The sequence below is a fragment of the Anser brachyrhynchus genome, assembly GCF_964034855.1.
Source record: "Anser brachyrhynchus genome assembly, chromosome: 2".
Taxonomy (NCBI): Eukaryota; Metazoa; Chordata; class Aves; order Anseriformes; family Anatidae; genus Anser; species Anser brachyrhynchus.
Window position 1 is genome coordinate 148,905,481 of NC_137695.1, and position 69,536 is coordinate 148,975,016.

General features: G+C 40.2%; 1 protein-coding gene and 1 long non-coding RNA gene across 3 annotated transcripts in view; one reads left to right on the forward strand and one right to left on the reverse strand.

Annotated features, from left to right (window-relative positions):
- The window catches only part of LOC308189087 (uncharacterized protein), a 36,976-nt gene extending 30,796 nt beyond the window's left edge, over positions 1-6,180 (forward strand). For both annotated transcript variants that reach the window (XR_013946003.1, XM_080578772.1), the window contains exons 4-5: positions 3,541-3,598; positions 5,783-6,180. Coding sequence is in view for 1 of the 2 variants with exons in the window: in XM_080578772.1 (XP_080434898.1) it covers positions 3,541-3,598; positions 5,783-5,822 (98 nt within the window). In the remaining variant the exon portion in view is untranslated. The remainder of the gene's footprint in view (positions 1-3,540; positions 3,599-5,782) is intronic.
- Positions 6,181-23,090: 16,910 nt separating this feature from the next.
- On the reverse strand, positions 23,091-53,808 carry LOC308188934. Its single transcript, XR_013945881.1, has 4 exons — positions 53,541-53,808; positions 53,100-53,135; positions 50,980-51,118; positions 23,091-23,865 (listed from the first exon to the last, which is right to left on the reverse strand). It is a non-coding gene; the product is annotated as an uncharacterized lncRNA (long non-coding RNA).
- Positions 53,809-69,536: the final 15,728 nt, after the last annotated feature.

Here is a 69,536-nt window from a genome sequence, read left to right on the forward strand (position 1 = left end):
TTCCAAATGTGGTTTTTTGTTTTTTTTTTTTCAAAATGAGGAATTCCTTTGGCTCCAGCCTTAAGGGTCTCTCTTTCTGAAGGTTATTTATTGCATAGCGTGTGGAAGCTTCCAAATACTAACCGCTCAAACTTGGCAGAGGAAGATTTTCCTTCTCTCTGTGGAAATATCTATTGTATGAGTCTGCATTGTTGCAGAAGTCCCTCTCCTGGGAATTTTTATCTCAGAGGAAATATGGGACAGCTGTGATTTTGTATGTGATTTCCTTCTTTTCCTAGATTTTATGCCATGAATTCATGGTTTATAAAACTTCCAACAGTGCAGTTGTTTCCAAGGAGAACTGGAGAAGATTGAAGCCTTACTCTTGGTTATGTATCTTGCAGGATTTCATAAGGAGTGCAGACGGTTGTTGTTTCTTTTGTGCTGCTCAAATCCAGCCATTTCCCATACCTCCTAGGATGCTGTTGATATTTTTTGTCAGATTTCAAGTATCAGTGATTTCCACACAAGTTCAGTGGCCCCGAAAAAATTCTTCTTTGACCATGCTGCAGATGAAACTTAGTCTGAGATCAGATGATTTGAGGAGCTGTATTCTATTTTCTTTTAATTAAATTATGCTCACTAGATTCTTTCAGAGGTTTTAAAGTGTCCCCTAAAAAAATAGCAGGCTACATAGGAATAACCCTCTGCTCTATTTTTCATTACTTCCAAATGTAACATTGGGATGTTTCTAGTGTGTCAGGAAGAGTCATCATTTCTAACTTCAACTAATTCCTCCACCAGTTAAAGGTTGTAGTATCCAATACTGTTCTTGACAGTTCTGGTTTTGTCTAATCTACCTCTGTAGATTAGACACCATAAGCCCATGTAGCAATCAGTTGCAGTCATGTATCTTAAAAAGCCAACACCATGGTCTATATTTCAGTGTGTCATAAAGCTGTCCTACAGTTAATAGCAACTAATGATACTGATTAATACCACTTATATGGGAATGGCACATGTACATGGGCATTATTGGGAATAACTTTTAAGTGTAATGGCCATTGACATGAATCGTAGAATCTTAGAATCATAAAATCATAGAGTCACAGAATGGTTTGTGTTGAAAGGAATTTTAAAGGCTATCTAATCCATCCCCCCTGCCATGGGCAGGGACACCTCCCACCAGACCAGGCTGCCCAAAACCCCATCCAGCCTGGCCTTGAAAACCTCCCGGGATGGGGCATCCACAGCTTCTCTGGGCAACCTGTTCCAGTGCCTCACCACCCTCTACATGAAAAACATTTCTTCCTTATATTCAGTCTAAACCTACACTCTCAGTTTAATAGCATTGCCCCTTGTCCTGTCAATACAGGCCCTGGTAAGAAGTCTTTCTCCATCATTCTTATAAGTCCCCTTTTTGTATTGAAAGGCCAAAATAAGTTCTCCCCACAGCCTTCTCTCCTTCAGACGGAAATAAATAAACAAACAAACAAACAAAACAATAAAAATAAATTCTCAGCCTTTCTTCAAAGAGAGGTGTTCCAGTACCCCAGTGTCTTTGGCCTAACAGGTCTTGTTCTTGCTCTAGCAGGTCCATGCTTTTCTTGTACTGGGGACACCAGAGCTGGATGCAATACTCCAGGTGGTGTCTCATGAGAAAAGAGTAGAGGGGGAGAATCACCTCCCTCAACCTCCCTGCCACGCTTCTTTTTATGCAACCCAGGTTATGCTTGGCTTTCTGGGCTGCCAGCACACACTGATGGTTTATACCCAATTTTTCAACCAGCAGTATTGTTGTGGTCTAACTGAATAGGAAGCTAAAGTAGGATTTCTATTTGTACTTCTCAGCTTAACTACTGTTGTATATTAGATAAAAGATTGCTACAGATAACGAGAGATGCTTTCTATTAATATGGAGCACTTATTTATGCATTCAGTCAACAGATTTTAAAGGGCATCTCCTGAACAGCAGCATAATGTGGTATTTGAAAGCATGACTTTGATGAGTAAAAGTTCTTCAAAACTCATATCTCCTCAGCAATCTACATAAAAAATCATTGTCACAAAAAATACTTAAAAAAAAAAAGTGTTTAACAGAAAACATTTAAAGGAACTCCAGAGTTCTTAGCTGCTAAAAGGTAGATCAGATTAGTTGCTCTATTAAAGTCAGTTACTGAAAAGCAAAACTGGCAGGGTGTATTTCTGCAATTATAGATGAATAATAGCTGTGCAGCCAGAAAAAAATGTGCTCTTATACATCTTGATCATAAATATGGATGTACTTATAATGACCTATTCTCAAATGAACACTTAAATCTCTTCCATCATAGTTTGTTTAGCTGCACATAAAAGACTTGTACACAGCACAGAGACATCATAGCATTGTAAAGTACGTAACACAGCAACCTCTAGGAAGCTGTCATCACGTTAATTACATATTTAGGAGAACATTTTTCAAAGTGCCACGTTTTGCAAAGTTTTAGTACAGCTCTGGCAAATTCTGGAGATGTGCAGTTCATCCTGCAAGGTTAGCTGAGCATTTTATGCTTCCTGGGCAAGATGATACACACAAAGATCTTGAAGGAGGGAGGTCCTATTGAAAAGTGCTGAGTGCCCTTCACTCCCAGTAAATTGCAATCCCATTGGAGGTAAAAGGGCCAGAATTGCTCTCCCTGATGGGAATGGATGGGGAGGGTAAGGAAAACCACCTGCGGCCAGCAATTGAGAACACAAACTGATATTTATCAACTGCAGTTTATGTGCTGTGAATTTCTGGCTGCCTGTTCAGCCCTGTAAGTGCAAGTTGAAGAAGGTGGCTATATTATTAGGTTTGAGATGGTGTTAACTGGTTTATCTCCCTCAAATGGAGCCATGCTGGAGATGCACCAGAAGGAATTTTTTCTGGGCATGAAGAAAAATTTCTCCAGTTACACTATGTAGAACACTCTAACTGGAACTATTACTCCTTTCTTATATTAATTCTATTTAAATATATTAACTTTCTCAGACTTTCTAAAAATATATCTGCCTTAACCCATTGTTAATTCTTCAGAGGGCACATGCTTTTCATTTGTTTTATTACTATCATTAATCCATCATTATCCTTTGCTAAATAGGTTCCACACAATCATTGAACACAATTCACGGCTCCAGACATCTGGAATTTGACAAATTGTTCATGGAATAATTCAGTTGTTTTTATTCTAAGGCCAGTTTCCACTTTGTTTTCACCCTTTGGAGAAGTCTGATGTGCAAGCCCAGATCTGTTACTACACAGCATCTCTAGGAGAGCTTTACAAGCCATGAAAAGGTACACCTTGTTTCCTGGGAAAGCGATGGATGGGTAGGAGCCCAGCTTCTATGCGGAGGTGACATTTGGCCAACTGCATGTCCTGGCATGTATAGGGCTACCTGGGTTTCCAGACCATGGGGGTCTGACATGGTACCTAACATTCAATGCCTAATTTATGTTGTCAGATATTCAAGGTTCACCACACCAAAGCTCAATTTTGTTGTTGCTGTTTATTTTTTCTTTCTTTTTTTTTTTTCTTTCCAAAGGCAGCAGCGAAAGTGGAGTTCCTAGAGATAAGAGCTTTAGAAAGTCCCAGTTTTCAAGGTAAGTTTTGCTTAGCATTTCTCGAAAATTGCTCCCCTGGCAAAAACAGGAAGCCTCAGACAACAAGGTGCATTCCTTTCTCAGCCAGCATTTTTAGTTCAGTAACTGTGCTTTCACATTTGTAACATGGAATAAACTCTGGCCTTACCTCTCTGAGAAAATAGCATTCGGCCAACACAAACAGGAAAACAAAGCACAGCCGTGCCCAGCTATTAATGACCAGGACTCAGAGTACCCAGAAAGATGTTATGGAACAGCAGGTCCTGGTGTGGGATGATTTAGGACAAGAGGAAATGGTTTAAAACTAAAAAAGAAGAGAGAGATTTAGATTAGATTTAAGAGAAAATTCTTCACTCAGAAGATGGTGGAGCACTGGAACAGGTTGCCCAGAGAAGCTGCACATGTCCCATCTCTGGAAATGTTCAAAGCCTGGTTGGACTGGGCCACTGACAACCTGATCTACTGGAAGGTGTCCCTGTGCCAGGCAGGGGGGCTGGAACTTGATGGTCTTTAAGGTCCCTTCCAACCCAAACCATTCTGTGATTCTGTGATTCTAAGGCTTTGTGGCTCCAAGAGCTATTTAAGACATCATTGTTATTACAAGGCAGAGAAGCTGCTGAAGTTACCAACATAAATATACCATTGCCCACAAAATTCATTCCACACCACTTTAATGAACAGCAGGTTTTTCGTCTCCATTAGTACATGACAATAATGACTCCCTGTGGTCCTGTCCACCAAATGACATGGAGATAATACTAGGAATGGAAAAAAGCAGCAGGTTTCCATAAAGCTTAGCAGCCTGATCTGCCTTATTGTTATCAACCCCGTGGTCTGGAAACACCAGGAGGATCAGATGGTATTTATGCATACTTAAACATCACTTTAAACATCCCCAGTCTTTAGGATTAGATTGTATCAGTCAGGCATGATCTTGGCCAACCAGCAGGGCACAAATACATCCCTAACTGTGGGATTGACTTTCCAATTAGAGTCATATATCAAGAAATATTTGCTCCCTGACTCATTACTGCCTTTTTGGTCCAGCAGGGGCAACATGCATGTGCACAGAGCAGCTTCTCTGCTACTTCGTGTTTGACAGTTGAGCAGGATTTACAGAAGGAAGATTTGACACCACTGAGTTGGATGTTAACATTTAAAAAGTTGCAACTACCACCTTGTATTTACTTTTTTCCTTTTCTTCTCTGCTGTCTCTTCACAGTTGAGAACTAGGGGTCATTGTCCCCACAACATTTTTATTTCTCTAAGTAGAGTCTTCAAAATATAAAATTAAGTTCTGCAGAAGATGAGAAATACCTGCAGACCTGTTAGTTCTGAGCTTCTTGAGGGTGACAAAGGTTTTCTTAGATTCAGAAGTTCAGGTATTTATTGCCAATTTCAAAGTCAAAAATGTGCCTTTTCCCCTTTAACATTTTCTTATATATGTTTTTAAATCAATGGCTCTGACAACTGTTCCTTTTCCTCTTGGCCGTATTAAATGATCAATTTATACTCTTTAATTCCACGTAACTGAAAGAAAGTAAAAAGTTTTGGACACGAGTTAAAACACTGGCAAGCCTGAACATCTGCTGGTTTTAGAGACCTTAACTAGATGGGTATCTTTCTTGAACTTCTACAGCCAGGAGAGGACAGTTACCTTCTAAGAATGTGTAAGTTGCTAGCTCATGGCTTAACTGCATATATATATATAAAGTAAAATAAAAAAATGCAAGAAATATGGGTAAAGAGGACTAGAAATCATAAATGTCTATTTTACAGGTTGTCATCAGGAGATAATCTGTGCTCTCCAAACTAAGATACACACATGGCAGTTAAATCGTGTTTTTTCAGATGCAAATCATAGCATTATGGGAAATATTCATGGCCAGATTTACGAAGTAAAAATACCAGCTAATACTGGAACTGATGACTTCTAAGGGGAAATATTGTTCTACATGCTGAAAGGAATCTCCACACAAATAATGTAATTATACCCCAGAGGGCAAAGAAATTGATTTTACCCCCTCCAGATACCAAAGAAGGAACCAGCATGATCCTCGTTGCACCAATAAACTGAATGTGAAGTTCTGAAGATCAATTGCTGTAGTGAGACACTGAATAGGCAGATGTTTGCAGTCAGACAAACTTTTTTTTTCCTTTTTTTTTTTTTTTGTTTTCTGGCAGTGAACGTGAAGCAGCAGAAGCACTACAAAATCATTCCTGAATGTGCAGATTCCAGTAACAGATGCACACACAAGGAGTCCCAGGACAAGCCGAGTAAATTTTAAACTAAATCAGTAGATTTTAAATTACAGAAATAAAATTCCTTTAGAAATTTTGCAAATATTATTTGGGGATGGAAGGAGGATAGCCAGAGGTGGATTACAAGCAGAGATAAAAGCAGTTGCCTTTCACCTCACTCCCACCTAGCAACATCTTATTGTCATTGTCACCATCAGATAAGATTATTTTTTTCTGATAAATGATTTAAACATGGTGAAAGCAGAAAGCACAGAATAATAGAATGGCTGGGGTTGGAAGGGACCTTAAAGATCATCTAGTTCCAAGCCCCCTGCCATAGGCAGAGAAATCTGTAGTTGGTATATGACTGCTGTAGCTGAGCAACAGGCACCCACTTGAAACACATGATGTGTGGGTGATATGGGTTCTCAGGCATTGGAAAGTAGTCTTGCGAATATTGGGGGAATGACCTCAGCTGTATGTTTGATTTCTCTAGAAAAAAAAAAAAAAAAAAAACAAACAAAAAAACAAACAAACAAAAAAAAACCTTTTTCTTGGCCTATATTCAACCACACATCTTCATTAATGTTATGGAGCCAGTCTGCACCAGGAGACAAGCTTTGTTGTTGATTTTCCTTGCCTTCTTTTGGGAAGCTCAATCTCTAGTGCTTGCAATAATTTGAACTTTTGAGTAGGTTTCAAACCATTTTGATTCCATGAATTCAGCAATCTTGTAAGATCAAGGCATCATACAGACATTTTTGTCATGTGTAACAGGAAATAGAAATTATAGAAGAGGTTTCAAATGAAAAGGATAAGGTATCTAGAATGGAACCAAAAGGGTTATGAAACATTTAAAAAGAAAACACTATTCACCAAAATGTAGAACAGATCCAAAGATATTCTCAAAACATCTGACTTCAAATACGGTTTAATTGTATTAACACCTAAACCACTTTTGGAAATTGGACTCCTAAATCACTCTGATATTTGCAAATCATTCTAAGAATATTAGTAGAGATGTTGTGAAGCTTCTTCTATGCAGCTAGAAGCTAAAACCAACAGCTCAAGTGTACCATAGAAAGAAAGAATATAAAAATACCAAATATAAGATGAAAAAATAAAGTATGTTGTACCTAATTGCAAAATGACTACTTCATAATTAAATTACTTAGTGTTTTGTTTAAAGATCTGACACCCCGAGAAGGCATGTTAGGAAAAATTCCAATGAGAATAGGCTCCAGAAAAAATCAGTAGTCTTGAAGCTCCAACTCAGAACGATCTGGGGAGTTCCATGGGTTGCAGTGAGTCTGTGGATTGCCTTGTCTTGTTTTGAGCAAGACAGCAATCCCAATAACTGGGAAACTGAGAAGTACCAAGTGTTTGACATCATAACATCAGAGCACCCTATAACACTAATAATCGGAACCTCATCACACCCCTCTAAGCTGTACAGTAGAGATACTTGCATGCGTAAAATTAAGTATGTGTATAAGTGTTAGTAGGATTGAGGCCAAAGGTTGCAACAGCAGTCAAGGGAATACCTGCCCAACCTCTTCAAGGAAAGGATATTTTGTTTGTAAAAGGATATGTTAACCTTCAGAGGCCATGGACTACACAGTGGTAACGTGACCTTTAACTTCTCCAGATCTGTTGTTTACACAGGTGTTCTCATTTCCTGAAAGAGGAGCAGAGGTTTGAATATTGTACAAACACTATTAATTTAAATATTTTTCACAGTTCCTTTTTCATCTGATTGAAAATAAATATATTTACCATTTTCACTGAAATCTACACATCTAGCATAAGATTTTGAAAATTACTATGGTCATCTGGTGGAAATTATCAGAATACACATATAGGAAGGCACCTGAGTTGCTATCTAGCTTGAACACTGGAGATTGTGTCAATGAGAAATTTTAAGGAAAAATCTCTGAAAAATCCTCTGTGTGTTATGAGGTAATTCTAGTGTTGTAACAGCTGCAGATCAAGTGAAAGAAGACCAGAGGAACCATGAATGGGATTTCTGTGGTTCCTAAGTTTGTTCTGAGATGGAAGCCAAAGGGGTTTCCTTCTCCCAGTTTTCCTTCTCAATGAAGTTAATCTGAAGCACGAACAATGACTTCCCATGGGAAATGTCTCAGCACAAGTCTGGAAAGCAGACAGAAATAAAAACTTTGAAAAATGCTCAAATGCTCCACGTGCATGTCTTCACTTCCGACCATGCACTCTTAGGCAGTTAATTAGTCAGCTGCAATTCTAGCTTCCACTTTGCCAATTTGGACCATGTCTCAGACCTTCAGATAGGTGATTTGAAATAGATGCTTTGAAAAGGACCACGTGGATCATGTGTGCTGTACTTTTTTAGCCAGGTCGAAAGTTAAAGCAGGAAAGACTGTTATGCTGAAAAAATAGAAAAAATCAGCTCTGTTTTGTTTGTTTGTTTGTTTGTTTGTTTATTCACGTGACAAGTGAGAAATGAGTCTCACAGAAATTGCATTGTGGAAATTTTTTTCTATTTAATTTACAGTTTGGATTAATTTCTGAAGTGTATTCCCATACCAGCCTCCAAATATGAAACCTTTGAGTTAACACTTGTAACCACATTTGGCAATGAAATTTTTTTGCCACCCTTCCAAAAGGCATGCCAACAAGAGTATAGGGCAGAGGTTGTTAAAATATGTAGAGGTTAAAAATACCATACACAAGACCAAGACACTTGCCTGATGAGAGGGACAGGCCACTCTCCATATGGGATGGAGTTTTCTGGTTCAACAACTGCTGATAACCAGGTGAGGGCTAGACACAGAGCCCTCCTCATTGTTTGATCTCTAATTGGACCCCGAACATGTTGGAGAGGTGCCATTTTCCTTAGGCCCAGGTGACACAGAAAATTTTATGGAAGAACTGCTCACTCCAAAACAATTGTATCTGAGGAAGAAACATGGAGGACTGTTTGTTAAAGACATTTAGGTACTATAGGTACTATATATGTCTATATATGTCTATATAGAGAGACATTTAGGTACATTTAGGTACTATATCAAACCTCATGAAACATCCATCTTAGAAACACTAGCCAGGTTTATAATTAGCAGCTTTTGTCTGAAAGTTACTCAGAGTATTCCAAATGCCATATATATCAACGGTGTTTGCAGTTGGTTTTGTATGCAGTAAATATCTGTTTAGTAAGAAATTAAATGGTATTTTCAGAGGATGTCTGAAAAAATTGTAGCAGACACTGATCAGGATTTTAGGGTTTAAATTTTAGACACCTGAATGAGAGATACTTTTATTTGATGTTAATCCCAGATGAGAGGAATATGAAATATTCTAATATACAGATACATGTATGCATTTATATATGTATATATCAACAGAATTTTTAGGGATACATTTTTCTCATACTTTTATAAAATAGCAAGCCCTGGATGGATTGTGCAAGTGTGTTAAAGACAACTGTGAAACAAATAATCACAGAATCATTAAGATTAGAAAATACCTCCAAAATGATCTGGTCCAACCATCCCCCTGCTACCAATATCACCCACTAAACCTTGTTCCTAAGCACCCCATCCAAGCTTTCTGTAAACAACACCAGGGACAGTGACTCCATCACCTCCCTGGGCAAAGGAAAAGTAAAGTTCCTTCTAGTTTCATGACATTGGAGCATACTGAACTTAATGGAGGTACAGAAGGTACATGGTACTCCAGTTCCTTATTTCCAGCTCCTTATAAGATGACGCATCTGCTGAGACCTTCTCTCTGATGGCAACTAGGACAATTGCAGAATGCTTTTTTGGTAGTTAATTTCTGTTAGCATTATCCATTTGATTAATAGGAAGCCATTGCTGAAATTTTCTCTAGGAGACAGAAAAGACTGCAGCTGATTTCATGATCATTTTACAAACAGTGCATCCTTTCTCTCAACTCACACAGTGAAGGAAGGCACTTGAGAAACTGTTCAGACAGCTCTCCCTGCACATCGTATTCAGGCAGAGCTGGATCTTGTCATCAGGCTCTATGTTCTGTAAGTCTCATGCTGCTCATCTTGTCAATGGACTCATTATTTTCATGGCTTTCCAAAATTCTCAGTGTCCTAACATTAAAACGCAGCTTTCTGGACATGGTTTATTCACTAACAGTATAAGCCAAGCCCTATGAAAATCAATGATTTTCACAGGATAGGGGGTCAGTCTGTAAGCATGTTATGTTATGGAGAAGAGTGTTAGAAACAACTTGAGACAGGACACTTTGAATGCAAAAAAAAATCTTTAACTCAAGACCACCTAGGTGGAGAAAAATTGACACGCAAAATTGTTCTCCCCATTAGAAAAGAAGGCAGAAAAAGGAAAAGAGGATTTTGATTAAGACATCTGAAGTTTACCTAAATTTTTCCCAGGGAACAAAAATGGTTATGGATGTTTGTGGTGATGTAAAATCAGCCTTGACTGATCAAATGGGGAAACCCTCTATTCAGAGATACTGCTACTGAGATGCTAATTCAAAACGTGGTGGTTTGTGGTGGACTTCCTCTCTTTCCTCTGCAGAGTCTTTTAGGTTCCTTTTTGAACTTAGTAAATTCCAGCTGTACTGCATTATACCCAGGATCCTGGGAATCTATTTAATGTCTTAGTAGATGTGTGATTTTCATGTGATGATGATAAATTCTGTTTTGGGGAAAGTTTTGATTTTCTAGCTTGTTTCTAATATCCTTAAAGCTGGATCTTCTTGTGTCTTTGGTTTTTAGAACTTGTGTTTTATGATTTCTAATATCTTCTTAACTGATTGATGTCACTTTTTTGTGCAAAACAACTGAAATCACATGCATACAATGGGAAAGGCATTAGGAAAAGCTTCCTAGAGGAGACACAAGGGTCTGAAATGTCACAAAAAAAAAAAGAAAAAGAAAAAGAAAAAGAAAAAGAATGATATCCTTCTCTGATGATCCAAGAGGTTCTTCCCAGCCAGAAAGCACACAGAAGAAGCAAAAGCTACCTAATCTATTTTTAAAGTAGTTTGGCTTGATCAGTCTAACACCAGCATGAACTATTCCTGAGAATATTTCAGCATATAAAACATCCAACATAGAGTGGTGAAAAGTGTCACTTATGATAGGTAAGGTACAGTGTTAAGCCTTTTTGCCCCTTTTGTAACTTGAAATGAGAATAAATCACCTTCCAGGAGGATATAGTTTTGGACAATGACCCCATTCCTTTCAATCTACTTATGCATATTTCACAATTCACTGACGTTATGTTGACTCTTTGTTCCCTCTGCCCTCCTCCATCAAATTCCTTAATACCATTGTTTCCCTATCCTCTAATCACAGTAGTGAATAGAAAGATCACAATTCAAACAGTCTTTAACCATAGAACACGTAGATCTGAAGTTTGTGGAGCCCTTCACAGATGTAGATCAATCTGACTAGTTGTTCTGGGAAGCAGATATCCGAAGTTCTTATCCTGCTGCTGTAGAGTGGTACCATTCCATCTGAGCAAGAGATTGTGGCAAGGAAAATAACATGCCTGAACTAGCAAAGTAAATCTGTGCTGACCCCCAAATGTGAACTGAGGATAGACTGATTTTGCCTGTATTACTCCAGGCCATAGGCCATAGGTCTAAGCACAGTAATGCAAGTCTAAGAAGGGTAAAGAGCAGCTGCTAGCTGTCTCTCAAGCAAAATAGGTGCTTATTCTTATAGTTTTCTTCCTACTGTTGGAAAAGTTTCACTGTCTGCACTGCAAAAGGGATCAACAGTGGGAGCTGAGAAGGTTATGGGTCAGCCCTACTTATCACACCCTAAGGCTGGTAGGGCTTTGACATACCATCTCCATGGCAGTGGAGACACATTGATCCTGGGCTTCAGAAGGAACCAAGGAAAATAAAGATTGCTGGGAGCTACTCAGACAAAGAGACTGTTAAGAGAAAAAGAGCCTGCTCCAGAGACAGCCAAGCAAAGCAGCCTCGGGAATATCCAGCAGGGATTGCATCACTTTACCGAGACTGACTGTGTCACTCAAAAACTGGGAACAGGAAACAATCCAACTGTAGCTCTTACACTACTGCTGCTGTGCTTTTGGAAACTTTACAAAAATGTTTCAAAGCTCTGTCCTTCTTGGATATCCAAAACATGACGCTCAGATTTCCTACTCACGCCCCTGCATGTAGAGAGGACAATTTCATCTGCTTATACGCTCCCAAAACAGGGCCCATCACTGATGTTCACCAGCTTCCTCAATGTTTTCTGCCCACTCTTGGACAGGGTCCACTAGACTCATAACAGAGCTCCTCATCTGTGGGGTGAGCCCAGCCTGACACCCTCAGCCCTTTGGCACCTCCAACATTTTCTGACAGAGCTACCACAGGAGATGTTTCTTGCGAGAAGATTATGCTTTGACTTCCCTTTCATGACCTGGGACCATCCTGGCAGTCTGCCCTCTGCACATTCCTGCTGTAGCTCTGGATACAGCCATCACCAGCTCCCCAGTCCCCTTTTGCAAACTTTGGGTGAGAGGAACAGTTCCCAAAGGGCTCTGCTCGCCTCCTTCCTTGCCTCTCTCACCCCCTCCCAACCCTTTCTGAGTCACTGCCATTTGCCCTAACACATGTGATGCGTTGCTCTCAACTATCAGCAGCTCATTGTTAACACTGCCAAAAAATCATGCAATTGCTTTTTATTTTTCCCCTTTTTCCCTTCTTTTTAAACTAGGAGCATTTCTGCCTGCTGTTTGCACGGACAAAGGGGGAGGCGACAGGGTGGGAATGGGAGAGGGTCAGGGAACATCTGTTTCGTATTTAACCTGGAACCAAACTTTTTTCATAGTGCTTCTCCAGCCTTGCTTGTATATTGATTTAATTACTGGGCTCTGCTAGTGCAAGAGATTTATATTAAAGCCTCATATAAAGCTATTGTGTTTTGTCACACAACAGTCCTAAATCAATTACAAACATGCTCAACATGATCCCTTTCAGTCATAAACGTTAGCACGGGGAGAAGCTGCCTGACCAGTATGCATGGGGTGATCTCCAGGAAGGTGAGACATGCCAGCCAAGTTTGCTGACACTTGCTAGCAGGATGAACTGCACTTGGCACATCTCCATCACTGTCCCCTGGTTGCCACCTTTCTCACCTTCTCCTTGTTAAAAGTTTGCATGGGATGGAGAAGCAAGGCTGGACACACACACACAAAAAAAGCCCAGACTCTGGTCTCAGCAGCTGCCTGGGAGTAAAGGTCCCTTGAACGTGCAAAGCAGCAGCAGTGCCAGCCCTGGGCTGGTGTGACATGACCCTGCCTCAGAGCAGGCAGAAGCCAGCCAGTGAAATCACATCACAAAAAAAAAAGGGGAAGGCACTCAGGGCTGGGCAGTACTAGTGGAGGAGAGGGGCAGAAGAACCAGGGGATACAGCCCTCCAAGTCCCTTTTCCCCAGTAAACCAGCTTCCAGGAGTGGAAGTAAAATGGTTATCAGTCTTTACAGGACATATCCCATATAGAAAGGCAACCCGCTGTTCACACGAAGGGACTCTTCTGGGTTTGGCCACTGCCTTGCCATATAACCACGGCCGAAACTTTATAAAGATGATATTTCAAATATTGTCAATGATTTTGAATGCTGCCAGAACTTCCAGGCCCTCAACACAAGTTCTCTGTAGAAAACCAACAGAACTGGACACTTCATGAATTAAAGATCTTTTTCAAGAGTGTAAGCCTACTAATTCCTTTGCAAAACACCCAGAAAAACATAAAACACCTTTTATAATATAAATGCAGTTACTGGTATAAAAATAGCAATTGATAAATTTAGCACATAGAAAGCTTCCAAACTGCTTAGAAAACCCTGCACATAAAAACACAGTGCAGGTTGGAGTAGCTCTGTCAGGAATGCAAGTGCTCCCCATTTGCCTGCATGGTTCCTACCAATTTCTTTGTCAAAACAGTGTCTGCTGCTTCTCAACATCTTGCTCTCCATCTTTTTTAGAAGCCCCTTAAAGTATTGAAAACTGCAGTGAGGTCACCCTGGAGCCTTCTCTTCTGCAGGCTGAACATCCCCAGCTCTCTCAGCCTTTTTTCATAGGAGAGGTGCTCCAGCACTCTAACTTCACAGCCATCCTCTTGACCTGCCCTAGGAGGTCTGCCTCCTTCTTGTGCTGGGAGCCCCAGACCTGGATGCAGCACTCCAGGTGGACCCTCACAAGGGCAGAGTAGAGGGGAAACATACAAAGGAACATCCTGAGAAGATCTTTGAAAGACTAATATCTGTTAATAGTAATAATAACTAAACTGCAGTTAATCAATGTAGATTTTTTACGAGTTCAAGTGGTCCCTTTAACAGCCTTATTTTTTTTATGTTCAATAGACAGCCTGTAAGGCAAGAGTAAACTCAGGGTTTTTCAATAAAAATTCACCATTCATCAGGGTGATTCACCATGCTATTTACTCCCTCCTGCCTCAGTTCACCTCTTCCTGCAGCTGAGATGGTGTCCATCATTTGCTCTGTCCGACAGAGCAAAACTCCTATCACACCAGCTGATGGTGTGAAGCACAGGTCCATGGGCTTAACCCTCATGGAGACCTGACTCATAGGGGAAGAAAAACTCCTCAGCAGAGCTTTGTCCTGTGGGTTGAAACTAAAGGACCCTGTACCCTCCTGAAAGGTTGAAAAGCTCGGAACAGATGGAGTATTTAGTGCTCAGAGATTATGAGCTAAAACTAGCAGGGTTCATTCAAAGCCAGACTGTAACTAGCTCTGATTAGAGTGCTTGCAATGAGCTTTAGCTAATTTTGAGCTTTTGGGAGATCCTTTTATACAAGTGACGTGCAAAGAATGGCAGCAGCTGTGTGCAGCTCTGTGCACGCTGTGAGCCAGCCGGATGCAAGCCAGCTGTGGTCCAGAAACCATATAGCTGTGTTATCCTAATGCTGGCCCGGAGTTATTATACCTTATTGCTCAGCATGGCTTTATTGCTTCAGGTTGAGCACCCTGTTAATGTGGCTGCCCAGCTTCCTGCTCTGTGACCAGCTGGCAGAGAGCACAGGCAACACAAGCACTCTGCTGAGTGCTTTAAAGCAGATGTGTGCACCCCAGAGGTCCAACGGTAGTCCCCAGAGCATCGCTGCCTAGCAGTCCCTGCCTACAAGGGTGTCCCTGAAGCAGTTCCGAGTTCCAAGCGCAGCTTGTAATCCTACTTGTGAGCTTTAAGCAAGCAATGCTGGAAAACTTCCTGCTGGCAAACACACTGCAGAACCTTGTGCAACTACTATAGAAGCTTGCATGACCACAGGCTTCTACGTGGACTTCAGCTGGCTGAGCTAAACGTAGCTCTGCTACATCTGCCCTGCTGAGCACAAAGAAATGCCACTGCATCGTGGTTACACTCCTAAATAATTTCTGGTTTCATCCTTGACACAAATCGACCAGCACAGCTGTACTTGACGGTCAGTTTGTTGTCGTCAAAAGTGCAGGGTGTTCCCATCACCTAGAAATGAAAGTTTCTTCAAAATTTAGGGAAACAGGGATGAGGATCAGGTATCCTCATCTGGCCTGCTGTGGTAGGGGTGTGGCAGGTGGGAAGAGCTAAAATGGGAATTCCAAGCTCAGGATTTCTGAAAAGCAGTTGTGAAGTTGTTCAAAGAAGCCATGCCAGTATTTTACCCACTTCCATAACCAGTGTCTGTGAGTTTATTTTTTGTTACTTTCTGTACATCTGTTTAAAATAAAGAACCTTTGTTGGAAAATCACGTGTCATAAGTTGACATCTCAACACCCCAGTGACCGCTCCTTCTCAAGTCAAATAATTTCAAAAGTTTATATTTCAAGAAGAAGATGAAAGATATATGATCAAGGAAATCCATTTTGATTAATTGCTGCTTGTTTAATCTCAGTTGCAAGGTATCTACACTCCAGCAATTTGTAGTTTTGCACTGATGGCTGATTGGTCATTCTCTTCTCTACCTGAGTCATCTGGTTCTCCTATTAAAAAAAAAAAAAAAAAAAAGTGAACTTACTAGTTAGTTATTTTGTTATCTTGCATTTTCTTTGTAAAAATATTTTTGCAATGGATGTTTTATATTAATTAGAGCTAGTGGCCGAAATCTCCCGATTCTTGAGAGCAGACAGCAGCTGTCTTATAACTGGGTAGTCCCATGAAAAAAAAAAATATCTTAGTGCAACAGTCTGTTAAAAAGAAAGTTTTAGGAATTGTTAGGAATAGCAGGTAAGAACCCATTATTCTGCCACCGTGTGTGTCTATGCATCTGCGGCCTGAATGTTGAATAGCGTGGTCTCCTGACATCACAGGCACAGAAGGATATATTAAACTGGAAAAGGTTCAGAAAAGGATAACAGACAATAATAAAAGGCATCCAGGCTGCACAGGACACTTTCTGTACAAACACCACCAAAGTGAGGTGGGAGTCGTCTTCCTGGACAAATACAACCAGAGGGAGATTTCACGGAGCTCTATAAAATCAGGGAGAGGATGAATGAGGACTGAATATCTGCTGCCTGTTGCAATACAAGACATAGAAGACATGAAATGAAATTATTGGGAAGCAGTTTCAGACCAAATGAAGAACATTTTTCCTCACACCAGAAGCTGTTCAATCTGCAGAGCAACTTCCCATGGGTATCACAGGTGATCACATGTCTTTACAAGGAGGCTGGAGAGATTCATAGGAAAGAAAGCCATCAAAGGCAATTAAATATACAGACGGCACCTCTGGCTTGGCAGGCCCAAGCTTATAAATTGCTGAAGACTGGAAAAATATTTGAAAAAATATCTCTATTTTTGCCCTATTTTGTATAATTCCCTAGCTGTGTCCATTTGGCACCATGTGAGACAAAACACAGCTAGACTGCTGTTTTCTCTGGCTGTTTTTCTCATATCTGGTTTTATGTCCTTACATTGAGTCTGAACCGCTAGTTCAGCTGGGTCCTGTCCATCTCAGGGAATGCCTGTGAAATGCTCTATCCAGACCTATTGCTGAGCACAGAAACCAGGCATCCACAGCAGCAAGGCTGAGCTACAGGACCCTGCTGCTGACAAACCACTTTCACAGGGATGTCCAGGTGCTGCTGTATGGTGACTGTGACAACTCAGCCAGCTTTCACCTGCAGGATGTGTGATTTATTGCCTGGTGCACAGGATGTATCCTATGGATAGATGTATCCATACTCACCCTGCATTGCTCCTCAGAGCAAGCAAGAGAGCTCCCCAGCTCTTTTTTAGACACCATATTACACAACCTGCCTAAGTTCAGGTTTACTCACCAGTTCTCTTTTGCATTGAATCAGGTGGAAAAAAACATGTGGGTTGTAGAACTGGAGGTGCTTGAAACAAAGGACCCCTCCCAATCGGTGTAATGGATGAGGTTTCAGGAGGTTCGTTTCCCATGTCTTACAAAGTCCTGCAGTGTTTTTCAGCCAGCTGTGCACCTTCATGTCACACCCCAGGGCATGTAGCACAATCCCTTATTTACATCCCACAGCATATTTTTGGCAAGCTCCAGCATGGCCCTCATTATCACGGAAACGATAAATTCACATGGGGGAATACCTATATATATATATCTACACATCATCATTTTGTCTTAGAGGATACAACACGGATCCTGCAGGAGACCCAGAGCAAAGTGTGAAGCAGAATGGATAGTACCGTGGAGGAATCAAATGCCCTGAGCAGTCTGAGCACAAGTAGCTTGGCCTGAGGTTCAGGGATTGCATCCCAGAAGGGAAGTTTTTAGCATAACTTATGTAGGTGATGTTTCCTCTGGACAAAAATCAGCCTTAGAGTAAAATCTGTTTTCACTCTAAAGACTTTATATGCCAAAAGAAGTCTAAGGAGCATCCAGATGTTGTCTTCTGACCATCAATACCTTCAGCTTCTTCTTCCTGGCCATGATGAGTTCAGTCTGTCTGAGATGTACCATAAAACAGTTTCACACAGCTTCTGGGCGGTTTCTGCTGGTTTTATAACATGAACGTGCATTTAGATAAATTAACAGTATACAATCCCCCCAGAAGTAGTCAACACTGTCCCGCTATGGTATAACCCAGAAGCAAACCAACATCCAGGGCTGCTGTTAGCAAAGAGGAGTAATTACAGGTCCTGTTCCACTGGGTGCTTGGAGTTTCCTGGAAAAAAAAAAAAAAAGCTGCACAACACGAGTCAAAAGCCTGACAGAGCCCAGGCAGCCCATCAGGCAATACCTGCCAGTTTCAGAGGCCAGCATGGCAGAAGGACTGGATACAGGCACCACCCGAGCTGCCAACACCTTACTCCTTGGTGTCCAGGTACTCTTCTACTCTTGGGTCAGATGCTGGAAAAGCAGAGGGGGAAAATGGTATATGTGTTGCAAGGCTGAACTTAGGTCTCAAGGCTTCTAAAGGTGCTTTCGCCAATAGGTCACCACACCCTCCCCACATAAAAGGACTGCTCTGAAATCAGAGCCAACAACTTTTGGCCCCAGGCTGACGTAGCAGTGCTCTTTCTCTGATGTGATGTTAATAAGCAAAGAGAGGTGTTGAACTGAAATGTGTTGGACATTGCAGCACAAAGCATAACAAGATCCCCTTTGCTATGTAAGATACGCCCTGACATAAGGCACTGAATGTACTTGATTACTCCCTAAATTCTATTAATTTCTGGGAATCGGTGGGAAGCAGTCTTCCAGCTAAGATCTTTATCCTCATATACCCCCTGGAGCTGGCCACTTCAGTAACATTTTTCAGCACTACAGTAATGAAGGGGCTCCCTATATGAGCCGCTGGACTACCCTCACTCTTTTCCCTCACCTCTTACTTGTCTCCAATAAAACTCCTACCTCAGGAGAGAGAAAAGAAGGGAAACAAAGGGAAAGCCAAGAGGTGAAAGGTTTTCCTAGGCTTAAACTAACCCTGGCTGCCAGCTATGGTCTGGAGCAGACGATCCCAACCTGGATACTTCAGAGCTGTGCACAGGCAGGCAAAGACCACCCTCAGAGCATGCACATCATCTGGGAGAACTGGTGTGGGCCACCTTCACCAGGTCTCAGTGCAAAGCTGATTATTAAATGCTAGGTTGGGGTGCTTGTATGTTCTGCATGAAGCCCATCCAGGTGTCTGTGGCTGTCCTCTAACTGCCTGCTTGAGCAGGTCCTCAAGACAACTCTAGATATTGAGTCTCCAGGTGCATTGTCTCTTCAGAGTGGGAATGGGGGCTGGACAGTGGCCTCTGGTGTTGGCTTCATCTCTGAGGCATTTTCTTATCTCGGTTTCCCTTATTTCCTTGTGCTTTGCCTTGTGCCCAAATCACTGAGTGGCATTCCTTGTGAAAGGTGTACAAGAGAAATGTCATTTTTCCAGGTAGAAGAAATAATTTCTAATGAGCTAAGGTAATGTTTTATAATGTACTTTAAGGGGTAAACATAAAGCAGCTAGCAACTCCCAGAGACTGGAAATTTAACAGTTAACCCCGTTAGCTCAGGGACATGAGGTCTCTGCAGATATCCTGATTCCTGTACTGCTATAGTCAGAACATAGTCCTAATCCACATTCAACTTGTGCTTCTGGACTCCCTTTTAGCTCTTCACAGCCTTACCAAAAGAGCTTGGACCTCAGATCTCCAAGAAGAAAGCAGAAGCCAAGTCACCTCCAGTAAGAGCTGAAAACAAGAATGAACCTTTGTTCAGCCCACAACCTTTGTTCTCTGTTCCAGTGGATGTCACAGCTTCAGAAAATGAATGATGGCAATTAGAAATCAAACAAGGACTTTGTTTTCCTGGTAGAAGGGATTCTGCTTCAATCTCCTCTCCGCTGTTGGTCCTTGCTTTCTGTCTCCCATCAGCAGCGCTCTCCTGCCTCATGCCCTCATTCCTGGTGTTTCCAGCCTCTCCCCCTTTCCCTGCCCGACACCACAGACCCAAAGTAAATATAAAAGCTCACTGAATTACAAAGGAAGTGACTGCACCTAGAAAGACAGGCACCTGTCACCTTGGTGACATCTGTCGGGCTCACTCCAGGCCTTCTGCATGCTCAGACCATGAGATGTTTAGGGCAAAGATTATGTCTTCTGATGTCTGCACAGAGGTGCTGATTGTGGCTCTTGGGCAGTGTGAACATTAAATAAGAGCCTTGTACCAGAAAATATTCCCACCTGGAAAGGTTCAGAGAAAAGCCTCCTTGTACATGTGAAATTCCTACTTGGTGCACAGGCTATTTATTTAACAGAGCTTTGGCAACTGAAGCAAATCACCGTGCAAGAACAAGCAGAGACTTGCCATCGCTCTCCACCTGCCCTCCCACAGCCAGATCCACTAACACGTGCCTGGCATTGTACCAGCCTGGGATAGGTGATGGGATGGGGCCTTTTCTGCGTGCAGAGCCAACCCTTTCAGAAACCTGAAGTATCAGCCCTGAGGAGAAACCAATGAAAATGTTAATACGAAGGAGCCAACATATGTCGCTTGAACCATATGTGTTACATTACAATTCCCAACAAAGACTGGTACAAGTACATGTTGCAATAAAATTTTAGCATTAATTATTTTCAAAGATCAAGTGGAAAAATAATTTGTTCTGCTACCCTTTCGTTTCTATGGGCTGCTGACAGCAATCTGTTTGTTCTTACAGTCTTGTGCGAGAGTCATAAAGAGGAATTGAGGAAGGAAGGAATGGATTGTCTCACCAAACTCAAAGTAATCAAAATTCAAGGAAAAGCCATTTACTTTTTCTTGTTTTCCTTACTCCTCCCAGAACTGGCTGTACATATCATACATTAAAGAGAATGCTTACATGATTGCATTTATACACAGATATTACATCTCCTACATAAAAGCAATATTTAAAATTTAAAAAAAAAAACGCAGCATTCTATTTTATGCTTTCTATGATGACTTTCTTCTGAGTCTCTGTATTTCTTATTTTGCCATGTGTAAAATGGTATAGTTGCCCTCTTACTGTAAATTGCTGTGAGGTATATGGATGAAAAGTGCTATATATGTGCTCCTGACTATGGGCAGTTTATTTGTGCCCCTAACAACCAGTTCCTTCAATGAAGAGATTTTTATTAAGATCAACAGGAGAGCAGCGGAAAAAAAACAGGCATTTAAATTGGGGTAAGATTTTTTAAAGTGAAATTAATCCATACTCCTATAATATAACATCTAGGAAAAGAAACGTTATTTCAACAGGTGCATTTTATATATCATACACACGTGCACTTTCACTGCTTGAAGCCCCTGTAGTGAAATTCACCTGGGCAGCAAATGAGCCTGTAAAGTTACATTATTAATTTTCAGGCTAGCATTCCCATTTAGATAATCAGCGTCATGCCTTAGTAATTTACTCAATGAAGCCGATTCAGCAAAATTGCTCTTTTTATAGCATATGTACCCCATATGTGAATGATGGATCTATCCTTTCATTCCAGCATAGTAAGTAAGAACATGTTGTCAAGATGATGTAAATGCAAGGCTTACACTAATCAGTCATGATGCGCCGTCTAAGGATTTGACTAGAAGCTGAGCGCTCTTTCTATATTTATATGCCATATTTCTGCATAAGTTACGGCTCTTGTTATAAAGGAACATAGAGCTCATGATCAGACATAGTTCAAGGTGGACTGCACATGCAGGCTTTATGTGCAGCCATCAAAGAAGATTCTGTAGTGTGCTTCCACTGCCTAGCCACATCTGGGCTTATGTATGGAGAAAGCATGAAGAGGATCCAGGACAGATCAGGATCCCCATGGGAAAAGCACTCAGAGCACTACTAGCAACTTGCACTCAACACATTCTGGGACAACCAGTCACAAACAGAACCCACAGAATGGAAGGCAGCTGAAATAGGTAGAAGTAATTAATGTGTCTTAACAAACATATAGCCGTACGTATTAAACATGCTGTTTGGTACTTAGCCAAGGACTGAGCAAGCCATGGTGGCCACAGTTGTAAGACTGCAATCTGGTCTTTAGACCTTCAGATCTTTTTCTGACCTATCTTCAGCTGTTTAAATGTAGATGCACAGACAAAGCCAGCCCTCTAGACACCATTCACACTCTAGAGAGTAGACAAATAATCAGAGTGAGATGCATTTAGTTTATTTTGTACATCTGCCTTATGATGGGATGAATTATTCTTTAAGGGAGCCTCTAAGTTTCCACTGACTGTAGCAAAAGCTTGCAGTAGATAATTTTCTAGATGGATTAAATTAGCCAGAATGAACCCCACACTGAGCTGTATCCACTGGGAGAAGTCTCCACAGAGGCCATTGGGTTCCAGAGTGACTTTGCACAAGTACAAAATTCTGGTTATGCAGCACCAAGAGCAGATGGGGCTTCAGCACAAACAAAACATCAGTGGTCTTTATTCAGCAGAAAGTGAGAACTATATTCAGCCCAGTGAGCTGACAAACACCACGTTACAGAATATCTAACTTCAGGAAAGACGTTATAGTGGAGAATCATCTTAATTATTAGTGACTATATTCAAGGCTCATCAAAATTTTTGAAAAAATCTCAGTATCTCATTTCCTTTGTTTTTCACTCAAATGGACAACTCCCATCTGATTCCATCAAGGGAAAAAAAAAATGTACAATCTATTTTGTGCAAATTAGTCAACGTGGAAAATGGAACTTCCAGGGACAGCCTGTGTAGATAGGTTACTGCTATTGCTTTTCCCAGCAGGAATGATGTCACAGTTTCTGTCAGAATTACTAAAATGCAAACTTGTATTTTCTGGTACATGGGCTTGGAGGTATATATTCTTTGTACTTATGGATTCACTTTCCCACAGAACTTGCATGAACTGAAGGGTGAACCTTCGTAACACATTAGCAGCCTACAGATTTTCTTTCTTTTACTATATCTTGAACAAATTTCCCAGTTCTTCATGTTAATATCCTTTATTGTATTTGCTGACATTGCATCTGAAATGCATTAAAGAGTTATTCAGAATTTGGACAGACAAATGCAACAGAACAATTACATTTAAACATTTTTGATCTCAAATGTTTAACAGACTACTACAACTTCACATTTACATACCAGACAGTCCCACAAGAGAGTTTTTCTCTTAGATCTGTTTAAGAACTTCATCATGAAAAATGCATTATATCATTTAGATTCACACTTGACTTGCTTCACAAAAATATGTCTATAGGCATTTTGCAGATTTAACTGATTTGAGATATAAGTGGGTGTGCACAACTTTGATTTCTTGTGTATTGAATTAACATCAAAAAATGTGAAATAACACATCTTGGGGAAAAAAAAAAAAAAGACCAATACAGTTAGTGAATTATCCATTTCAAAGCTGGTCCCATGAAACTTAACTCTAGAATTTCCTTCCCAAAGAATTATCTGTGTAATATCCGTTAATAGATTTCATTATTTTCCATCAGAGCAACAATGGAATTTAAATGAAATGTCACCTAGCAGATGTCAACCATTCCTGGAACCAGAAGCAAAAAAGCATCACCTGAGGACAGGATCAGTGCAGCTGGGGATTTCTAGACCACAGCCCAAACATCTCAGTCTGTGTCTGGATGGGTTGGGAGGGAGACAGAGTTTATCAAACTAAATGTGTCTGGGCCAGCCCACAGGTCTGGGTATAGCGCTGGTAAGAGTTGAGTTTGCTGGTAACAGTTCCTACCACGTGATTTGGTAACCACACATGCTTTTAGCAGTAAATCATGCTGAGCCAAGCCAAATCTCCTCTGGCCATGATGTGATATAAATTCTTATATTACAGATATTGTCTAATCTATCTTACTTAGATAGTACAAGCTATTTTTTGCTGATTGGTTGCTATGCAACACTGTTCTGGCAAAACACGACAAAGATATTGTTATTTATCACAAAGACAGGAGGGGGGTGGAATTATCACTACTAATATCCACTGAACTTATTCTTCTTGAAGGAAATCTGGAGTTCAAGTGATCCATTGCCTGTAGCCTGGTAGGATGATGAACTCCTGAGAGAGGTCATAAATGTAATCATCCATTCTTTGGCTTCAGTGACCATAAGCAGTTTCCCTCACATTAGACTGGAGAAAAAAAAAAAAAAAAGAGAGAGATTGGATAGTCACCTACATTTCAATACTAAAAACTTTTTACATCGTCGAAAGCATACTAAAAACTATTCAGACCTACCAGCTCTGTACCAGCTGATTTCTGGAGGCAGAATCAGTTTTATGCCTGCTGATAGAGTTAGACAAGAACACACCAACTGTAAGTTTATTTTTAATTCAGTAACCAACTTGTGACCTGCTGTAATGTGTGCTTGGTAAGAAAATAATCTATCCTCATTAGATGTCTTCTTACTTGGTAGACCATTTTCACTTATTTGTCCTTGTCTGCATTTCTGATGACCTAGTCATTGAACAGCACAAATAATGAATGTTATATGGCAAAATATTTGCCTTAAAATACATTCCACATCATGAGGATACACTGGTGTCACAGACGTCAGTGATAATGCTCCCACTGATTTACAACCTTGATTCTAAAGAAACTGGAAGAGTTTGGACTCTTGAAATGCTGATGAGGGCTCAGTATTGGAAAAATGAGCCCATTCCTTTCCTGATGGGGTACTTATCTCTCTCAAGGTAATTTCTGCTTAACTGAGGAAAAACTGTGTTTTTTTGTTGTTGTTGTTTTTTTGTTCTCAAACACAAAGAAATGCACGTATTAAGATACTAATGCTGTATTCTCCCAACAATCAAGTTGTTGGCTGATGGGATATATCTTCTCCATTAGGACCAGATGTATTATTTTTTTCACTATCAATTTGGAATTGGATTTGGGAATAAAAGTGGTTCAGAGAAAACAGGAAAATTTGGAATACTTTAGTGCTGTCTTACATGGTTTAAAAGATGTTGAAAAGAGACAGCCATGAATTATCCCTCAGAGAGTGATGAAGAAAGAGATCACAGGTCAGTGTTACATATGCATGTCTGGACACAGAAAGGGTTTCCAAATTCTGAACTTCGGAAGCCACTTTCACTTTACACGCTGGAGAAAAAAAAATAAAAATATTTTATCTCACCTATGTTCCCTGGAAATGTGAATTCCCAGAATAACACTTTTATTTTTTGCAGCACAAGTCCAATGGTGAGAATGTCAAACCAATAATACAGAATTTTACTGTCATTGTCAGGCTGCTAGAGAAGTCCAAAGATGAGCAGAGGAAAGCTCTGAAATCAAGTCTTGGGTAATGATGAGAAGCTGGATACTTCAAAGCTCATACAGATGTAGAAAGGAAATTTACAAATTAAGGGTGACTAGGTCAAGGACACCTGCTAGTCAAAAAATGTGTAGGATTTGTTATTAGCCAAATAGAAGAAATCTAGTGGAGTCTCCCTGCTGTGCTTATAAAGTCACATGATGTTCTTAATTCTAATCTTTCGTGCAAAATTAGCTTAGTTCTGTTCTGATTCCTGCTGTCCCATGACAGATCATAAAAATTTTGCTAATAGTTACTTAAATAACATCCATTTTCCTAAGGGTGATAAAAATGTTGTTTACACTCTGCAACTGCCAAGGTGTTTTAGTTGGATTTGGATAAATGCTAGCTTGCAACATAAGCAATTTCACTGGGGGAATCCAGCCTGGAAAACGGCTAATCGTGTTTTTTGCTCCAAGTCACAAACCACTCCTAGTGCTTTTATGTGGCTTTTCCACTCAGTATTGTCACTCTAGCAGTGCTGCATTCAAAGACTCTTAGCTATGTAAATAATAACCATGCACCAAATAATAAAACATAGCCAGCGTACCAGCCAGCCATAGTACCAGCGTACTTCTCTTAGTTTCACACTGAAATAATTATAATTCAATGGAGTTTTAGTCTTCAGTTTCTAAGCTGTTTAATAAAAATGTAGAAACAGATGAACTAGTTGCAATGGCATATGAAGCGTATAAACTTGCGATGCACTCTGTGGTAATCACTTATGTATGTAGTCTCACTTCTTGAGTAACTTTCCCAGTTTATTTCATTGAGGTCCCATAGGTTTGGATGTACTACATCGTATCCAACAGGAAAACCACATAGTTATTTTACTAGGCATCCAGTAAGGGAGAACTCACCTTGGTGAGTTTTTCCACTGGTTTTACCTTGATTCCTAAACAGAGAGTCTTTTTGAACTGAATTTATTTTCTCTGTGTTGTCATTCCAAGGCGTTCTCTTCAATCGACCACATAGACAGAGGTCCATGAGTCTTGTTTGTAACATGTTGCCTATTCCTTGAGTAATTCTTGCTAGTCTTACCACAGGAACCTTCTCCCATTTTTCAGCATCAGTCACCAAGTGAAAACTTCATAAATGGAGACAGAAGCACGTACACAGCTGCCCTCTGAAAGTCTGGCCACTTTTAAGTGTTATAAGTTGAGCACAAAAATATGGCAACACCTAGAATTAATAGACACACTTGGAAATGTTGGCCCTACTGACTATCTTCCAATATACACCAATATACATTACTAATACATCACCTAAAGTCACTAATTATACCAGTTTCAGTGGAATAGGAATCAGATTCTCAAGATCTGGCCTTGAGCCCTTCATCCCCAAAACTGTAATGAGTTAAAAGAGTTGGCACACACTGGAGTTTAAAATAAGGAACAAAAAAGAGGAACTCCCCAGCCCTTCCTGCTTCAGTTTACTTTAACTAGTGACCATAGCGCAAATAAACTAAATGAGCAGCAAAAACAAATATTCTTTCCCCCATCACCCTTACAATAGTTGTGTTCTCAGGGTTTGCAAGGAGAAGGAGTATCTGTTATTAGCCCAGCTAACACAGCTGTAAAGACGTGGACAGGCTTTTGGACACGCAAGCTATTTGTTCTGTATGAAATCTGGAAAGTCTGAATTATTTCCCTCCTGCCCTCAGCATTTGCAAGGGGTTGTGAATTCTCCATGTTAATAACTCACAAGTGTTATTATCTTCGCTGTGCTTAAATGCAGAGTGATTTTCCAAATGTGGCATCTGAAGTGGAAATTTAGGGGGGATGCTGGAGTGCAGACTATCTGCAGGAGGTATAGGAGGTGGTGAGGCTGCACTTTGGGTCAAGACATTGAGGTCTAAATCAGTGCATTATCAGAAAAAGGGAGCCAGATGAGGAACTCAGTGACCAGCCTGGGAGGGGACTGGTACCATGACAGCAATCCTATTGTTTAACATATCCACAAAGTCTTGAAATGTAAGTTGCAACGTACTCACTGGAAGAGGTGAGGCACCAGCCCTCATGAGCCATGCACTGTCTTCATTTAACCTCTGTGCCTCAGCCTTGATTCCTGGCAGAATATCTCAGCTTCAGCAGCAGCAGCAGCCTAAATCCCCTGGGAAACCTAGGCAGTAGCAGGCACCATTCCCTCCTGAGCATCCCTGCCTGGATGTACAGCACGTTGACCCACAGCCAGCATCCTGAAACAACCCAGAGTAAACATGCCGAGCAGCTCATACATAACAACTGTTACAGATCTCCATTGGGTTCTTCAAACACATTGACATATAAATACCATATTGGCCAGGAGCAGAGCAAAAGTAGTTTCTTTTCAGGCTGAGTGAGATTTGAACTCCAGAGTTCAAGTGGGAGATGCTGTGACTATTACTGGCTTTCTACATTATAAGGAAGATGACTCCTTAACTAGTGAACTCATCAGTGTGTAAACCAGTTGATTGTCAGGTAGGTAAAGGGAGTCTAACAGTTCCACCAGTGACAGGTTTCTAACATCAGGTCTGTGCTCACCACATAGCTGCATGCTAGAAGATGAAGATACGTGGCATTTTTTACCACATTATACATCTGGAAATTCAAACTTAACCTGAATTCGGAGAGTCTGAACTGAAAAAAAAATAAACAAAATTTAATCAACTGTGGCTTCATGTAGCCTTGGAAATAGCTATGTCTTGAGTGCAGCTGTGCTTGTTATGTCAATGTTTTCTGATATGCTACAGTAAGTTACGTGTCAGTTACAAGGAAGTTACTCCTCTGTTACATCAGTCAGGGTAATCTTCTGTGCCATGCATTTGTTGAATTATTTGTGGTGCTGATAACACAAGAAATCCCATGCCCTCAGCATGAACCTCAACTAACAGCAGTGTCCTGAAGATGCTTGCAGAGCAGCCGGTGGGTCACCATCCAGCTCAGCAGCTCAGCACACTTGTGTCTGCAAACCAGCATCACAGCCCCTCTCACAGGCATGTCCCAGTACACCTTGCCACCCCTTCTCATGTGTTGGTGCTGTGCTAAAACACATCAGAAAAAATTGTATCTTGCTGGAAAACTTGATTTGTCCCTGGAATAGTCTTGAAACTCTCTTTCATGCCTCTTCCAATTGCTTTTAACCCATTTACAACCTGATCTAAGGCTGGTAAAATCAGTGAACAGGTAACACTTGGCAGAACAGGGCATTGAATCTGACAGTTGTGGCTACCTTACTGTTAGCCACATTCCTGTAGAGTTATATATCAACCAGGGAAGAGAGGTGTCTCTGGAGAATTTAGGGAAGGAAGGAAGGAAGGAAGGAAGGAAGGAAGGAAGGAAGGAAGGAAGGAAGGAAGGAAGGAAGGAAGGAAGGAAGGAAGGAAGGAAGGAAGGAAGGAAGGAAGGAAGGAAGGAAGGAAGGAAGGAGGGAGGGAGGGAGGGAGGGAGGGAGGGAGGGAGGGAGGGAGGGAAGGAAGGAAGGAAGGAAGGAAGGAAGGAAGGAAGGAAGGAAGGAAGGAAGGAAGGAAGGAAGGAAGGAAGGAAGGAAGGAAGGAAGGAAGGAAGGAAGGAAGGAAGGAAGGAAGGAAGGAAGGAAGGAAGGAAGGAAGGAAGGAAGGAAGGAAGGAAGGAAGGAAGGAAGGAAGGAAGGAAGGAAGGAAGGAAGGAAGGAAGGAAGGAAAGAATGGTTTCCAAAGCTTTTTTTTAACCTAGATTTTTAATAGTATAAAAGCTTGTATGAGCCTAACTTGTGTTTTTTAATATGTTGAAGAAACAGTCTTCAGGAACAGAGCTAAGATCTGAAAAGTGAACAGGGATTTGCCCAGGGAAACAGTAAGAACTGACATTAGCAATAGCTCCAAACTTTCTTTCCTTTTCTGACCTTGGGATTAAACCCCTTCTTAAGGAGCCCATGCTGTGTAGCCCAGCCTGCAGACCCCACAGAAAGAGACACCCGTGCATTAGCACTTTACCATTTATCACTTACTTAGTGGACTATGGAGGGTGCCTCGGTTTACTGAGGCCTCGTGAAGGGGTCTCCAGCACACTTGGTCTCTACCCCAGGACTGTGTTTATGTAGTAATTATAGCCATGACAGCTAATTGAGTTTTTCCAATCAATCACACTGGAAGTTTTGTTTGTTTTCCTGTGCTAGGGAACAGGAAGGTTTTACCCTTTTCTAAACACTGAGAAAGAAATGAAGGATATTTTTCAGGCACAGGCTGAAAATTATCATTCGAGGAAGGTTAAATTAGTGAAAATTCTACTTATTTCACGTGTAAGTCTATATGTAATGACACTGAGTTTTATCTACACTTTATAGTAGATAATCAAAGAATTTCATAACAGAAGCCAGTTCCCCTTCAGTTAATACACAGAGAGCAAGAGTAGATGTTCTAAAGTCATTCCGCAGGCTGGAAATAATTGCCAGGTCTCTCGAGCACTACTCTCCAATGATTACTAGACCGTACAATCTCCAGTGTCAGACCAGAACTGAACAGCTGATCACAGACAGGAGCATCCAGGTTTGGTTGCCACAGCAGGGAGAAGACACAATCTGGTTGTTCCAAGAACTCAAACCAGCAAGGACAGGAACCCCTGAGATAAGGAGCTGTGTTTTGCCCTTCCTCGGTGCCTTTGCCACGTTCATTAGTGACTCTAATGTCCATCTAAAGAACTGTCATAAGGCTGGGGTGTGCACAACTCTATGGGTTAGTCACTGTCCTGGGTGGCTGCTCCATGGGCGCAAGGCAAATGTTTCAGCTCCTTGCTTCACTCAGTGGAATCACACATCTCTTTTCATGAAAGTACTAGCACAGATCATGTCAGCCTTCCTGTCAATGCCGTTTACACTCCTTTTTCATATATTTGTCAGTTCAGTGCCAAAATTTCTTCCTATATGAGCAACTCCTATCTACCTTTTTGACTCACTAAAAAATAAAGGCATAGCACATTCCAAAATGCTGCATGCCACTGCTTGGTGCACAATACTCAAGTGGTAAATATCCATCAGGAATTATGTTGATACAGTTCCTTCCAACCTCAGGGCAGGGAAAGGGACTAGTCACCTGGTTTCCGCCTTTCTCTATTTGAAGATCCCTGAACAAATAGTCATAGTAGTGTACCTTACGTAGAACAAATCTAACCTCAGTGACGGTATGGTTGTCTGGCTTTCACAGGCCACACAAAAATCATCTATGTTCCTGTTTGCCAAGAAATCATGAACTACAGCTTGAAATCATCTGTACAAGATGACCTATCAAAGTTCCTTCCTGCCTTATTTTAAGGACTTCAAATAAAACTGTGTATATACATCATCCAGAGGTTTAGCACAAAGAAAGCTACAACCTGCAGATGTCCTGTTATACAGGAAGAAAGTTTGCACCCTACTACTACTTCAGTGTTCATCTTGCCTTTCATAACAGAAGGGAAAAGTTCTGCACCTCCTGGGAAAGCTGCTTGCTCCAAATGGTGATGCACAAAGAGAAGCATGTGGTGACCAGTGGGTTTATGAACAGACAGGTCTCTGACAAATAAAAAACCAAACACTTATCTCGTGTTCCCAGACTCACACTTCTTTTGGGGAAGGATATTTCTATTAACAGCTCTACTTAACTGTCTTTTATCCTTAAAAAGAATAAAGAAGTTGGAAGTTTGCAACACTGGCTCTGCTTTCTTCTAGTCCCAGAGAGCAACATTGTTTGTTTGTTTGTTTGTTTTCTGGATGTATAATCACAAGGCAATGTCCTACTGGTAAGCCTAACTGACCTGCAATTGTGTTGAAAAATGCCACTGTGGGGAATCAGAGAAATTAGCAAATTAGATAACGAATGAGATTGACACACCATATGGAATCAGCTGCTGTTTCCTAAATGGTAGCATATGACACTGGCTCTTTGAAGTTCTGACTGATGCCAGCCTCACTGTTTATTAGTATCACTGAGCAAGGTTGCTGGATATTTCCCATGCAAAATCAGAGCTGAAAAATGGGATCTGATGCACCACCAAAAAAAAATAAATGTTATATATGTATCTTGCTCCTGGCAGAAGATGATGCCTCTGGCTGGCAAAGGGACAGCAGACTGCTAGTGACCTCCTTAATCTCTTTTATACTATTAAATTTTGGGATAAACTGAGATTTAAATTATACCAAAAACTTATGTTGGCTTTCTCCCTGAAGACATTTTTACCTACTGTATTCAGGAAAAGTTGGATACCAAGTCCTACCCCTTCTGACCAGGGAACTGACCAAACGTTTCTTCACTGCAGTTCAACAGAATAATTTGAATATATATATTTAAAAACAAGCAAACAAACAAAAAAGCTATTGCTTTCTGATGTGTTAAATATCTTTCTTGTCTTTCAGTGTTGCAAATGTGGGCTTCCCAGGACATAAAATATTAAAAAATAAAACAAAACAAAACACAGAAACTTTCTGTAAGGAAGATAGATTGCTAAAGAGTTTGGATTGCTTATTGTATGGTGATTAAAAACATAAATTCAGTACTGCACCGATCACGGTTCCCTCACTATTTTTGCCAAAATCTCTGTTTAATGCAAGCTTTTCTCTGCATGTGTTGTACATCTACCACTGAGAAGCAAACAGAAAAACTGGAGACACAAAAGGGACTGAAGCAAAATCCAAGACCTCAGCTATACTCAGCTCCGAACTCGTGCTTCTATCTATTAATAACATATAAAATACAAATTACTTGAAATGTGTGCAGAATTAATATTTAATTTTTCTCCTCCCTGAATCTTCACTGAGCACAATAATAAGTGTGATCCCCAGTAGACAGGCAGGCAGTAAAATCTTTGATGGCAAATAAGTTATAAATCAACAGGATGTCAGAAATGTTAAGGTGGTATCTTCCCAAGGAAAAGGGATATACTTTTAACTTGAATTAGCTACCATAGTGCTTAGGCCTAATGAAGACAAAGTAGTTGATAGCTTTTGCAGAGGTTAGTGGGTCAAAGCAAACCCTGGGGCTGCCCTAGGCTTTAATCAGGTCTGCTGACATCTATCAAAATTAAACTCTCTTCCTGGGTATTTTACCTCATCCTAGTATACTGAGTCCTCTGTCTTGATTTAAAAATGCCCTTTTTCTCCCTAGTGAAAATGAAGTCTTAGAGGTAAGAATAACAGGATGTGTGTTGACAGTTCAAGTGGAGGGTAGGAAGGATGGGAAAAAAAACAATGGGAAAACAAGATGGAAAAAGGAATGGTTTATTGGTCGAGGGAAGTCAAAGTTTTATATATATATATATATAATGTAAAAAATAAAGTAAGTTTGATATACCATATATAAACTTGGAATAGTAGGTACGGATTTATCTGGGCATGAAATACTTCCATACATCAGTAGGATCGAAGAAAATCCAATAAAATCTCCAAAGAACTTTACTGAAATCTTTGATCTCTTCTTTTCCTTAACAATAAACAAACACAGGGAGAGACAGAAAGACTGCATGTAATGTAGTTATTGTCTTCTGAAGGCAATAGATAAGAGGAAAAATTATTGTGTATCTGACCACATCAGGACAGTCAGAACTTCAGCTATAGATTTGCCCAGATACAGCTACCATCTTCTTGTTTGGTTCTTTTGCCAGATTCTACTTTTTTCTTCCATAAACTGTTGTCACAAGCAGAAACTTTTGGAGTACATTAATTTCACCACCCCTCAAAAAACATTGGTCTGGGAGGGAAAATTCTCTCTTCCCACCCCAACCCCCTCTCTCCTCCACACACACACACTCACACACCCCGCATTTAAAACACGTATTCAAAAGGACTGCTTCAGACTCTCTGAAAGACTAGTATTTGAAACAGGATAAATGAAGAGGAGCTCAGTATCATCATTCCCATCACTGGTCCTGCTCTCAAGGACAAGACTTTCCCAAGGAGTCCCTTATAACCTTAACATTCTCTTCGATCTCCAACAACTTCCTCATGACATTTACCATCCTTCTGCCAGGATGTTGTACCAGCAAATCTGAGAAAACTGTATCAGTACCATCACTTTCTTGTCTTCTATCACCTCCATCCCAAGGGATGCATCTGCAAACAGACATTCCCCAGCTGCCCAGCTACCTCCAGAAGGCATGAGTCTAATCATGGTAGTCTTTTTTTACAGGATTGTGGAGATCCAGAAAGGAGGTTTTCAGTACAATACAAAAAAAAAAAAAAAAAAAAAGCTTCATGATATGAAGCTGGAATGCTCTACAAAGCAGAGCTCTGCCTTGATGGCCTGTGACAATTAAAACAACTGGGAAAGGAACACTTCTGAGTGGTCTGCAGAAATGTTGCAAGTTTGTCATCACCTAACTTTTTCTTAAAAAGAAAAACCTTTAGGGGAGGAGAAAATCATGCTCTGGAATCCTGGGTTGCCTGGATCTAGGACCGGGAGCAGAAAATTCTGCTAGCTTTTCTGTTCTTCCTGTTGGAACAGCTGCTCCAGCTGTTTCTATAGCTGCTGTTCCTGCCTCTGCTTTTTTTTTTCTTCAGTAATTTCTATACTCTGGCTGTAGCTTCTGCCCTCATATCACATTGCACAGAATCCAGGGGGTTATACTATCAACCCTATAAATGACTGGTACTATTTGCCTAGTATGTTGAGCTTCTGACCCTACTGCAAATACAAAGAGTGGTTAAGCAAAAGAAAGAGAGCAATTCCTCTGGATAATATGTAGCTCACTGAGAACTTCATTGTTCATCCTCTCCTTGGAGAGATGACCTTTTTTCTTTCATCTTTTCCACGATTACCTTTCTTATTTGCAGACTTACTGTGATTGCAAGGTGCTCTTCACTTTATTGTTAGGTTTCAATGGCAGTGGCACAGTTCCAGTACCTGTACTTCAAAATGTGTATTCTGGACCCTACTGTGCTCTGACTCCACTTCAGCAGTGACCAATGCATGCTAACAGGTAAAAGTGTCAGTACCTGAAATAAATGTATAATATACTGTTGCTACATAGAAAGCAACACTGTCTGACACAGGAATTATGACAACTTCACAGCAGAGTTGGTTGGATCATACAGCATTTATGGATCCAGTACATATAAATTTTCATTACCATTTTAAGGCTTCATAAGCTTCATTTATCATTTAGCTTACTGGTCATATCCCTTAAGAGCTGGATAATATGCAATTCTTTTTCTAATCAAGATCTCTTCCTATAATGTCATTGTTGACACTCAAGACTTACATTAGCTGAGACAGCATATGGAAAAAAGGTGATTATCCATAGCTGGATGATTAAATCTACTCCATAAACACTAATGTTAATGACTGCCAGGCTGTCATATTCTTCTTGTTTCAAGCCTGATGGCTAAGCGCATTTTTTTTCTCATTACAAAAGCAAAACTCATTCTTAATTTCCTGGAAGAGCATGGAATGAATTCCTGTTCCATCAAACACAAATTGAGTATTTCAGCTGCCTCAGTTGCAAACTCTGTTTTTTGAATAAAAAAAAAAATAATAATAATAATAATTGTGCAACATAATCATTCCATCTAAATACTCTGATATTCCTTAAAATTCCTGTGGCTATTTTGTCAAGGGTTGTGTACATAATGATGCAGAGTAAGGCTGTTGGGTTTTTTTTTTTGGTGGTGGTGGTGGTGGATTTTTTGTTTGTTTGTTTTTGTTTGTTTGTTTGTTATACACACACAGAAAGAATGAGACTTTAATATATTATTAATAAATAAAAAATGGTCTAAAGAAAATAGCAATATCTGAGATCAGTATTCTGTATATTTCAGCCCAAAATATTGCACAGCTAGGTAAAGTCAGAATACAATATTAATGTATTATTAAAAGTAGAATAAGAAAATAAACTAGGTTAAGCATACATATCTAAGAGCAGCAGACCCTGTCCTAAGTGAGATCCTTCTGAAGCCTTATTTGAGTGAATTATTAAGACACAATTACAGAGAAAGTAGAAATGCAACTAGTTATGTCTCCTAGATCTGGTGGATTTTGTCCACTCTCGGCTTCCCATATTTCCCTTACACAAGGATCCGAAAAAGGCTCCATATGAATGAAGGAGTGCACCATGTGTGTTCTGTTATAGCTATGACACAACATTGTCTCCTACTTGCAGTGCAGCAATTCCTGCAAAGGCAATTAGGACATACCCCCAGGGCTTCGCCATATCAGAACTAAGGAGCGTCAGTAGTCACGAAAGAGTTCCTGAACACTAGCAGGAAGGATTTCTTTCCTCCCTGAGTCCTTACATGTCTGTGATTTCCATTTCAGTCAAGGTAGACAAAACCCACATGTGACTAGAGTAATCTCCAGGTGACTGCTAGCAAACTGGCAAACTGATTAATCCAGGAAAGAAAAGTCACTCATTGTTCAGCAAGCATTTTGTAGGAAAATCAGTGTCTCCAATACAACACATCTAGGAGTAACAGAGGCTGTCCAGCAAAGGCAGACCCATGTGAGACCATTAAGCCAGGGCGGGAGCAGTTTCTTTGTGCTGCCTTCATTCCAAGCATACACACTCTTCCCAGGCACAGACTTGACTGATCTTTTCCAAGATCATGAAAATTAAGTATTTCTTTTCTGGCTGAAATAGATTGGGAGCAAGTACTGTTGACTGTGATATGTATTTCACTTACAATGCCTTTGTGGTGTAGACTTTCTCTACTTTATTAGTAAACTCTTTCATCCGCAGAAAGACAATAATCCTTACATTTTGCCTTGAAAAGATAACTTTCTTTCTATTTGAAGTTCTTTAGCTGCCAGGCATGAGAGAAGTGTCCTAATCAACCAAAACCATTAAGAATGGTTAATTGTCTCTGAGCCCTCCAAGGACCAGAATTAACTCAACTATTATCTCTTCCTCTGCTTTGCTGTGCTGAGTTTGTAGAGGGTGTAGGTGCCATCTTAATGATCCTCTGCCAAGCAGTGAATCTATGTCACTTCTTCATGTCTCAGGAGGAAATACATTCAAAGACATCTGGAAAGTCTCGGTGCTGTCCATTTATGACTTCCAACAGTCTGATGCCTACTGCACTCAGACAACATGCCAGAGAGAAGATTTCTGCACACCGAATTCCAACCATACAGGGTTAATTTGAAAAATGCCTCATAAGTCGATCAAAAGCTGAAAACCATTAAGATCAATTTGTTCTTTTCAACAGAAATAAGCTTATGAGTGTTTTCACTTTGATGGTTTCCATTAACCAAAAAACATATTCCTACAGCAAGTCCCCCTCCTAATGCAGCCCTTTTATATACAGGGCCTCAGTTAGACAATAGAGCAGGGTCTGGTTGGTTTCCAAGCTCTGTAACTTGAACTGATGGAAAAGAGAGATTGGACCTGATGTATAACATTATTTATGAAAAATGAATGCCCCATTGGCAGAGCAGCGGAAAGGGGTGCTGTGTATGCATTACCAATGTGGATGTGGGAACGGGTGAAGACAGACATCAGCTACCCTGCCCATGCTTCAAGTTGATCAGATGTAAACCAAAGCCAGTCTGGAGGCTTTATAGCTAGCTTCATGCAGAGTCAGTGCCCTGACTAATACATCCTGTCTCTCAACAAGGCTTATTACCTCACACACAGCTCCCACTACATAACTCTCACATCAGAGCCTTTGCCATCTGTAGCTCCAGCACAGGAGTTCAGGTCTGCCTGTAGACACAGCCACTGTCTGCAAGCAAGAGAAGGCAAACTATGAGGTGTGAATTTTTTAGGTCTTTAAGACATGTTAAGATCAAGGAGCAGGAATATATATATGGTAGAAACTGCTAAGTTCTGACCATTTTATTGAAAGCATCAAAATCACTGTTATAAAAATAAACAGCTTCCCCTTTTTCCCTCATTACTTGGGCTGAAAGCTGTTCCAGAGTCTCTCTGCTTGGACTGTAAGAACTTCTTTACTTTCCCAGACTAAATGTGCTCATAGGCCATTTATATGCTATTGCTCTCCTAGGCCATTTTAATTCTTGTGTTTCTGGATTCAGTTGATTCACAGTTTGTGACTTCCTGCCAATGCCTCAGTCATGGACTGTGATTCTTCCTGCCCTACTGCCAGCACAAGTAAGGAACTAGAAGATAGATCCTACCCTAAAGTGTTAACAGACTAAAGGCAGCCAGTGGATACAGACAGTTGTGAGTGTAAAGCAAACATGGGCTGTCTCAGGTGGTGATACAGCCACCAACAGGCTACTCATGGCTGTGCTTTTGTAATGATCAGATCTGAGCAAGAATTTGAAACAGGGAAAGAAGTGGCTTTTTGGAAACATTTAATCCGGGGGCAAAAAAGCACGAAATGGCAGAGCACAACCGTATTTGAAAATAAAATGATCTGTGCCTGCTGGCTGAGTGTATACCCTAGGTCTGCTGGACACAAAAGCTGACCTTTTGGGAAAAGTTACTGTACAAGATGAGAGGTGGCACAGGATCTTCAGTGCAAAGTTTTGAAAGAGAGAAGGGGGAGTCAGTGGCAGGAAATTGCAATTGCCTAAGATAACGTGGCCAAAGCAAGATGGGAATGTGAGAAAAGGACTGCAGTGGTTTGTAATGGCCAAAAGTACTCTGTGGCTTTGTCATGCAACAGATACCCTCTCACAGCTGCCCAAGCCTGCTCTGGGGATACATTAGGATTCAGTGAGAAAAGCATCATTTACTAAATCAATAACAACACTTCTGGTTGTGTATATGTTTCCTGGGAGGTCTTACTGTAGACACAGGCCAGGCTCAAGCCTATTTAGCTCATGAAGCCTGACATGAGCCAATCTTGCCATGAAATGTCTGCAAAACATATTATTTCCTTTGTCTGACTGTGAGTTATTTTGTCTCTCAGTTATTGGAGTTTATTTTAAAACAAAAGCTATTTATCTAAATGAATGTTGTGGCTGTAGTCTGATCTTCCCATTATTTCCACATCCTCTGGAGCAGCTAGTGGTGAAATTTCCTCCTGCTTTATAGATTATAAATAATTTGTACAAGATATCACTTTGAACCACCAGGATTTATTAAACTATCAGAAGCATAATAGATGGTTGGCAGATGAGCAGAACACTCCTTTACCTATACACATTTCTAACAGCCTAGAGTAAAAGCACAAAAGTTATCCTTTCTTTAACTAGCTTTAAAGACAATGTGTGCTTTGCCCTCTAACTTGCTTCTGAGAACTGGCAGAGGAAATCATTCTTTCCATCAGCAATTCCAGGCCTTTGGACAGAGTAGCTTGAATATGACCAAAAAGGTTGCAAAATTTTTCAGTAGTGTCCCACGAAGCATATGAAGTACCCTCTCTTTGCATCCAGCAATTAATGCCAATAAGTATAAACTAATTGTTAACATCTGTGGTAAGCAAGAACCATAAAGTTGGGTCTGTTCTACTCATTTTCAGTGGGTAAAGACATACTTTAGTTTCAAACACCCTGGAAGGAGAATACTGGAATTGAGAAACAACAAGATTTTTCACTAGTGCTTTTTATTACGATTCCCTCCTAACAGAACTTTTGCAAGAATAAAAAAGGACTTAAAATCCTCATCTTGGATACACTGCCTAACTGAAATGGCAGGTCAGGGCAAAATAATAGAAAAAATAATTCTTTATGAGTGAACAAGGGATTAGCGGTTTCGGATCGCTGCCTAGCAGACCATGTACATACCAAGACTCATCAAATTGGTCTGCTGTGATCCATTGCTCATTTTCCACAATAGCTAGTTTCATAAGCATGATGATCATTAAGGAAACCACCTAAGCAATGTCACATTTCCAAACTGTACTTTGCTCCAGGGATGGTGTTGGGTGCCGTCAAAATACCACAGCAGCTGCCATCTGGCATGCACCATGACTGCCCCTTGCTTAGCAGAATGGCAGAATGGTACAAGCAACAAGATTCTGCTTTGGAGGAGGACGGGGAATTTTCCTTAAATCTATACTTTGCAAGGTGTGCCCCATCCTTCAGAAAGCTGTGCTCCAAGAGGTCTTCTTGAACTTAGGAGAAGGTGTTTTTGAGGTCTGTGACTGTCATTTCCAAAATAAATCTGCATTGAGAAAGAGCAAGGAAACTGATGAATGGAAGCAGCAGGTAGCTGTGCACTGCAGATGCTGCACAAGTTTTTCAACTCGTGTTTGCTTCACGAGTCTATGGGATAGAATTGAGTGAATTTTGAACTGCTTTGATGCTTTAAGTCACGACAGGGGCAAGAAACAGTAAGACCTTGAATATGCTCTGTACAAGTATCCACTTGGCTTAAGCATCACAGGAATTATAATCCCTGAAATAGTTGTCTCTGTTTCCAAGGCGATGCTGTAATACCAGTTCAAAGATACCTACAACGTGTCAGTGAAGGTTCCCAAAATCTCTGATTCCTAGTAGCAACCATGCCTTCACCACCAGCTGTGAGCTTCTGTTGTGCCCTCCCCACATCTAATCCCTGGCACTTGAATGTTGTTATGTTTCCTTTGCTTGGTTACTGCAAATATTAAAGCAGATGGCAAAAGCTGTAATAAAAGGCATTAAGCTATAATGTTTTGGTATGAAATTAGCAGATCATATTTACATAGACTGTGACCCTAGACTGTTAAGTACTTGTTAAAAAGTTTATTTTTCTTCCCTTTATGATATCTTCCTCTTGGTTTCTTTCATTCAGTGTTCTAAGTCCTCTCAAAAGTACTGCACAAAATAAAACACTGAAAACAAACAAACAAACAAACGAAAGTTAAAAAAAAAAAGTATTTGTGGGATTGCTTTTTATAGCAAACATTAACTTCGCATAGGGCTCCATAGCCTGAAACATTCACTGTAGTGAACATCACATTCACTGTAGTACTAACTAAAGCCTTACCTTAGTCAAAGATTATGAGAAAATTCTTTTGTTTGTTTGTTTTATACTAGGCTGAGCCCAAATTATCACAAATACTAATATAAAATATAAAATAAATATAACATATGCTGAGGTTGTAAATCTGCTAAATAAGGCACATTTATTCTATTTTTAAAAATGGAAAAAATAGCCAGGTGTTTTATATTCTTGGTCTGGATGCAAAAGTAATTAGGGTCAGGCACTGGTCAACTAATGTAATGCAAACGTGCAAATGTTCTGTATTTTGATTGCACCTCAGGTTTCATGGGATGTTTCTTTCATTTTTCTCTACAGCTCCCTGACACACACAACTAGCTGTCCCAAGAATCTGACAGGCCCACCAGGCTCTTTGAGCATGCACGAAAGTCCATTAGTAGCTAAACTAACAAAATAATCTGGACAGTACTTGTAAGTGAAGATGCACCAGTCTATGGGCTGTCAGACAAAGTTGCTAAGCCAGTACCCATATTTGAGTAGTCATGGCTGTCCATTCAAGTTCCCTCTGAGTGAAAGAGGGGAAACATAGACCTTATTTTAACAAAGGAAAAAAAAAAAAAAAAAGAGAGAGAGAGAGAGAAAACACAGGGAACTACAGTGCAGTCAGTGTCACCTCTGTGCTTGGTGAAATCATGGAGCAGATTGTCCTGGAAACTAAGCTAAGGCACATGGAGTACCAAGAGGTGACTGCGGACAGTGAACATGGCTTCACTAAGGGTAGATCGTGCCTGACAGATCTGGTGGCCTTCTTCACCATGGTTACAGCATTGGTTGAGAAGGGAAAAGCAACTGATAACACCTTGTGCACAGTGTTTGATATAGTCCTGCATGATAACCTTGTCTCTAAAATGAAGAGATACAGATTTGATGGTAAATGCTGGAAGGACCTGGACAGGCTCAAGAGGTGAGCCTGTGTGAACCTCATGAAGTTCAACAAGGCCAAGTGCAAGGTCCTGCATCTGGTTCAAGGCAATCCCAAACATGAATACAGTCTGGGCAATGAGTGGATAGAGAGCAGCCCTGTCGAGAAGGACTTGGAGTTACTGGTGGACGAAAAGCTCAACATGAGCTGCCAATATGCACTTGCAGCACAGAGAATCAACTATAACCTGGGCTGCATCAAAAGTGTAGCTAGCAGGTCAAAGGAGGTTATTATCCTCCCCCCTACTCAGCTCTCTTGAGACCCCACCTACAGTACTGTGTTCAGCCCTGGGAGCCCCAGAATAAGGAAGACATAGACCTGTTAGAGCAGGTCCAGAGGAGTACCACTGAACCAGGTTGCCCAGAGAATCTGTGGATGCCCTGTCCTTGGAAGTGTTCAAGGCCAGGCTGGATGGGGCTTTGGGCAGCCTGGCCTAGTGGAAGGTGTCCCTGCCCATGGCAGGGAGATGGAACTAGGTGGTCTTTAAGGTCATTTCCAACACATACCTATGATTCTATGATCTCTTGGTGCTACCTAGATCTCCTAGCAATCTGAGGAAAATAAATCTCTTGGAACCACTTAAGAAGGCGTATGATATTGGGATGACCAAAGCTGGTTTGTGTGCATGCCAGAGAGAACAAGCTTTGCTATATGGTGCTGTTCAACGGGAACTGACCATGACAGGGAGACACTGAGGATCAAACATCTGGGAGAAGTCCAGAGGTAGGCATGAAACAGAGCTTATCCCCAGAATGCTCTCACGTCCATTTCAGAAGTGAAGCAGCTTTTACAGCTGAGCTCTTTTGATGGAAAGAATAAGCAGATATAATCTAGTGTGGCTTTCTCAGTCTGTGTGGCTGGCCTCCCAGGGAAAATCTCTGATCTTTTCCAAGTATGGCACGTGTAACCCTGGGGCAAATGAGAAGCGGAATGTGTGTCATTTATTTGCTTAGTGCTGTGCAAACCCCCAGCATCCTGTGCTGGCTACTCTGTGCTGAATGCTGATTGTTCAAAGGACCCCTCCTTGCTAGGACTCATCTCAGTACTGGAGAATTAGATGGGATCTCTTCCCCTTGGCACAAGGGTGTATTGGATAGAGTCTTCCACATTTTGTGTTCCCACTGAACTCAGCAGGGCGTCTGGATGGAATAGCTGGTCCTTCAGTCACCCAATGTAAACATTAACCGTCAAAGTAAATATAAGCAATGGGCTTTCCCACACATGGTAATTAAATAAGCTTCCTCTATTCTCTGCCACTTTTTGCATTAAAGGATCTTCATTGTTTTGTTTTAGCTTTAATGAACATGGCAGGGAAACAGGTTTAGTAGCGAGTTAGGTAAGTGGGTTTTGCATCATTTCTGGTTAGCTATGATACTCAGACCTATTTCATCCTTTTTATATGTTAAAAAAAAAAAAATGGTTTAATCATACAAGATAACTCATCTTTTTCTGCCATCTAGTGACAAAAACTGCAGCTTAGCAAGTTTATGGACCTTTTATCCTGGTCATTTTTTTTATTCAGTCACACAGAGGCAATAAAATACAGCTATCAACATGCATTTTCCTGATCATTCCACAGCACTTCATGTGATATGAACGTGGAAGACAGCACAGAGTTGTGTTTTGCACTTCTATGTACCTTCATTTTCACAATTCTTTTTAGCCTCTCCGCCTGTACATAATGGCTTGGTCAGTCCTGCAATGGAGAAAGAACATCCCTAGCATCAAAATCCATGTGTCTTTAGAGAAATCCACTTACATCCTGACTTGGTACATCATCTGTGGAGGTTCTCCCTTCCTTTCTGATGAAATTGAAGACACACTTCACTGATGCCAGTAAATCCACTAATATACTTAAATGTAAGCATATGTTTTTAATGCTTTGATCAACCAAGTCTTTCACCTGTTATTCCAAAATAACTTTGTTGGGGGGCTATGATATGAAATGAGAATTTTCCTAATACTTGCCCAACCAGAGCCTTATCCTAATGTATGAGAAAAAAATCTGAATATTTTTATGAAGGTATGAAGGTAGACACCAGAAACTCATTTCTAGGTTTTTAATATCACCTGTGTTACAGAAGTACTTATAGAAGACTTTAATATGCTGCATGATTTTTCACTAAAGAAGAAGTCTCATTCAACTCCCATTAAAATCATTAAAAAAATCAGCTAGTCTCAACACACATTGGGTCAGGCCCAAGATAAGCCCATGGAGAAATGATGGTGACATTCAGCCTCTGCACAACATGTATATAGTTCTTGGCAGGGCTGGAAAGCAAATTACCTCTGCCTGTTTCTTCAGACAATGTCAAAATCATCAGATAAGGTGAGTGAGAATGACAATGCACATTAACACATCACTTCTATCTTTATATTAAACATTGCAGCCTTATTAACAGCTGGCCACCTTGTTATACTCATTGAAGCAATTTTACAGACAAGAATTAACAAAGCAAAGCCATTATTTTTGCATCATTTCCAGTGAATTATTATATTATTTTCTTCTCTAATAATGGGGAAACGTCGCAATACCTCCTTATACATGTAAGACATGAGTGCTATTAATAAAAAGTGCTGTGCACCTGCGGGGGAGGTTCTTATAGGTATTTGATTGCTGAAGATTTATATATGTGATTCTCCTCAACTGTGACACTAAACTGGCCCATAAAGTCTCTATTTGAACAATAGTATACCCATCACATAAATTTTACTATCATTTTAATGAAGTGCTTAGAAAGATTATCTATGCCAAAATACTGCACTTTTAATTTCAAATAAAAGGAAACAGTTCATATAAAGATTACATGTTAATAAGAAGCATTTGTGGGAAATGACTATGAAAACCTTAGCTGGATTTTTCACTGGGGTCAATGCAAAGTAATGAGAGGACTTATAAAATACTAGGGCATCAGCTGTGTTTTATAACCATCTCATAGAAACCAAGACAAGTCCATAGTTGTGTCTTTTCTCCAAGCAAATGAATGATACAACCCTTTTGTTTAATTTTCGTTTGCTTCTTTATCTTCACGTCTCTTCGGATACATCACTTTGTGGCTATGTGAAGAATGAAAGAGATCCCTATCTTTGAAATAATAATTAAAAAGTAAAACCAAGGACAACACTACTTTTGTAGTTTCCATCAAGGCAAGGTCCTTGCTGGCATGAAGCCAGCTGTCCTGATCCCAGGATACTGCAGTGACACAAGCACAGAGGATTCCTTGAGAAACCAACCTCCAAGATGGACAAGAAAATACTGGCCATGGGGGAAAAGATATTTCCAGACACAATGATGCATTCTAACAGTTTTAACTATCTTTTTTTTCTACATTTAGATGTTTTGCCACAACCTCCCCTTAAGTTTTATGAATCAACAGGCCACACAGAGAAACCTTGGAGGAAATCTAAAAAAGGCTTTTGAAATGGGGAACCATAATCCTCACTCAGTCATGTTTCATTGGTACTTAATGTAATGCATTGCCTGTTGATGTTCTTGTGTCATTGAATGTCATGGACCACACCCTAAAAGGATAAGACAGAATCAAAGGAAAACTGTCTTTTCTTTTAGGGGAAAAAATAAAATTAAATAAGAAAAGTGTATAAGAAAAATGTTTTGTAACACTGACTAATTATTAAATTTAAATAAAACTTAAGACTGCAAAGCCTTTACTTCAATGAATCTAAATAGAATTAAGCATGTACTGAAGTCTGTAAAACTTTAGGAGCCTCCTTTCTATATTTTCACAATGAATAATATAGAAGGGTAATAATGGTGCCTAGCAACAATAATTCAAGAAATAATGACCCGAAGGCCAAAACTATTAGTCATACTGTAGTGGTGGGATTCTTTTGACTGTGTCCTAGGGGATGGAGTTCATAGTGCGATTTATCTTATCCTAAATTAGTTGTCAATATTTGGTGGACATGAATCACAGCCTGAACTCCGTCCTAGTCAGGCACAGTGGAAATACCCACACTGGAGACACCTAAAGATATCTGTAGCTTGTTGCTGACTTGAAATGAATTCAAAAGATTTGTGATATTATTTTTCCTCTCAATTGGCAAGATATATGCAAGATGATGTTGCAAATATAAGCCAAAAGGCGCTTCAATGCAGCTGTTTCTCTTTGTTAAGCTTAAAGGGCTGGCTATCTGAGGACCTCACATGGAGATGTTCTGATTGCAGATGTTGATACACTTGAGTGTTTTGCAAGTACAATAAAAAATAAAAGTGCTTATATGGAAGGGACTAAAAGAAACCCCAGTTCCTAGAACAGGTGTTTAAAATAGCTATGGTTTTTTATGTCTCCACCAAAAAAATATACAATTTTATTTAGATTCTAGGTACATACAATATCTATCTTAGACCCACCTTGTGTATGAATTTCTTTATTCTTCTTCCTAAATTACACATGACTTAACCAGATTTGATTCCTGGAAAAATTAAGCTATTGTTAAATCACTGGATAAACCCTGTCTAAATTTAATTCCTCCAACCACATCCCCACACAGCCGTTTTGTGCATATATTGACCTATTTGCAGAGGGTGTGATCAAGTGTTTGTCTAGCTCAGTAACTCCTGCATCAAAACCCTAGAGAGGAAATGTTGTGACGACAGCAATGCATAATGCATATGCCACTTGTAATTACATTACTATTTATTTACTCAGTGTAGACACTTGTACATTTAGAAATAGATTGAGACAACTGGCTGGTTTTAGACAAGTAATGGAAGAGACATAATATGGTTATACCTGTGAGCTCGCACAAAGTATGGACATAGATGGACTTGTAACTCTGTCTCAGTTGTTGATAACCTCAAATCAAGGAAGAGTTTAATGCAATGAACAGGCAGTTGGCCACAGAGAAATAAAAGGTCATTCTAACACCTCTTTGGAAAAAGTTTATCTAGTGAAAATGAGAAAGTATGATTTCATGTTTTTTGTTTTTTGTTTTTTAAATATATATATATAATTTTTCTTATAATTAAATTTTTTTTTTTTTTTACTCAAACTACCAGCAGCAACACCAGTCTTATGCTTTCAGTTCACATCTTTCCACAGGGACCTGGGTGCCACTTTGGAAACCCTGCAGATGCAAAGTGATCCAGCCCTGCTTACTTCCAGAAGTGAGCTACAGGATTTCACATTTACCATGATCGAGACACATGCAGAGTTACCATGCATTGCAATGAAGAGTTGTATTCTCAGGAAATTGGGAGGACCTCAGTCTCAGGGTCAGAGAATGACTTTTAGGCAAGAAAATAGTGTCATACGCTGTTTTACAAGGTGTTGTAAACAGAGGCACATCTATACTTCTCAGATCTTTCTTTATTCTCCCTTTACATGGCAGATGAAGGATACTAATTTACTATGTTCCTACAATAGCAATAAATCATTATCCACCACTCAGAGACCACTGTGCAGAGAGGGATACAAAGGGTATTCTTACTTCTTCTCTTATGCATGAACATGTAATCCAATTTACAATCTAGCTGCAAGTTATGGGAATCAGGGTTATGTTCCCAGATCCCACACAGCGTCTGCACAACACTGAGCTAATGCCTGCCGTTCCAGGGAAATATTTCAGACGTTCATTCACCAAAGGGCCATGAGAGTCTGATGGAAGGAGTTAGCTGCATGCCAAGCATTATTAATAACATTAACATATTAAATACCATCTACTTACTGCCAAGCAAAATAAAATTAAATCATCTTAGAATAGTGGGAAAATCTCATTCAACAAAAAAAAGAACAAAAGCCATGGAATTATTTATTCTAAGGTCCTAGCTAAGGAATATCATTTCAGACTTCAGACCACGTGCAATTTTGGGGGATGTTTTCAAACATTTTCTTCATTTCTTTTTTATCAAGCAACAGGCTGGTCCACGATCATGTTGTCAGTTAGTGGGGACTACCAGTGAGTTTTCTATTCACCTGGAACTAGAGGGACTCTGAAACATGAGGTGGGTCTCCATTTTTGGATATGTATATTCACCTATATATAACTAGTTTCCCCTTGGGAACTAGGAGAGGCCACTGCACTGCCCAAGCCAAAAGTGAAAAACCTCTCCTGCAGCAAGACAGCCTCAAAGCCAAACATCAGGGAGAAGAAGGGAGGGAGATGACTGGCACTGATGCCTGCACAGCCTGCCAACTCAGCTGAGTGTTGGCTTTGTTCCCCGGGAGCCAAAAACAACTCCATCTAGCTACCTACAGCCACAGCCTGCTATTTGCCACTTTTAAGCAAATGTCATAAAAATATTCTAGTTGAGAAAGAAAAAAAAGAAAAAAAAAAGGAAAAAAAGAGGGATTTCTCTCTTTGTAACCTTTTGTACTCAACTGCTGCCCTGCTGCCCTTTCACAAATATGATGGCTTTGGTTTCTCTGGTTCAGGCAGAAAACCTGCTGCAAACATCACAGCAGTTCTCATATCTGCTTGGGATTGTCAGTACAAATCTATCCCATCAAGGGTAATAGAACCCATTATTGGTCATAGGACTTGAGATTTGCCTTTGTCCACATCATTCACTTGAAACCACATGAAATACTATACAAATCATATAATTAGGTGACGTTTCAAGCTGAGTGGGACCTTTAAATGTGAGGAGTCAGCTCTTAACTGTGGCCTCAGACCAGGGGAGCAGTAAAGAGCCAGCTGTCTTTGTAAGTAGTCAAGCTGAAGTAATTTCCATCATGAAAAGATCAGAGGGAATATACTGCTTTCTGAGTGCAGACTATGCAGCAAGCACCAAAGGGACGCAGATAAATAATGCCTTGAGTTTCATTTACGTATGAGATGATTTGCATAGTTAATACCATAAGTGCAGAGAGCAAGTCTAGCTGGTACATAGATGCACATGCATATACCTTCATAGCTAGAGGAGTATGTGTTCACAAGGTTGTGAAAACAGATGGATACGTGTGACTGTGAACACAGATGTGTATAAAATACACACACATACTTGTGGTGCCCTCAAAGGTGTGCTGATTTTCACAACAAAAGGTGAAATGAAATTAATGATCCTCACTGTTTCTTAATGGAATACCATCAAGCATTTTATGGTCCCAAGCATTAACAGTCATCTGTGAGAAACAGGGGAAAACTAATACTGTTGAGTAACTGCTGCCTAGCAATCATGATGGTACCACAGAATGGCTATAAAATTAATTTCCAGCACTTTGCATTAACCTTCTATACATAAAAGGCAGTTGAATTCAATGGGAGATCAGTTTATGCAGCACGCAGAAAAAAAAAATCCTGTCTCTGTTAAAAAATAAAATTAAATAAAATTGCGTGTTATTTTGATTTTGAGTATTACCTACAAAATCTGACTTTTCTTTTCCTCTAGAAGATTACACAGATGTTAACTTTATCCAATTTTTTATTCAGAACAATAGCCTCTGAAAATAAATGTATAGATGCCACTAACTGCAGCAGATAATGCATTATCCCTGAAGATCATATTGGGAAGATCACTACAGGTGAAGGAACTGATGCAGAAACATCATTTACCATGTTGACTTCATTTTAAAGAGCTGGTGATGTTGGAGGAAGCAAAGTGCATTGTGCTTTACTAAGCAGCTCCCAGCTCCTTTAGCCAGGACCATGTAGAGCCACTGGCCTAAGATCAGCAACATTTTACTGCCAGCCCAAAACTCAAACACTTTTATTAATTTTATTTTGGCAGAACCTAATGTTAGCAAGAGGTGGATGTGTTCTTAATAGCTGGAAAAAGAATTTCCTGTTCACCCCTATTTACAGTTCTCCCACAGAGCGTTTCCTTCTCCCCTATTTAGATGCAGCTCTAATAGTTAACCAGTTCATGAAGGGCTACAGACACTTCCTCAGCCAGATCTAGTCCTAATGAAAAAGTAAGGAAGATATTTTTAAGTAGCATTGCTGACTGGTGATATTACATTTGAAGTGCAAGACTTCTCATAAGATTTAGTACAGAAGGAAAGCTGGGACAATCCATATTTTGAATTCCAGTGGCTGTCCAGACGGATTTCTGTTTGTTAGTCATGATGACAAAATGCCTGTTGCTACTTTTACATTCCAAACCTTTTTTTTCCTGTGGTTAATTTATCCCAGGTGAAAGTTTTGGAAGAACTCTGTTTGTAGAATCTACAAATAGCTAGGATCTTTAAGCAGATTTTACTAAACAGTATTAAATACAATATTCATCAGAAATAAAAATGGCATGTCTCAGCAATAATAAACATTGAAGGAAGGCAGAGGGAATCCCACATCCTCCTGCACTGAGAGCCAAGAAGAAATCCTCTTGGGAAGGTGAAAATGGATTTACCATTGATTTAAAAAAAAAAAAAAAAAAAGAATATAGTGTGAGAGGATGCCATTTTCTCAGCCTGAGGCAAAAGGTAACACATTTTCACCAGCTGGAAAAGATAGTTGCTGCTGGTTACAAAATTGGCATGGTAGAGCCAAGTTTGACTGTGCTAAATTTGAAGGGCTACACCCATGGAAGTGAGATTTCAGGGGAAAAAAATGGAAGAATAAGACTCCAGTGATGACCACTGGAAATGACAAGGAAATTAAATAGTCACATGATGCTGCTCTCTAAAATAACACATTTAGTGATACCAGTCATCTGCACCTCTTCCAAATTTGAATTATTTCAGGACTAAGAGCCACGGAGAAAGGACTGAAGAGTCTTGTGGATGGACTGTGTTCAACTGCCTTCTGCTGCAATGAATTTTGTGGGTGGTCTTCTACTGCATGTCTCCAACATGTGAAAGGGTTTGCTGGCTCACTGATGCTACTGTTTTGTGTTTATCCTACAAACTCAACTTGTGCTGTTTTGTTGGGCAGACAGCGAGCGTTTACTCTTGACTTGATGGAATTACACAAAGACTTCATGATTATAAACAAAAAGTTTTAAACATGATTCTCTTCCTATTTATTCAGTTGCAGACACATACTTCCAGACTTAACGCGGTTTTCCTTCAAGTATATTCAATTCTTCATGGGCTTTTATGTCATAGCATCTTAATTCAATTGCTAATTTTTTCGTCCCTTCTCTAACACTGTTTTTAGAAGTATTCATCAAGATCTCAACCATGCAGTCATCAGCTTTCCCATGTTACTGGTGCCTACTATATTTTTGGTAGTTTGGATGCTGCACAAAAAAGCCACAAATTCTATGGCTTAATGTGCCCTAAAATCTTAAGCAATTTATATCAGCAAAGCTTCACATGCTCAGGAAAGCAATAGCACTTGATGTTAACTGATACTGAACCCACAACCTAGATGAAAATTTTGTATCTGAAAGATGAATTGAAATCATGGATATTGAGTATGTGTATTTAAAACTTAAAGATTCCTAATCAATTCACAAACATGCTTAACAATTTCAACTGCAATTTTACATGATTTTAATAATGAAAATTAGCAAGACATATGAAGAAGAGACACAAATTGTAGTGTGTCTTTCTGTGGTCATTTTCTGTACTTGCTGTCTCCTAATTTTTGAAGTATACCAACCTATAATCATTCTTAAGCTGAAGGCTGGTCAGATTGTTCACCTGTTTATTAGAGAGCCATAATCCCCTGAGTAGGAAAACTAAAAACAACTACATGGCTAATACACACATGAGTGCTTTGTTGCATCTGCAAATCTCCAGTTTCACAAACTAGCCCAGGGTTTCAATAAGCTCGATTTGTAAAAGTTCACTGACCTAATCACCCAGAGGGGCAAGGTTGTTCAGGGTCTAAGAAAACAGTGTGTTCTTTAGGTCATATTTCTTCACTAATTTAGGGGAAGACATTTTTCTTGTTCATTTCACAGACCAGCAGTTTCCCAAAAGATGCTGACACTTGGCTGTTCTGTCACAACCCTGGTGCAATTCCAGAGGAGTCAATGAAGAAGTCAATGGTTTGCACCAGCAGGATGAGACCCAAATTTGCATTTCTCTACTATCACTGCAACAAAGTATTTCAGGAGTAACTTATAAAACACCTCAGTTTTTTTTCAATCACTTCTGAAATTTTCTTCTACTGTGAAAGTGTTCAGAAGAGGCCTTGGAGAGAACAATCCTAGGAGGAATGTATAGTTGATGTCAAGAACTGGGATCCTGCAGCAGGAAAATTTTACAGGAGATGCTTCAATGATTCTCCTGAATGTGTCAGAAAGATATATATAACGTCTTAGAAAACAATGAAACAAAGGCAATAAGATTACCTCTATATGCCTTAAGACGTCTGCCCCAGGAAGAAGTACTCCCCTGCAGACCAGGCAATGCAGGACTTCTGGCATCTTCCTTAAGGACCAGGCACTAGCAGAGCCCTAGCCAAACTGTCAACCTGGGATAGGTAAAAACCTAGAAGAAAAATAATGAAGATTAAAAGTACTAAAGATGGGTGACAAAGAGTGAAGAAGAGGCAAGTAGTGTGAGAGCAGGGGGTTCAGAATGGACTGTGACAGTACTGGAGGGAGACCAGAGAGAGAACAAACCAGCCCAGCAATGCCCACAGCTCACAGGAGATCTTCAAGATGCCAAGACAAGCATCCAGGCTGCTCAACCTTGGTCCCTCCATGCTGTGGCCAGGTGTGGTCAGGATCTCCATGTGGAGCGCTGAGATAATGCTGCTAATGCAGCACCGTGGGGAGCCAGTTTCAAGTGCCCAAAATTATACAAGCTCACTGGAGAAATGCATCTTAATGCAATGCCCAGGAAATATGTTTGAAACAGGACATGAGAATATGGAGTGCAGGATCTGCTGGGTTAGCACTGGGGGACTGTGTGAGGTCCTAGGGCTACTGGAGCAAATCTAAGCCATTTTGTCCGCATGTGTTGTAGGGAGAGATTTTTGCAAAGAGCTACTCCAAGAAACAAACCTGGGTTTTATCCCAGAGGAAACCAGTTGGTCCACTCCAAAAGAGATGTGAGAGCTAACACATTTAAATGAGAAGTTGACTAATGAATACCCTGCTGTGCTGGAAGATAAGTAGATTCAGACAAAAAGCTTTTTTTTTTTTTTTTTCTTTTCTTCCTTTTTGTTGTTCAAATCTGATTTAGTTCTTGCATGTAAAAGGCACAGCGAAGAAGAACAAAATCAATTTGCAACAGTGTCCGGGCTCAAGCCTAAACCTCACGTAGCTCAGTTTTTGACAAGGAAGAGAGAGAGTTGAGCCCAGCAGGAGTTCCCCTGGACATCACAATGCTTATGCAGAAGCAGATCCTGTGGCTCTGAGCTGCTTTCTCACAGGGATTCTTTAGGCAAAAGCTCTGACTTCACAGAGCATTGTTTTGCTCCATCTCCATGAGATCAGGGATCTGACCATGGTCTTCCTGAGCACACATGCACAGACCATACACAGTGTGTCCTCCGATCAGAGGCCAGCAGTTCCTTCTCATGGCACATAGCTCCCATACATACAGGCAGCAGAGGAAAGGGGAAATTTGCCAAACCCTTCATGTTGTTTCTGGTGTAAGAGGGGATGGGCTGTGGAGTCCAGCATCAATTTAGACAATTTCCAGCTATCTGTGAAGTATGATGTTGTGCTGTTCCTGGACCCAAGCATTTTTCAGCTTCCCTATGGAAAACTTTTGCTAGGTTCCTTCTGGTAGCTAAAGTCCCAGTGTTCAGTCTTGTTACACTCTTGGCTTTCAGAATTTTGTTGTTAGTATCTTTTGTGTTTTTGACTTGTCTGCTCACATCCTCATCAATCTGTCAAAGCAATAGCCTGTCCTTTATGCTTAAATTCAGTTCAGAGTGAAAACCCTCCAGCCAGATTCCTGACTAGTGCTGCATATACCTTTGTTTTGGATGATGTTTCCCATTGCTGCAACTATCTGACTCCCTAAAGAGTATAATTGCTTCTTGCATTTATCCTGAATAAAACACAACTGTTAAACCTGATAACTTCCAAAAATTTTTCAACCGGAATAATATTATACAAGCCTCCTGTCAGTGGCCATTAGGACTAATAAAATATTTGTTTTTAATTCAGTCTTTAACGTAACCTTAGATTTACTTCTTTCCTCTACTACCTACTGGTTTGGAATATCCTCAGTCTTCACGGTCTGCTGTATAGCACTGCCACTGCTTTTCTTTTTTCACTGTAGCATCCCTATTTTTTTTCTAAAGTAACTTTTTCTGGTCTTATTGTTTTTCCTTTCTCTCACAATCCTGTGCATATGCTTACCTCCTCTCAGCCAATATCTAGTTTAAACTGTAAAAATTAAATCCTGTTATCCAAATTCTTCAGTCACACAAACTGCTGGTAACCTTTCTGACCTCTGTCAAAAATTGTTTATTACACCATCTTGTTATGCAGTCCCCTTGGTGGATACATACCTTGGATTTATTACTTAAAAATCTGCTCCATTCTTCCTGAAAGGCAGAGGAAAACTTAGTTTATTTTTTTATAAATACTCTTCTTCCTCAATTAAACACACAAACCTCCCCCAACTTTTTTCTGATTCATGAAAAGCCTTCATTTCTCATCTCCTTTTTTTGAGGGAAACATTTTCAGTCAAAATTCATAAAAATATGAATATTATGTTTAAATTACAAGGTCATTAGCAGTGCTCAGCAATAACAGGATAAACCAAAGTACATTAAATCATGTTAGTTTTCAAATCCAGCTGTGTATCAACGGAGGCACGATAATGATCTCCAACAGTGACTGGATAGTAGCTTGTAAACGGCTTGGGGCATTTTGATTTACAAGCTCGTGTCCTCCCACAAGTCATCAGCATGTTTAGCAGTACTTGGCACACATGTTGGCAACCTTACCTGAAGTCTTTATCCTACCAAGAAGCGCACACAGACTTCTCATTAATATAGAAATAATCCTGATGCTGGGAAAACCAAAGAAACGAAGTTAGAGAGAAAAAAATACAGGAAAGTGCAGCCTTTCCTTTGGGGAAGTTTTGCACTTACTTAATGGGCTCTGTACCAGACATTTGAGGAGAAATCCTTACCCAATTAATTCAGTGGGAATTTTGCCATTGATTTCAGTGGCACAGGATTTCACCCCTTGTGTTCACATGGACCCAGATCAGAGCCCATGTGAGTCAGCGGCCCAAGGGCATGATAACCTTTTCTTGCTTATGCCAAGTTTTTCTCCTACTTCAGAATGACCCAAGAGATGACTGTGGATTCTCATCAGTGTAAATGAGAACAATATTTGCTTTGGAGGCTAGCATGTATCTCCACATCTTTTCTCCTTTGCTTAAGGGACTCTTTTCTTGGGCAAACTGTTTCTCTGACTAGACAATAGGATTGCCTTTTTTCTTTTCTATTTATTTTTTAATAAGTGAAATCCAAAAGCAGTTTCCAGAACCAAAAATATGTTCTTGATTGTTGGACTAATGTAATCCATGTTCTGAAATCTTGGACATGTTGCAAAATGTAGAATACTTCAACTCCTTCATTTGTTTCCAGTTACTGTGTGCTAACTGGTACATTTTATATCAAATGCGAATCAACAAGGAGGTGTATATTTGTGGAAGTAAACCCCAAATGAGCCTTCTTCTTCCACAAAGTTTGCTATTCTACCAACAGAAAATGATGGTAGGTCAGGGGGAGTAATTCATTTAGAGACATATTGGCAACTTTGAATGAATTGTTTTCTTCCTTCAGTCTTGCTACATTTGCATACAAAAGCATAGAGAAATCAGGCACTAACAGGAATTGTAGAACATCAGTCACTTCCAAATAGACTTCCAGAGAACTCCTGGAAACAATTAGGAAAAACTACATTAAAAATGAAGTCTGTAATCTGTTTACAGAGGGCACAGATTTTCCAGGGAAAAAGATTATGTCTTCAGACTCCAGGTTTTAATAAGTGTCTAATTTCTCTATTCTACAATAGACTCCTGTTCCTCTGCTCTGTTCTGTTTGATGAGCATTGCAACATCCAAGGGGTATAAAGCTCTTCTGATGTGTACATTTAATCTAATGCTTCGGGGAAAGGATATTTCATTTAACATGAAATTTCTTCAGATATTGAGGAATTATATTTATATATAACAAAGATCAGTGTTTCTGTAGGACAACCAATGAAAGGATATTGTAAAATTGAGATGTCAAATTCTGCCTTGTGTTAGTTAGATGTAAATCTGGAGGGCTGCTTTCTGGAAAACAGGCACAATTGTCTAAGTCAAAAAAGATAAATGCTTGGAGAGTCTGTAAAGTTCATTAGAAAGCCCATGATAACCCCATGGGACATGTGAGATCTGCTGCTGGAATATTCTAGCATTAATTCGCTTCATATGCCTTAAAACTTCTGGCTAGTCTGAGTTTGCTGGTCTTTGTCATTGTGTTTGGGAAGCAAAGCTGGTCATTCAGTTTCCCTATGCTCACACCTACCCAGAAATGAAGAAGCCATCAGTGCTGAGTCCTCACTAGCCTGTGAGTTGGAAAACAATGAAAATCACAGAAGACAAAAATAAAATAGACAATAGGAAAAAAATCACATGAGAAGTAAGGAATTCTTCAGTCTTTGGTATCAACTGCGAAAGATAACTGCAGGATAATTCCTACCCAGATACACCATATGACTGAGGTTCAGTCCAGGTCAACTCTCAGTTTGGCATTCTAGGCTTTGACGAAGGAGTACAATAGGGGATTGCCCAGCATGAGAGGGATGCTGGTGGCTATTGCCAAAAGGTATTGCTAAAGACTGTGTTATTCTTAGAAAAATTAACTGCTTGAAATTGATATTTGAAAGCATTTTACCTGATAATTGACAGACGAGCACCAAAGAAATAGAATCATAGAATCAAAGAATATCCCGAGTTGGAAGGGATCATTGAGTCCAACTCCTGGCACCACACAGGTCTACTGAAAATTTTAGACCATGTGACTAAGCACACAGTCCAAATGCTTCTTAAACTCCAACAGGCTTGGTGCAGTGATTACTTCCCTGGGGAGCCTGTTCCATTGGGCAACCACCTTCTCAGTGAAGAACCTCTTCCTGATGTCCAGCCTAAACTTCCCCTGCCTCAGCTTAACACCATTCCTGCAGGTCCTATCGCTGGTGTTTACAGAGAATAGGTCACCTGCCTGTCCACTCCCCCTCGCGAGGAAGTTGCAGACTGCGATGAGGTCCCCCCTCAGCCTCCTCTTCTCCAGGCTGGACAGGCCCAGTGACCTCAGCCGCTCCTTATACGTCTTCCCCTCTAGGCCCTTCACCATCTTCGTCACCCTCCTCTGGACACTCTCCAACAGTTTGTACTGTGGTGCCCAGAACTGCACACAGTACTTGAGGTGAGGCCACACCAGCGCGGAGTAGAGCGAGTAGACCTCAGAGTAGATCTCCTGACCTCAACAAAGGTAAGAGTTAATCACTAACTAAGCCTTGCCACTTACAGTTAAAGCGCCCCTAGACTATATTTACAGTGTCTCTGGTTACAAGAATGGACACTAAAAAAATAAGCAGCTGGAAAGGAAGCTTTAAAAGGTAATATGAACTGCTGTTTTCATGGCTTTTGTTTTCACTTCACATAAAAATAAAGCAACCCCTGTCTTTATTCAACTAGTTCTAACATGGTAGTCCCAAATAAAATGGATTACTTACTCTATCACACATAAACATAGGCTCAAATTTTGTAAAAAATGACTTCAGAATCTTGTGAGCCTTTATTTTCAATTGCCCCCAAGTAAGATATCTCTTTGGCTGTTTGAAAGCAGCAGAGATGTTGACCTAGTAACAGAATCTGGCAACCCATTTGTCCTGCTTTCTTATAATAAGAACCCTTCTCTGAGATATGTTGTCTAAGAAGAAACCAACTTCCTGTCTGGCTTTCTAGGTGTGTAGGGGTTTGTCCTGCCAAAAAGTTCAGAGGTTCATGACAAGAAGTTATCTTAGAGCCAAGGGAAGTTCTCAAGGGGACCACTTGTTGAAATGTGGCTTACCTCCAAGGCCTGTATATGCTTTCCTGACTGAACTAGTTAACAGTCTCTCCCTTTTACATTGCATTAGCTTTCTAGGAGCTAAAAGGATGAATGAGAACCACCCCACACATACATACACACACACATTCTTTTTAATTAATGTTATATCTGCCTTGTAAATAGGTAGCAAAAACAAATAAAAAAAATTAAAAAAGAGCGATGACATTTCTCTTTATTCTACCACTTTCACAAAACATCAACCCAAACTTTTAAGCAGCTGCGCCCAAACTCAAATTCTGAGTCTTTCCACTGACTTTGAATGGCTGGGACAGAAGTGATGCTTGCTACCCCACTCTGAGCAGTACAGTTTTCTTATCCTCATACCCATTAAAGTAATTTTATAGATACCAAGCACCTATCATTTCATCTTTCAACAGCATACCCATTGATTATTATCACTATCAAGCACATATCATTTCAACTTTTGGCAACATAGCCGATGATTATCACTTATTTAGTCTCAGTTTGTTTTTTCACCTCTCATTTAACTCTTTCAAAAACCTTTTGTAAGAGCTTAACTTATTATCCTAGTTTACAGGTACTTATTCTGTATTTCCACTGAACAAGAATTTTACTGTTCTGTGCCCTTCTGGAGACATAAGCAATATAAAACAATGGTGTGAAAATCTGTGTTCATACAATCATTTAAAACGTGGTGGGTTTTTTTCTTTTTCTTTTTTCCTCTTGTGAAATACCACAACATTTTTCAATTAGAGTAGGTTCTTGTTGTAACTGCTATCAAAGCACTGTTATCATAAAACATCTGTCCTAAATGTAAGAACATCTGTTTCCCAACCTCTTTCCTAGTCTCTTGATGACTCATTTCTTTGATAGCTTTTCTTCATAAGGAAAGTCTTTTTTTAAAAAAAAAAATACTTGACTTTTAAAATTTTTCCTCTTCATTTCAAATGTTAAGTAAATGTTTCACAATATCACAATCCTAAACTATGCCATTCTCTTCTTTTCTTGTCATTCTTTTCACATTATAATACTTATCCGTGTAATATCACTATTTCAATTTCTCTTAAGAACAACTGTTTCTACACTGATTTTAAGTGCTGCCAGAACAGCAAGGCAAAGAATTCTACATTTCATCCTCCCTGAAATGCTGACTCTGAGGTTATCAAAACAGTCTAAGGACCACCAGCACCAGGTACCACTCGAGTTCATTAGAAGGCAGACATTTAACTCCTGTAACCTCTTTTGAGACTTTTTATTTCACATAAATACTGCCATCACCGAGCATAACAATGCAGGCCTTCTAAATTATTCTCTTAATTCTGCTGTCCAGCCCTGTGCAGCAGAGCAGAACTTCATCAACTTATTTTACTAAAATAAAAGTATGTTAAAGCTTCGGCAAGGTTACTGCCAAACTCCCACTGAAGACATGGAGCTGACTTCATATCATCCTCACTGAGCCATTGGAGCTAGCTTTAAATGACAAATTATGTAAACACCATAGCATGATTCTGTCTTACATATTATTTCTCCATCCAACTCCTGTGCAAGCACATAGCTGCTGTATTGCCAGAAAGTTCTTAACATTCATTTCTTTTATGAAATGTAACTTGAGCTGTGAGTACTTTGATCATGCCTTTCAAGTCCGAATTACCCTGAGCAGCGCTTTGTGGGCAGTGCCAAACGCACCTTGGGTCAATTACTGCTTCACAGCCATATCATGTCTTGAAGCATGTAGTGTTTCCTCCATGTCTCCCTTCCAATTACCGCCCCAGGCAAAGCCAGCTCAGCTGGTGAGATCTGATGCCTACGCACACCATGTGCTTCTAACTGAGCTTTCAACAGGCTTATAAAGTGCCATTCACCCAACTGCCTAGTCCACTTGACCAAGAGAGATGTGTCAAACCAGATTCCTTCTGGACATAAATCAGCATCAGTTTAGGGAGCTGTACTCAGTCTCACTAAGTAAGGAATGGGCCAGCAAGCAGGCAAGACACATGTCATGTGCACAAATAGCCTTCAAATATGAATGAGAGCTTCTGATATGAGCTCCTGTTTCAATCAAGTAAACCCTAAAACTTACACGGAGTCCTTGTAATTTCCCAGAATCTTCTGCACAGAGCAGAAAAATAACCAGATTCTAGCTCTTTTATTATTAATATTCGTTATTGAATTGAAGTTTAAAGGAAAGTCCAAAGGCCTTGTCCTGTGTGGTTTCAGAAATATTCACAGTGTGATTCACAAGTGACTTGGAGCTTTGAGGAACTTCAGATTGGGTTAGACATCTAATTTCCTAACCCTGTGAACACAGCGCTTTCTATTGAAGCAGCTGGGAGTAACAGCACTGTCTTCCAAAACAGCATTTGCACAGCCAGAATCAGTAGCAGGAATATTATAACCAGGCAAGCTGGACAAATGTAGTTAGCTAAGCTTTGGGGTTTTTTTTAGCTTCACCTTCAAGTACTTTTACACCACTACATTTTCATGGCTCCTATTATTCTGGCAGTTTGTAGGGGTGATCCTTAAAACATATTTTACTGCCAGCCAGTTTTCACCAAGCACGGAGGATCTGTTGTTAAACTTCCCATGTATTACTGCAGTCAGCATGTTTCTTTTGTGGATTAAGAAAACTGGCTGTGTTCCTTTGAAGCTGCAAGTTAACACTTCTTTGTAAACAGGTGTGGAAATATCTAGAGACCTCAAGAATTTAACAACAGTGACCTACCAAAGTTAATACTGCGGTGGCTTGTGGCTGTTCTTTCTGGCACTTTTCTGAAAAGTTGGCAAAAATGTTTGGTATGCTCCATTGTGGGTATCTCTAGAGAACACATTACCATAACAAGTGTGTGAGCACTGAGATTTCATTCCAGCAAAGAAAAAAATTGCAAGGCCTTGCAGGAGAAATTGAAGGAGAGGAAATTAACCAAGCAATGTAAGTAGGCAAAATTACATGGTGTCCTTCAAAGTGAAGTCCAGAACCTTCATTCAGTCATGTACAACAAAGAAGGAAAGAAGAAGCAGGGTCCATCATCAGATGCAACTATTGCCAGTATAGATGTTACATCCAACCCATCACACAGATTCCCTTTGTAGACGACAGGAAGAAAATGTACTTCTGGACAGAAAGTCCCTTCACCTGCATTTGGATTGCAAGCATCTGATCCTCTCCCCAGGCTGTGAAGAGAGCTTAGACGTTTAGTCCCATCAGACAAACCAAAAATCTCACACAACAACCCACTCTTCCTAGACAAGTCTTCAGTTTCCCAGTACTGAGTTTTCCAATGCTGAAATCACCTCTCTCTTCACACCAGTGAGTATCCTGGCAAGTCTCTTAAGCCTGATTTCTTCTACATTTACTAACTAGTCATTTACCAGTCATGCATCCAGCACTCAGTTTAGTAGGTTTTATCACAGAATGCTTAGGACATGAAATGATGAAAACCAGCTGTAAAATGAGGTGGGCCACAGCCTCAGTACCCATTTGGTAGCATGGATCAATGGGAGAACACAGAATGGGAAAAATCAGGGTTCGGTTCCTTGTGCTGCCTAAGGGATCTGAGCCCTTATATCCCGGGACAGTTCCTACATACCTCATTTATTCTCTGTTCCTGAAGTTGTTCCACTTTGCATGGAATAATAAACTACTAATTGGATGAGAGTGGATAGAAAGCTAGAACAAGACTTTATGTACCAAATTACAGGGTTCTCAGCTGAGTTTTGGTCTGTGAAGTAATGAGTACCTGACAAAGTACTTGGAGCAGGACCACAGACCAGTAAGGACTTCAAGTCACTCTTACTGCCTTTTATACACAGCAAAATAAATATTGTGAACAAATTAATCCCAGTCACTCTTTAAGGCCTGCTGATTCAGCTTTTCATTCATTCTTGGTGCTGAAAATGACGTCATTTAAAACAATCTTGAGTTAGTCTTTTGTTGTTGTGTTTTTAAATGAACGCTGTAGATGGAAAAGAAGGTACAAGAAGACAAGCAGATCTCTGAAGACAGTCATACAAATATATGATGTGGCATTATAGAACTGCACAGCCAAGCTTTCAAAATAAGCATGTATGGTAAGGCTTTTAAATTCAGACCTCAGCACCTGGAAAAGAGTTCCAATGAGAACAAACAGGACAATACTTTGCCATGTCTTTCATCAATGAGAGTCTTATTTAGGTGCTCATGTTGGTGTTGTAGAGCCTGACAGGAAATACACATCTGAAGAAACAAATCATAACCTCACCGAGTATTAAATATGCAAAGAATGCTGTGGATTTAAGCACATAATGAGACAGAGAAACAAAGCTCCACAGTGTCACAGGAAAAAGAAAGAACAAGCTGGCTTCGTTGGCATTTTTGGCACCCACAGGCTCTTTTATTGTGCCAACAATTCAGTGGCAGAAGAAAACCTGCCTACTAACCAAGACTGCCAAGGTCTCAAAAAATCACCACATGGAGCCCACTGTAGCTCCTGGGCTGGTTTGGTCTTAGGCTGAATCTGAGCTCAGTCTTCAGAGAGACAACACAGAGCAGAGTGAGCCCTGGAAGGACAGCGACAGGAAGGATCCTCAGCTCAGACCAGCAAAGACAAGAGCTACTTACTTGCAAGACTGTCACAGCCTCTGCTTTGAATATTTTATTATAACGTGCTGCTTATTAGGTTGTTTGTATTCCCTGCCTTTTCACTGAGCCTTTAATTTTCAAAACAGTCCTCTGACAAAGGTGAGAAGAGAAGACTGATTTTCATTTTGATTGGCTTTATCAACTCAGAGCAGAGCAGTAAGTGATATTCTGAGTCAGGGGCCTTTCCATAGTGCTGTTACTTGCCGGGAAAAAAAAAAGAGACCTTTTTATCCTGTCCCTACATGTCACCATGAACACCTCACAGTGGTCTTTTGCCATGTCAAACACGTGACCTGATTGCAGGGTCCTATCTGCCCCACAAAGACCTGGATTTGAGGAGTTTTGACACAAAAGTTCTTTCAAATTCAGAATGTTCTTTCCAGAACATTTCAAGAGGGCTGAAAGATTGGCTATGCTTAATATGCAATTAGTTAGAGGCTTTCGCTGCTGGAAAATACTCTAATGACAGCTATATTTAAAACAGTCCTGGGCTGTAGCTATTTCTGAGGTGCAGTTTTCTGCTGCCATATTGTACACCATGTTGGGTAAATGTGTGGATACAGCTCCTAAAGGATCAAGTGGTTGTCCTGGTTTCAGCTGGGATAGATACATTTTTTTTTCTTTTTTTTTTCTTTTTTACATGGATACTTTCTTCCTAGTAGCTGGTATGATGCTGTTTTGGATTTAGGATGAGAATAATACTGATAACACGCCGCTGTTTCAGTTGTTGCAGGGCAGCGCTCCCCCAGAGCCAAGGACTCCCCAGCTCCTCGTGGTGCCCTGCCAGCGAGGGGCTGGGGGTGCCCCAGGAGCTGGAGGGGACACAGCCAGGACAGCTGGCCCCAAATGACCAAAGGGACATCCCACACCATGTCCTCATCTTAAACCCAAAACACAGCACCATACCAGCTACTAGGAAGAAAATTAACTCGATCCCAGCCTCTATCCCTCTATCCCAGGACAATGTTAAATCTGTTAAGAAGCAATTTAAGATGCTTATTTCCAGCTTTGTAAATCCTCTAATCTCTTTGTATACACAAAGTAGTGCATAGACTGGGAAGCATTGTTCTCGTGCTAAGGCAGGATAGAGAGACATGAGGATTATGTCTGGTCAACAGTGTGCAGCTAAGACAACACAATTTTTTGAACAGAAATCTGAGTTATATGATCTTTCTTTTTCCTGAAAATATCTATCTCCCATGAAGAATCTCAGGTTTTCCACACTAAAAAAATAACATCTCTTGAGCAAATAGTTTCTAGTTTGGGTTCTTCCTCTTTTGGGTATGTGAAAAGTTAAAACTTCTGCAGTTAAAAAGAAAATATATAAATCTTCCAGACAGCACTAGAAAAGATGATTTGTTCTCTTATGTCTGAGCATAAAGCAAATCAGCTCAGTGGTGCCTCTTGGGAGTTGAAAGGGTATCATGGAGAGGTAGACCTGCTATTTAAGGTGGCTTAAGCATTATTTTAAAAGACCTGCCAGACAGAAGGTGATGGAAGCTCAGTGGTACTTATGAAAGGCACAGATTTTCTCTTTGGTAGAATCTGGAGTTGGTTTTAATGCTGAAATATCAGTTTTTCCTTTCAATTTTTGTACTGTGAGCTACAAGGTTGCACCCTGCTTTCACCCCATTTATGAGCCCCAGAGACCCATGGATCCTTTGGTTGCACAGAGATGTTGTATGGGTTACACAGTCTCTTCCCCTTTCAGGCTCCCAAAATGACTGGAGAGATTTCCACCCCACCTCCCTTTGTGCAGTAAGGTATTTCCTGGCTGAGGAACTACAACCATTTTGATTTATTAATTCAAACTACAGCACATCTTGTTCATGATTTGCAAGGTCCGGATATTGAAACAAACAATATTTTTAGTGAATCCCTTAAGTTCTTCCAGTTCCTCCTAGCTGCACAAAAATAGCTATTTGACAAACCCCTCGTGCATCAGAAATAGAATAATCTGACAGATCGTATACTGAACCAGGAAGAACAGTCAAGATAGCTGACAACCCAGCCAGCAGTGTGAATATATGCAAGCAGAAATACTCGTATAATACAGGCATTGAGGAAGCTTGCATACAGCCAAGCCTAATGGTAAATTGTTTCCAAGCCAAAAATATGTAAAAGTTGATATGTCCAAACACTACTCAGTCAGCTCGAGCCATCGTAGGAGCTCTTTTTGTTCATTGTCTTGGGTTTCTTTTGACAGCAGATTGATATGGGTTATGGGAGGTATTGCAGTGATTTCCCTATCAAATAACATGTGTGGAGAAAAATGTCTGTAGACTGTGGTGGCAAGGGCTTAGTTTGACAAGGAGCTCTAGGGCACTAAGCATATTATCTTTGTCATCTGGCCAAGTTTTCGTGGAACAGTGGTTCACTTCTTGCAGTTTTTGTCTGAAGCCGTGTGTGAGCAGCAATTGTGAGCTGGCTTTAGAAAAAACAAGAAGCATTAAAACAGTCATTTACCAATATGTTTCAACAACAACTTAAGTTTTCAGCAACTTAACTCCTATTCCTTTTAAATCTCAGAAAATAAAATTATAGAGCTGCAAATACAATAAGATTTTAGGTGGCAACACTGTCATCTTTGAAACCAGAATTAAAATTTCTTAGCTTCTCCATGACTCATTGTCAAAAGTTTCAGGTACCAAAGCCTCAGGAACAATCCTGTGTGAGGCCAAACTTTCAGGCCCATCTCAGTCGCAAAGATAACAATATCTCTTGACTTACACAGAGAATTAAAGTTTATGTTGTCATATGAATACTTGGAGTAACATTTGTCATTGAGTCAAGATACACTTGTAAAATACGTGCAGATGGCTAATTCTTTTTCTATGCATCACATTAAAAGACAAAACTATAAAATCCTGCTTGTTATTTTCACCCTAGCAGAATTATGCTAAACAAGGTAACAAGTACCCACTGCCACAGAGACATTGCATGTTGATGCTATTACCATAATCATAATATGAGCAATGTTGCCTCATTAATTACATCCAGTAAAACCCACTGATGATGAGTGCTTTTACAGTAATATCTGGGTCAAAGCAAGACCTGGCATATATACTTAGTTTTCTTTTATCCCACATGAAACAGCAGTTCAAAGTGACACAGCACGTAGCTTCTCTGACACAGCTCAGCACATAATTGATTCACTGGTTCCCCGTCTGTCAGCATCACAAGTGCTTCACCCTGGTGTACAGCAGAACACACAGGTGATGATATTGCTTGTTGTCATGCTCGAGGTTTTGGTAGAACACAGAGAAAAAGCCAAAGGGAAGAGACGATCTGGCTGTTAGGTTAGAAGTTCTTCCTGCACATTTCTCTCAGAGACAGGTGTTGAGCAAGCAGAAGTTCTCTGCATTTCTGACCACTTCTGTCCCTTTGACCATGTTCATTAATGGGATCTGATCTTTGTTAGACTGCCAACATACCAGCAAAAGCAATACGCTAAGAGAACAAACACTGTTGGTTATATTGTAGTGGCAATTCTGGCATGTTTGGTATATCTGAGAAATTAGTAAGGACGTGGACCTCATTAGGAAGTTATAAACTATGTTCACCCCTCCCTTTCCCTCATTGTGCTGCATTTCAGGCTTTTGTTGTACATCTCATTCTTTTCATCACAGAAGTGATGATCTCCAAGATCTCTATTAAACGGTGTCCGCGAGCATCACCGTGAGGCTCTGTTAGAGGACACCCAGTGGTCTTTAGTCTTCATCTTTCATTTCCACACAGCGGAGTTACACACATGCTCCTCACACCTCCCCCTTGCCTCCAGATTGTGTCCAGTCCTGAGTGAATCATGCACACGCTGTCCTGAATTTCTTATAGAAGGAATGATTTCAGGGAGGCTGAAGCTTTCTGTTCCTAGTTAAATAAAATATATCAAATAGATTTTTAAAACAAAAAATATAAACAAACAGTATGCACGTACATCTGTGTTTAGGACACATACTGAGGTTGAAGATGTTTTATATTAATGCTCAGAAATCAAAGCACTCCACAGAAGAGATACACTAGAGTTGGAAAAGAAGTTATGAGTACATTAATGTGGCACTTTGACTCTCTTCTTTGCTGGGAAACTCACAACACTAGTGTAGCAGTGGTTTTCCAGTTGGAAAAAAAAAAATCCATTTCTGAAGGAGATGCCTTAGCTACAAGTCTATGGTAGGAGCAATAGTTTGAATAATTCCCCTTTATAAGCTGTTTTGATTTAAACATGAACTCTTGAAACAATCATTTTATAGTTGAATAATTTGTCCAAAAAACATTACTTGTGTGCCTTTTTGGGGTTTTACTGTGTAATATGCCAGCAATCAGTTCCATATGGTAGCATATACTCTATGATTTAAGGTTTCTGGAGTTTGGTCTTCCATTTACTTCCCTGCACATGTACAAAAATATGCTATAGCGAACATACTTTTCTATCCCCAAAAATCATGTGTGTAATTGGTTTCTACTACTAAGTACCATTGCGTCTGTCACACATATGAAAAATAGATGCTGAACAATTTTTCCAAAGTTCATTAAAATGTATAATATAGTAAAAGTGAAAATTACTAAACATACATAAACCCATTATGCTTTCAGCTAAATTAAGCTATCTCATATACTATAGTACAGATAAAGAAGAGAAAGGAAAAGCAGTTTTAAGCTGCGAGTCTTCATCTGCAGTCATGCTTATTTGTGTGACACAGGGCTATATTGATAAAGAGATCATATAGGGAGAGGCTGTTTGCAAGAATCCTTCAGAGAGCAAAGCCAGTGGATCTGTAGCTGTTTGAATGCACTGCATAAACTGCCAGATGGAAAGAAAGCAAACCATAGTGGGGAGACGGGTAGGAGGGAAACCTGAGGCTTTGCCATCAGTTTGAAAATGAGCGATCTCTCCCAGGAGAGAGATTTTGACACTTTCAGGGGGCTGTTCATCCCAACCTAAAACTAAACTAACTAAACTTTCACTCTTGGAAAAGGAATCATTCCCACCTCACCTCACATCCCCAGAAGTCCCCATTTGGGGCTTTTGCCTACAGAATGATCTAGCACAAACCAGCTGCCTAAATTTTCAGCTGCTGATGTTAGAGAGGATGCTAAGGAGTCCATCTTCCACGTACCAGTGCCAAAAAAAAAAAAAAAAGAGAAAAAAAAAAAAAAGAGCAAAGCAATACAAATGCTTCCTTTTTAGGTATAAATTCTGTGAGGATAAATACAGTGACTGAGATATTAGAAGAATAGGGGACAAAATAGCCATGCTAATTCACCTTTCAAGCATTGTGTTTTGTTTCTTCAGCTGTTAATGACAGAGTATCCAGTGTTTGAAATCTCACACCAAAAAGCTACAACCTTTAAACAAAGATCAGTTGTTGCAGGAAAAAATTGCTCATTTCACATTGTTGAAACCAAATCAAAACTGAATCAGTTTATTGATTTATTAATGGCAATCAATGAACTATACATCCAGGAATGTCCAGCTATGCAGCAGATAAAATGAAAAACAAGACATTCATGAAATGTGAATAAGCACCTACAAATTTCTAAGTACACCTCTATAACTAATTCCCAAAAGCCCTAATCACACGCATACACTCAGCTGCATGCAAACACCCCTCCATCCCCATGGGTCATGAGCATAAGCATCCTCTTCGAGGTTACAGGTTCCCTGTACCCCCCATGGTGGTGTCAAAACAGGGAGCAACTTCTTCACCGTTCCACTTGTTTAACTGTTCGATAATGCAACTGAGGTACCTACGTCCCAGTGAGACAAGACTACACTGAGTTTCTGTGAACGTGCTGAGGAAGTGGAGTGGTGCTGAATCAACGTTAGAGCAGCTCAGCATATTGCATCATCCTTTATGATCAAAGAAAGTGAGGGAAGCTAATGAGCAGCAAGCATGCCATCATCGCCCCCACGAAAACCATCCTGCCACACACCGCAGAGGACCACGGAGCTGAGACAGATACTAATCCATGGGAAACAAGAAGATTCTGCTCACCACAAGCAATACTGTGATTAGTGGTAGCATCAGAAGAATCTGATTCAGTGGATGAACCCCTTGTCTATACCCTTTCCTAAGCAGATTTCTTAAGTGTAACTTAAACAAACCACTGTTCCAGGTTAGCCATATGGGTAACAGAAAATACTTAAAATACTGTACACACCACCTTCATTCCTGGGATTGCATTTAAATGCACCCTGACTTTGTTGACCACTTTTCTGTCCGCCCACATTCAACCCATTGCCAGCCAGAGGTTTTCTACCATGAACTATCGCAAATTTCCCTTCCCAGTTTCTGAGCAGGAACCAGCTCCTCAGTGCCATCACTGTAACACTGCCATTTACATCAAAAATGTCTGTTGTGGTAACAATGCAGTAGTAAAACTGGGAAAAGGAGCTTCCTTACAAGTGGAAACATCAAATAAGACATGATCACTCCCTGCTTGCTCCTACTGCCATGGGTAGTGCTTCTGCCCATAGAAATGGTTGTGGGGCCATGGCAATGGACTGGAAGGAGTCTGAGTGGGCTGGGGAAAGGTGATAAATTTTCTGGATGTTGGAAGGAGTGAAAAAAAAATAAGAAAGAGGAGAACCTAGTGGCTGGGAGGAATTGGAGAGAAAGAGTGAAGAATGCGATGACCAAGCCAAGAGGGCATCAGAAGAGCTGGAAGCAAAGTTCAAGCAACATATCTCATCAAGTTCTCCATGAAGAGGCTGGTGGGAGCTGGTTAATGGAAGTGTGGGAACCAACAGCAAGTGATGAAAGCACAGATGCAGATAACAGTCTAGGATTTAATTTTACAAAATATATGCCTGAGAACTTCTATTTTAAAAGAATTAAACACAATTTTTGGTTATAATTTTACTTATGATCTTACCTGGTTCCCCAGGAAATCTCTTCTCATCTCCAACAAGTACACAGGCACTTGTCATCAAGAGAAAATGGGAGCTGCATGGTCATTGGGTGGTTCTTTATCTGATGCCAGCAATGCCAAAAGCTAAATGCAAGAGGAGTCTCCATTTCACACACGCTGGATCTAAAATGTGTGCTGATAAGCACAGGCTTCATATTTAGCTTCATTAATAAGCTGAGAAGTAGAGATTTATGTTGCACCTGTCTGAATTCTCCCACATGCACACAATCGGCCAAAAGCTCAATGATGCTTGAAAACCAGGAACTTGTGGAAAAAAAAAGGTAAAAACATTGTTTTCTAGGTAATGTACTGTTGGCTTCACCCTACTCATTGTTATTGCATTCCAAGTGGCAAAAGAAATTAAAAGCCTTTTCCCAGCTGAAATATCCAAGGTAACTTTTAATTCATGACTGTATACAAACTCTAAACGACATAATTTGAAGCCAGTGCCATAGAACAAAAAATATGTTCCAATTAGACAGCTATTTGACTCGTTCAATAAAACGCAGTGCAGCAATAAACTCTCAGATAGCATCTACCAAGCACCTGGACAAACCTTCACTCCCACACACTGCATTGGTGTGGCTATGGCTATGGCTATGGAAATAGCTGCTGCAAGTGATGAAAGAGAAAACTCCAGCACTCCAGACAGTGTGATGATCTCTTGAAACAAGCCAAACAGAAAGAGGGGTGAGAAAGCAAAATGAAGTCAAGAGACAAAATAACTAGCCCAAGTGCCAAGAATAAAATACACATTCTTCAAGTCCCAAATTAAAGCCTTCTCAGTCTTCACAGGATCTTACTGTTTGCTGTTTTTTACAATTCAAACATCCAGTCTGAATAAGTAGTTCTGCAAAAGAGATGATTTTTGTTATTGGTGGCCAAAGCAATAGGCACTTCCACCTGAGGTGGGACATGTCCCATTATTACTTCATGACCTGAGAATGAGCATTTTTGTTAATGAGGCCTGAGTCTCATCAGTCTGGAAAAAGAAAATTAATCCACTTTATGTTTAAATGGGATACATGGCAATTCCCTCCTGACAGGGAGGAGTAAAAATAGGAAATACTTCACTTCCCATCACAGAATCACAGAATGGCTGAGGTTGGAAGGAACCTCTGAAGGTCATTTGGTCCAAATCCCTTGCTCAAGCATGGATCCTGAAGTGTTACTGGATTCTCTCTAAACTCCAGCCATGGTGAGCATGATTAATAACAGGAACAGCAGGTCCTCCTCACCAAATCTCCTGCATGCCAATACTTTGTTGGAGTGCGAGAATACAGTAAAGTACCAGCTGTTGATAAAAGAGTGACTGTTTTTGTGCACATATTCCAGCTGTG